Below are 56,209 nucleotides of genomic sequence, written 5' to 3' on the forward strand. Positions count from 1 at the left end.
TATAGTTAGCTCTTGCCTCTTGTAATGAACAAGAATTATTTTCCTATGCCTGTGAGTGGAAAAAGATATCTGTTCACAGTCAAAACTTCTGAGTCCTAAAGGGGTTGTGCACCATGGTGGATTATTTTGAGAAAGCAATCCCTAGTGGATGCAAGTGTTATATAAAACGTAGCACAATACAATATGTATATATCCAGAGCACCATTGTGTAAATGAACTACATAGGAGAAATGGAGCATTGGCTATTAATTTTTGGAATTGGACTTGAGCCGGAGAGGAGTGCTTCTTGGTGTTCAAACTGGTCTAATCTGTTCTGTGTAGGTTTTTCCACTGTGATCATCACCATAGAATTGGAATACTTTCCAGTAGAACATGATGTGAAAATATCTCTCTCCTGTTTGTTCTCATCCTCTCCCCTCAGGGAAGACTGTGTGCGCAGCAGAGTACCTTGTAACATGTTTGTTAGAAAAGGCAAAGTCTAGGAAATGTGCCTGGTACTTGGAGCAGAAGGTGAGGAGGATTGTGATGGTCTTTGGTTCCTGAGGCATTGGGGGGGAATACAGTTAGTTAATTACACTGTTTTTTCTTGGGACCAGCCCTGACAAAATTCTCTTTCCAGCATATGCAAGCTTTACCCTTAGTACTGATAAGGTGCTAAACTGAGAGAAGAAAAACCAAATGTATAATCAATTATTTATCCACTTAATGGTAGTTCAGATGAGTTCACATTTCTCCAACTTAATTATCAGAATGTCATGTAGGACTGGGTCAAAAGCCTTGCTGAAGTCCAGGTGTATTATGTCCATGACATTTCCCCTATTCACTTGCATCTGTGGAAAATGTATCAGAGCATCTTCTCTGAATGATGTCATTTCTGTCTGTTGTTCCAGTTGAACACTAAAAAGAAAGAATGCTCTGCACGTCACATGGGGAGGAAACTGGGAACTGCTGCTTCAAGCTCTTGTGTCATTTGGTTTTTATCTGACCAGGGTTAGAAATCCATTCATATAAACACTAAAATGCACTTTTCCAAGTATCACTGAAAAATGTAATAAGAAAATGTCAGCCATAAATACACTCTCAGGCAATTTCTGTACCATTACAGCACAAAAAACATCAGTCTCAGACCTAATCACACAAGCCAGCTCTGTACAATTATAGCGTAACTGCCATTAATCAGACACCATTGCTTAGGCTAATTCCATATTATTACTGCATAAAAACATCAGGCACCCAAATCAGACCACTGCAGCATTATCCAGTTCAGTAGGACTGGCCAAAGCTATCAGTTTGGCTTCACTCCAACACCATCTGCACCAGATTCTCACCTTCGTCTGAGCTCCAAAGCACAAAGCTGCTGGAATCATAGAATCCTAGAGTTGGAAAAGACCTCAGGAAGTCATGAGTCCAACCCCCTGCTAAAAGCCCCATGAAGACAGCACTCACGGGGCAGAATATGAGCTAGCCCCCTTTCTCTTTTGCCTGACGCAGGGTAGTAGGAACTAAAGACCTCAGAAAGAAAAGCCAGCTCCGAGCTGTCACCATTTTTCATTTTAAAGTTTTTTTTTTGACAAAAAGACTGTTTTTGTAAATAGGAAAATTTGTGTTGGAAATAACTGTTTTCCTTGAAAATGTACAGGTTGTGAGCAAAAATAAACAAACATACATTTCAGGTTGTGAGTACAGAATGAAAAGTTAACTAAAAACACTGAGGAAAAATGTCTATGAAAACCACTTTCTTTACATTTTCATCCAAAAGCTTCCACAACTCCCTTCCTGACCCGCGCACACACGTTTATTCCACCAGCCTTAGTGCCAAAGGTTGCAAGCCATGCCTGAGTACTGGGAGGAGAGCACCCATCCTGCAAGCAAAACCTACAGTTCAGCCATTTTCCATGCACTAACTATTCCTCTATGCAGGATTCACCTCCTGAAGGAACAGCAGCTCCAGCACATCCCAAAGAACAGGAGAGGGAGTGGTGCTGGGCCCTCATCATGGGCATGACTCCTTTCAGATTCTGTCCCTTCACAGCACATGCCAAAACTCTTCTATGGAGTCTCCTAGCCCCCGCCCTGAAGCTCTGTTAATGTCTTTGCAGCGGCTCAGTGTGGTGGTAGTATTAGAGCTGCACAGAAAGGGATCATGTCGATAGGCAGCGAGTTATATGGGCCTGTGACCGGGCACCAGAGATATTCATGGCCTGAAGCCCTGCTCCAACAAAGCTTTGGGCTGGATCTCTCCCCAGCCCCACCTCCGAACCCAGTTGCTCCTCACTGTGCATCCCGTAACTCCGCCTGTTGCCTCTGAGTGATTCAGAACAGCCTGGGAGCCCCTGTGAGAACAGATAAGACCTCAAAGTCACCATGCTGAGAACTTGTGTTTCCTACGTCTACATCAGCTGAGCAGCATCTGAGATTCCGTTCTGGTTGGTTAGTGGCATGCACTAATCATACCAGCATCATTAAAATGCCACCTTGAAGGTTTTTACGATGAACCATAATCCATATTTGTAGTGCTAGTTGAAATGCAAGCAAATGCGCTAGGGCTGTGTTATGCAGACATAGCCTAGAGACACTGTGAGCTCAGACTCCTTGCTTTCACCACCTTGTGGCAAAGAGACTGTACTGCCGTTCGCTGGTCTAAAGCAACCACACAGATCCTGCGTTGCATCAAATGATTTCTAGGGGAGCGATATTCCCATGACCCCTGTCTGATACATTTTCCTCAAGGCTTTTATGGGATTGCTACTGCTTTTATAGTGGTTTTAAGTAAAAGATCACAGATTAGATTAGGGTTACTTTCTTCCCATTTTTGTACCTTCCTCTGGAGTAACTCCCTTTGGAACAAGTACAGGCATACAGACTGATTCACAGCCTTTTCTTAGTGCGATTTTCCACTATTTTCAACTTGTTGGACGTTACTTTTGTGCACCTCTCCCTCCCCTTTAGCAATGAAAATTCCTATTTTCATTTTTCCCTGAGTGAAATGCAGAGAATGAATTAATTCTTGGGTTTCATTTTCCTACCTAGCACAGAAGAGACAGTACTGTGTGCAAGTAGCACAGCTGAGCTTTGGGCTTTTCTTGTTTAAAGGGACAGTAAAAACCTCTCTCTCTGTTTTCCTAATACTTTGGAAGCCCACTGAATAGCCAGAGAGCAAAGCATCTCAGAGGGTAAAACATGGCGCAGCCTGCTGCAGAGACACATCAATGTAAATATATTTGGATCACAACTGAAAATCATCCTGTTGATGTGCTAAATTAGTTAGTGGCAGAACATACAAAACAACAACCATCATGGGTGGCAAGAAGGAACTGAAGAGATGAAGGGGTAGCAGTTGTATATATGCGCTGATATACAGGCACCGTTACAGAGGGCTCCCTGGCTGGCCCAACAGGTACCACTGAGGGGAAAAAGCTTCTGACTTGTGCATGCAACGCGCGCACACCTACATGGACTGGACATGAGCAAGCACTTGAAGAATTTAGCTTGATCACCTAGCAGAAGTCTCTTCAACCTAGCAGCCTGGCACAGCAAGATCCAATGGATGGAAGTGGAAGGTGCAAACTTTTGACAAGGGAATTAACCGTTGGAACAACTTATTTAGAGATGTGATGTCACCTGTGGTCTTCAAAAATGCAGTAGGTCAACAAGAAGTTATCAGACTCACTGCAGACTGACTGGATAAATTCTCTGGCCTGGATTATGAAAGAGGTGAGTTCAAAATGATGGTTATGACAATCCCTTCCCAGCCTTAGAATCTATTAGTTTTCATATGTGCTCATGCTGAGCCAATCCACTTAGAATAGCTAACAAGCAGTAGCACCAACCAAAGGTGGCAGAGTCATGACTATCTGGTTCCTTGTGCTGCCATTACCCTCTTCTGACCTGGTGCTATTTTCAGACCCTTTGCACTCACTCCACACACTGTGAAAGGCTGTATTATGGGCTGGACAGGGAAGAAGGAGCCCTCTGCAAATGCATGTGCAGGGCTGGACAGGGGCAGCAGGGCTGGACGGGGGAAATTGGGAAGAGAAGCAGGGAGGAGCGAATCAGCCGGCGGGAAACGGGAATGACCCGGGCACATGAGTGAGTCCGGCCCCAGGGATTCCATTTTGCACCCCCCCCTCCCCCCAATATCCTCCCTCGAGTAGCTGCAAACTGCCTGGCTGGTAGACACACTCACACAGCATGAGCACATCAGCCAGGCAGTTCGCAGCTACAGACTGATACACCTAATAATAATAATAATAATAATAAAGTTTACCTAATTAGAAAATACTGGACATTTTATATGTCCAGTATTTTCTCAATATGTTTCCCAGACAGAAATATTGGACTGTCGAGTACAAAACTAGACACCTGGCAACCCTACCGCTCCTTGCACCCTCCCTCCTAGCCAGATACCCTACCCCCAATCTGCTCCTGCTCCCGCCTCCTGGAGTGCCCATGCAGCACTGGTCCCCCAAGCCCTGGCCCAGGCTGGGCCAAGGATGCAGCCGGGTGAAACACTGAAAATTTATTCATTTTAATTCTTTTTTTATATATGTTTATATTTTTGGGCTGCAAAAAACAGTACTGAAAAAAACCTGGGTTCCAACTAAAGTAAAAATTTTGGGAAACCCTGGTCTAGCCAGCTTTCTAGCCATCTTACAGTCCATTTATCTAATCCATAGTCTCTTAACTTGCTGGCAAGAATATTGTGGGTGACCGTATCAAAAACTTTGCTAAAGCTGGCACTGGGGGCTTTGGGAGGACCAGAAACAACTTATTTGAATATCCATCATTTGCCTAACGAATATGCAAATATATGTCACCGGTCCTCCAAAAGCTCGTGAATGGATTTACTGGTCCCCGTGTCAAAAAGTTTGGGAACCCTTGAACTAAACTGTTAGAGCAGGTATCTTCACTTTCTGCCCCTCCCACAGCACATGCAGGTAAACACGCTTAGCCAGTATTCTTGAGTGAGTGCATCGTTGCACAGTTGTCATGGGATGCATTCAATTCAAAGAGCTGCATGCAGAGCTAGAGCAATCTACGTGGTCCCAGAGCCACAGGCTTTGGGTTGCTGTTACAATGATATAGAGTTGAACTGGAAGAACTCTCTACAGGTCATTAAGTCCTGTCCCTTGTACTCATGGCAGGATCAAACACCGTTTAGATCCATGGTGTCCCAACACACTAGCCACATAAGGTTATTTGGGCTGGTTGAGTGTGGCTAGTTTGCTATAGCAATAGCCACTATAGTGGCGGCAGCTGCTTCAGAACTGGCTGGACACCCTGGATCTAGACCATCCCTGACAGATATTTGTCTAACTTGCTCTTAAAAAGCTTCAATAATGGAGATTCTACAACCTTCCTAGGCAATTTATTCCCATGCTTAACCACCAGACAGTTTTTTCCCCATGTGCAACCTAAACCTCCTTTGCTGCAATTTAACCACATTGCTTTTTATCCTACTAAAGAGAATAATTTTTCACTCTTCTCTAACTTTTAGATATTTGAAAACTGATATGTCCTCTCTTAGTTGTCTTTTTTCCAATTTAAACACATCCCATTTTGTTAATCTTCCCTCGTAGATCATATTTTCTAGACTTTTAAATCATTTTTGTTCTTCTACTCTAGACTTTCTGCAATTTATCCATATCTTTCCTGAAATGTGGCACCCAGAACTGGACACAGTCCCATTCAGGCTTAATCAGTGTGGAATAAAGGGAAGTATTTTTTCTCGGGTATCAACACTCCTGCTAATGTATCCTAGAATCTTTGCGTTTTGCAACAGTTACACACAATTGACTCATATTTGAGCTTGTGGTCCACTATGACCCTGTAGTGGTGCTGTAGCCCACTCCAGCAGGGAGACAGTTACAGACAAGCCAAAGGAGGCTTGTGTAGACCTTCCCAGTCAGGGTGGGAAGCAGTCAGCCAATCAGGGCCAAGCTGGCCCTATAAAAGGCTGCAAGGGCAGAGAGGAGTCCACTGTGGAGCAGGAGGGACCTGGCTGCCAGGGAAGCTGGAGGCTTCCTAAAATAGATCAGGGGAGCTCTGGCCTAATCTAACTGCCAGGCTGCAGGGTCTGAGGGGAACTAGGGCTGCAGTGACACAGCCAAGACAGGAAAAGGCAACAGGTCCACACACACCCTTGCCTATGAGTGGTCATTACAGATTGTAGTTTGCCCCTGGGATGGGGCTAGATACAACATTTGTATCTGCGTCTATAGCTGCAAAAATGAGCCATGGATTGACACTGACATCTGCAGATGTGGATACCTGCAGATATAAAGGCATATTCACATATTTGCAGGGTTCTAGATACATTTTTATCCGCATCCATATCCCCCAAAATAAGCTACAGCTACACATATTCACAGATATGGATACCCGCGGATATAAAGCAAATATCCATGGATTTGCAGAGCGCTCTCTAGCCCCCAGCTCCACCCCTTCTGCCTCGGGCCCCACACCTTGCATGGGCCCAGTGCTGGCCACTGATGACTTCCCACATTTCATTGAGTGGCTCCCCTGCAAAAATTATTTCCCATCTTTGAGAGAGACTGAGCTTGTTTTGTGCCTTTACCTTTCTAATTTTGCCCCTACATACTTGTGTTGTTGATTTATATTCATCCTTTGTAATTTGATATAGTTTTCACTTTTTGTAAGTTTTCACTTTTTGTAAGACTATTTTTTTAAATTTTTAGATCATTCAAAATCTCCTGGTTAAGCCAGGGTGGTCTCTGGCCCAACTTATTATCTTTCTTATGCAGTGGAAGAGTTTGCTCTTGTGCCTTTAATAATGTCTCTGAAAAACTGCCAACTGTCCTCAATTATCTCCTTTTAGACTTGCTTCCCATGAGATTTTACCTATAAATTTCCCAAGTTTGCTGAAGTTTACCTTTTTGAAATCCATTATATTGCCTTCGCTGTTTTACCTCTCACCATTCCTTAGAGTCATGAACTCTGTCATTTCATCCTCAATAGTGATAGAAATGTAGCTGTGTTAGTCTGGGGTAGTCTGGGGTAACTCACAAACATCCCACTCTCCCTACCTTTAATATCAGCAATTCACAGACACTTACCTTCCTTCCTCCCCCTTCCCCCCCGCATCCCCCTTCTGTTCTGCAATGTGATTTGTCCTTTTCATATTTGTTCATTTTTTTAATTGTATCCTTTGGTATATATGGTTGTGACTACTTTCTTCCACTATTTGATCTGAGGAAGTGGGTCTGGCCCACGAAAGCTCATCATCTAATAAACCATCTTGTTAGTCTTTAAAGTGCTACATCGTCCTGTATTTTATTTCATCCTCACTCACCCAAGCTGCCTTCCACTTTAAAATGATCAACTAGTTCCTCTCTTTTTGTCAAAATCAAATCTAGGAGACCTTTTCACCTTGTAGCATTCTCCACCTCTGAAATAAAAAACTGTCTCCACTCCATTCCAAGAACTGCACACGTTTACCAATCGCTATGCTATTGCACAGCAAGCTGGGGACAATGAAGCTTTTGGCACAGCAATGTTGCAGTTTATATCCATGTAGTCTCCAATCCCACCACCACTGGTAGGGCTTAGGAGTCACCTACATGAAATGGACATGGACAAGCATTCAAATGAAAAAAACCCAAACAGTTAAATACTTCTCGTAAGCGATGTTCTTCAAGATGTGTTGCTCATGTCCATTCCAAATCCTTCTTGCTGGAAATCTCTGACAAAGGGGAGGCAGGTAGGAATTGAGAGGGTGGAGGGCCAGCAGGGATAAATATATCTGCGGATATACAGGCACCACTCTAGGGGGCTCCTTGGCTAGCCCAGCAGCCACTACTGAGGGGAAAAAGCATCTGACATTTGTGCACATGGCACACACACCCCTACATGGAATGGACATGAGAAACACATCTCGGAGAACAGTTGAGAGGTAAGTAACCAGTTTTTATAATGGCCCATTTTACATGAGAGCTGGCACCTGAGGGAACCAAGAGTAACAAGCATGGAAAATTCACGTAAGATACTACAAAGCATTTTATTTTAATTAACTTGAGTATAGTTATGGGTATACTCTGTACAGCACACGGGCTGCATAACAGCGTGTCCGACTCAGCTGGAAAAGGCACTGCTTTGAGACTACAGGGCTCCCACAAGCTTCATTTTGTCACTGGAAAGAAACCATCCCTGGACAGATACACAAATCAGTAACTGGTAACCACTCAGGAAGCCTGAAATTATTCACTTTGAGACTGTGCAAGATTTGCCTCACACAGCACAAGACAAGCTTATCTGGCTGGCTGGGAGCATACGATAAGATGCCCATGGAGACCACAGGAAGTAGTAGTTACCTTGTACAGTAAGAATGGTTCTCTGAGATATGTGTCCTTGTGGGTGCTCCACTCAGGTCCGTGTGTCCCTGTGCTGCTGACCAGAGATTTTTGTTCAGCAGTGCCCATTGCGCCATGCCTGCGCACTCTGTCTTGTGATGTTGTTGCTCGTTGGGTACTCCCTCTGGGTACGTCTACACTACAGCGCTAATTCGAACTAACTTAGTTCAAATTAGTTAATTCGAACTAAGCTAATTCAAACTAAGCTAATTCGAACTAACGCATCCAGACTAAAAAACTAGTTCGAATTAGCATTTTGCTAATTCGAACTAGCATGTCCACATTAAGTGGACCCTGAACCGGGGTTAAGGATGGCCGGAAGCAGTGCCGGCAGGGCATCAGATGAGGACTTAGAGCGTGGAGCTGCTGCCTCAGGCTAGCCGAGGGCTGTGCTTAGAGGGACCCGACCCTCATCCCGGACAGACAGTACTCAGGGGTGCCCCGCTTGCAAAGCAGTCCTGTCTTGGAGTGCCCTGAGTGCCCACACTGGGCACATCACAGCACTTGGCCATCAGCCCGGCTGCACTTGCCGCAGGCTGTCATCTGGGGAGAGGAGGCAATTGGGGGGCTGCAGGAGAGCTTCCACCCCCAGAAGCCCGCAGAGCCAGCCCAGTCCTCCCCATCGGGGGCTCGTACCCCATTCCTCCCTCACCTCCTTCCACTTACCCTTCCCTAGCCCCCCTTCCTGATGTACAAAATAAAGAAAACGTGTGGTCAAAAATATAATCTCTCTATTCTATAGAAAACTCGGGGAGACTGGGAAAAGGAGGTGGGAGAGGGGAGGGCAACTACAATGATGAGGGGTTTGGAAGAGGTCCCATATGAAGAGAGGCTAAAGAGACTGAGACTTTTCAGCTTAGAAAAGAGGAGATGGAGGGGGGATATGATAGAGGTCTATAAAAGCACGAGTGGTGTGGAGAGGGTGCATACAGAAAAGTTCTTCATTAGTTCCCATAAAGAAGGACTAGATGACACCAAAGGAAAGGAATGGGTAGCAGGCTTCAAACTAGTAACAGAAAGTTGTTCTTCACATAGCAAATAGTCAGCCTGTGGAACTCCTTGCTGCAGGAGGCTGTGAAGGCTAGAACTAGAACAGAGTTTAAAGAGAAGTGAGATGAAAGTGATGGAGGTTGGGTCCATGGAGTGGTATTAGCCAGGGGGTAGGAGTGGTGTCCCTGCCCAAAGTTTGTGGAAAGCTGGAGAGGGATGGCACGAGACAAATGGCTTGGTCACTGTCTTCGGTCCATCCCCTCCAGGGTCCCTAGGGTTGGCCGCTGTCGGCAGACAGGCTACTGGGCTAGATGGACCTTTGGTCTGACCCAGTACGGCCATTGTGGGCTCAGGGTCGGGAGTCTCAGTGGACCACCTTGACTTTCATGTACACCTGCTCCTGGGTGGCCAGGCTGGCAGCTCTCCTGCCCTAGACGGCCACTTTCCTGTGCCTAGTGCGGAGGTTGTGGACGAGGTCCACGATGTCCACACTAGACCAGGTGGGTGCCTGCCTCTTGTGGTCCCGGGCAAGCTCCCGGAAGCTGGCAGCCTGGTCCTGGGAAGAGGGGGAGGGCTGGGGGGCATCGGGTGGCTGGCTCAAGCCGTGCCAGGTGCAGGGTCTGCTAGCTGGGTGCTGGCAGGCTTGCACCTGGCACAGGCACCGTAGCCAGCCCGTGCCCCTTTAAGGGGTCCAGGGCCGGGAGGGGGGCATACGAGTTTCCCTGGTGTTAGCCAGAGTGGCCACCAGGGAAAGCTGGGGAGGGCTAGCCTCCCACTAGTTCGAATTAAGGGGCTACACACCCCTTAATTCGAACTAGTAAGTTCGAACTAGGCTTAGTCCTCGTGGAATGAGGTTTACCTAGTTCGAACTAAGCGCTCTGCTAGTTCGAATTAAGTTCAAACTAGCGGAGCACTAGTGTAGCGCCTATCAAAGTTAATTCGAACTAACGTCCGTTAGTTTGAATTAACTTTGTAGTGTAGACATACCCTCTGTTACTTTTTTACCCAAAGCCTATTAAAGGACTCCAAGCAGAGGGGAGGAAGGGAGGGTCGAGCACGGACAGGGACGCACATCTCGAAGAACCATCATTACTGCACAAGGTGAGTAACAACCACTTCTCCATCGAGTGGTGTCCCTGTGGGTGCTCCACTCGGGTGACTTAGTAGCAGTACCTGCCACATGATGGTGGGCATTGGAGTCATTTATGTAGAGGAAGGAAGGACCGCATCTGCTAGAGAGATAGTGGGTATGGGCCCTTTCTGTAGGGCGTAATGTTGTATAAAGGGGTGATGGGAGGATTATGTAGCTGCTCAACAAATGTCTGCCAATGGCACATTATTCAGGAAAGCCGTTGCTGTGGCCATGGCACGTGTGGAGTGAGCCCTGATAATCTGTGGTGGCTGCTTCCCTCCAAGTTTGTAAGATGTGTATATGCAGCTCGCAGTCCATATGGATATACGTTGTGCCGAGATGGCTGTTCCTTTATGTGGCCTGGACCAAGAGATGATGAGTCTTTCTGGTCTCTGGTTCTAAGTAGAACACAATGGCTCATCTTGCATCCAATGTGTGCAAGATGGACTCTTTGGAGGAAGTGTGAAGTTTAGGAAAATATGAAGTATATTGGTTCATTTAGGTGGAAATCAGGGAGGAACATGGGGTGAGGCCTGAGTGTAACTTTGTCTTTAGTAAAAGTAGTGAAAGATGGATCGGCCATGAGGGCTGCAATTTCACCTACATGTCTTGCAGATGTTATTGCCACTACGAAGGCCACCTTCATGGACAAATATTGTGGTGATGTAGTGGCTAGTGGTTCAAAGGGTGGCCTGGTGAGCATGTAGAGAACAAGGTTTAAGTCCCAAGATGTCATCGGGGGGTACAGATTTGGCTGCATTTTCTGCAAACCTGTGAGGAATCGCTTCATCATCGGATGTGCAAAGAGAGAGAAATCATCCAAAGTTGTGACCGCCGCTAGATGGACATGGATAGAACTGATGAAGAGCGCTGCATTGCTGAGGTCCATCAGGTATTTAGTATGGTAAGTATGGGGGCGGTAATGGGGGTGTAAATGGCGAATGGTGCACCACTATTGAAAACGTCTCCATTTGTTTTGGTAGGTGCATCTCGTGGAGGGCCATCTGGATGTGTTTAAGTCTGTCTGAACAGGTAAGTTCACAATGGAGAAGCCATGCTATGCGTTTGTTTTGACATATGGGTGGTATGTTTCGCTGTGGTGTTGCGTTAGGTGGTGCAGCACCATGGGGAGGGAGAGGGGTATCGGTTGATCTATTGAAAGGTAGTGTAGCTAGGGGAATCTGGATTGTCTCGGCCAGGCGGGAGCTATCAGAATTACAGTGGCATGGTCGGAGCATATCTTGTTGATCACCGTGGAGAGTAGTGGAATTGGTGGGAAGGCGTAGAATAGGGGAGCTGTCCAGCAAATGGTGAAGACATCCCCTCTGATTTCTTGTCCTGTCCTGCTCAGAAGCAAAACCTGTGGCATTTGCGGTTGAGTAGTGTTACAAAGAGATCTATAACTGGGAATCCCCATTTGCAAAACACTGGGAAGAGAACCTTGGTGGTGGTCTCACTCGTGTTGTTCTGAGAAGTGTCTGCTCAGTTTGTCAGCCCTGGTATTCTGGTGGCGTGGTATGTAGGTGGCAGTTGGGGTTATGTGATTCTTGATACACCTGTTGCAAAAATCTCACTTTTGCACAGAGTGAGCGTGATTGGGCATGTTGGATTGAAAGTTTTATTTTTTTAAAATATTTGTAGTTAATATAAATGTTCCAGTGCAGCATTTCAAACCGCGCAGAGCCCAGGGTCAGCAGGGGAGTCTCCCGCTGACCCCGGGCTCTGTGAGGCATTTCAAAGCGGCAGCGCAGCATGTAGCCTGGGGTCAGTGGGGGACTCTGAGTCCTCCACTGACCCCAGGCTCCATACGGGCACTTCTGCTTTGAAATGCGCAAGAGACCCCCACTGGGGATTCTTGTACATTTCAAAGCTGGCATACCCCCATACAGCCTGGAGTCCATGGAACTTCCCGCTGGCAGAGTGCCGAATTCCTCCTTTGAAATGTACAAGAAGCTCTTGTACATTTCAAAGGAGGAATGTGGAAGTGCCTATTGACTAGTCGAGTAATCAATGGAAATTCCATTGACTAGTCAACTAGTAAATGACTCAGGGGTATAGGTGTAAAGAGGATTCTGTAGTCCAATTTGATAATCTCCAGGACCCACTTGTATGTAGTAACATGTGGGCCCATTCCTTGATAGAAGGGTCTCAGGCACTAATGAAAGGTGACATTTGGATGCACTGGATCTATGGGGTGGTCACTCAGACTAGGGATGTTAATATCAGTTAATTGAATAGTCAAGTAACTTCATGACTTATCGGTTACTCAACTATCCTTTAGTCCCTGGAGAAAGGACCGGCAGCTAGTGCCCTCTGGCCCCACTCCAGAGGAGCCCCCCTGCCAGTCCATGTTGCTGTCTCTGTATCAGGCAGGAGCAGGTCTGCAAGGGTAGCTAGTTGAAAAACCAGCTCCCCCTGCAGACCAGCTGCCTGTTGCTCCATGCTGCTGCCTCTGATACAGAGGTGGCAGCAGCCCCTATCTGGGGGCGGGGGTCTGAGCTTCTGGACCTGGTGTGAGCTGGAACTGAGCTGGGCTGCCTTCTACCTCCGGATACACTTTAAATACAGAGCACAACAAAGGTAGGTCCCAGACTCAGCACAAGCCAGGCTGCTAAAAATTTACTGGTGAGTGTTGCGGGGGAAATGTGTGTAGTGTATAGCATTAACATGTAAGCTTTTGCTTATCAGTTAATCGACTATACTATTACATTCCTAGCTCAGACCCTTGACCAAACCTTCAAATCTGCTATTATATATATATATATATATGGTTGAGACAATTTTCTCCCACTATTTGATCTGAGGAAGTGGGTCATTACCCCCCCTAGTTTGAACTAGGGGGGTAGTGTAGACATACCCTAAGAGTGTAAAAAAGGTTACACTTCATATCTGTGCAGTGTTTTCTCAGACAGTCATTGCACTCTCTTCTGCCCATTTTTCAGTTAATATAACAGTTCCCCCCACCACAATGGCTGACAGAAGGGAGTACCCACTGTACTACTTCCATGTGTCTTTGCTGAGTGTGACAATTCAGTCTCACGGCAGAGTCTCACCTGCATGCAGATGCAGTGTTCACGTGGGAGATTTTATAGCGACCCAGAATTAAGGTGAAGAACAAAGAATCCAATGACTTTTATAATGGCTGATCATTTTGGCATGTCTGATTGTTGGATTAAAGCCATGTCTTGTAACACTTCCAATCCCCACAAAAACCTCTCTAACCTAAACAAGCAGCTCCACATTTGAAAAGGTCGTCTTGCAAAGCAGGAAACTCCCCAAATGCTCTTTATATCTACCCTGATTTGAGTGTATTTAATATGTGAGAAAGGTGCTGTATGACAGCTCTAAAACTGAAGCTTCCTATTGGGAGAGAACACATATCTGACAGGAAGTACATGCTTTCCCTCAGCCCCACTAAACAGAACCTAACCAGCTTTGGGGTTAGTCTTTGTGTATTTTAGCCACTGACCTCTCTGCCAGAATTGCTATTTAAGGTGCTGGCTGTGACACCGGCATGTGCTCTGGTAAAAATACTCCCTTATTCTTCCTTATAATAAAGATTAAATGCATTTTTGTACCACTTAGAAATGTTCAAAAATTACTATTTGATTTTTCCCTCCAGAACTCCAAATTCTGTGCACAATTCGCAGTCTTCACAGAGTGCTGATTACAAAACCGAAATGTCTTCCTGATTAAACAGGTAACCTACAGTGGGTCAAACACAAAGCTCAGAAGAAAATAACCAGCTGAACACAGGAATGTGGTGCAACTGTAGCTATGTTATAGTTACAGTGCTTAAAAAAACTGTTTCAGACTTGGAGTGAAAATATTTTTGCTGCCTCCTACAACAATGCTTGGCCTCTTATATCTAAATTAAATATTTTGAGAGCAAGTACATTGTCTGGGCTTACTAGCTACATCAAGAAATGAATCCTTACCTCACTTAATTTTGACCAGTTATATCAGTGTCTGGTCAGAGAATGACCATGGTATTGCTACCCTGTTGTGCTTAAAAACCAGACTCTGAGTGAACACCAGGAACAGGAGAAGGAGGAAGTAGCAGCTTGGCTACAAATATATGTTTCCTATGAGTGTTCTCTTGATCTGGTGAGCTTGCCACTTCTTGCAGGCCTTTGGAGTGGCTTTATTAATAAATAATTTTCCAATGGGTTGGCTGTTCACAGTTTCTCTCTTTTGCACCACAAAATCGGTTGTAAGTTGTCTTGGGGTCAAATCCCAGGATCTCCCTTTCCTCGTGAATCCGAAAAGAAAATGTTGAAACCGAGGTGCCTGTAAAATACCTGTGAAAGAAAACCGAATGGGCTATTGGAAAAGGGTTGTTTTTAAGATACAAATAATGGTCTTATCAATTCCTACTCTGCTTTTAATTAATTTTCTGTAATACAAAACACAGAATTACTGCACCTCATTCAATTGAGTTATTTAGGTTTGCAAGATTCAATAGCTGTAAAATCTGACTTCACATACTGTGACAGAGCAGGTGGGATACAGCAGGTTAAAGGGCTTGGTGGAAGGGGAGAGAGGCAGCTCTTGCAGAGAGAGGCAGCAATCCTGGCTAATTGGGGGCAGCTGAGACAAGGAGGCTGCGACTCAATTAAGGTCCAGGTGAAGCTGATTGGGGCTGCCACAAGGCCTCTTTTTAAAAACCCTCCCTGCTGGTGGAGTGGGAAGAGTTTGGACAGTGAAGGAGAGGTTTGGAGTGTGGAGGAAGACAACTGATAAGGAGACCAGAGGAGCCAAGTAGAGCAGCCGCCGCCCTGATAAAGGCTGCAGGGAGATGCCAAACACCAAAACAAGGCAAGTGAATCTTATACTGCTACTCCTAAATTGTGGGACAGTGGCCTGACCAAGGGCTAGGGGCCCAGGAGTGGGATTGACTCTGCCACAATACAAACCTAAGAGACATGTATAATAATCAAACTAGCTACCTTGCATGTGCACAGACCCACTGGTCAATAATTGCTATTCCTCCATCTTTGTAGAGCTCTAGCTCCTCCCAAGTGGGTTCAAACCTCACCATCTCAGGCAGTAATTTTTTGAGCTCTTCAGTCTCTAAAAGAAAAAGGAAAAAAAAAAACCTTCATAAGCCAACCAACACAGCACCGTTTGAGAAAATGACTAAGACTGTCCTATTCCATACAGGAAACCCTTGCCATTTGCAGTCAATGTGTTCCCGCATCCAACACAAATGGTGAAATTCGTGAACACTGGGAGCTGTGGCTCCCAGCCACTGTGTTGAGCTCCCCGTGGCTCCAAAACTCACTGCATGGGCTGGGAGCTGTGGGAAACTCACCGTGGGGGGCAGGAGCTATGGCGAGTTCCCTACAGCTCCTGGTCTCCATTGCTCCCAGGCCATGACAGGAGATCCACGAATACACGGAACTGCAAATAGTAATTCTGCAAATGGCAAGGGTCTCCTGTACATTTCATTTAACAGCTGGACAGAACTGGCTGAAAGGTTATAAAGCATAGGAACCTATAAATTGACCTAGGATTTTTGTAAAACTAATGAGTGGGTGGCTTTGGGGGACAAGTGCCAACATTGATGCAAATGCTGAGAGAGTGAGTGTGCCTGGGGAATGGGTTGGTACCACTGGTCTCACTTTCTAATCCTACAAAAGCACCAGAGAATGACTGCAAATCTCAGTTAGATGCTACAATGGCCTCCCCTCTCTGCTTTTTTTTTAATTACACCTGTAAAATCATATAAAGAAAAGTTGCAGTGGAAATGGGACAGAAGAGGCAAAGACCAGACAAAAACATCCACACCTCATGAGGAGAGACTATTAAAAGCAATGTGAGATGTTGGCCTGTGAAATTAATGCATATGAAAGGAGCTTCTTTCAATGGTCTGGAAAAGCAGTCTTTCCCAGAACAGATACAGCACGTCCAGAACTCCCCTCCTGTACCAGTAGGACTCACCCTTACCCATGAGAAGCCAACACTATGGCTGAAGAGTTCTATCTCCTCACCAACTACTCTGCTCTCTGAAAGCTGCCAGGTATAGCCAGCCACATGGATTGTGCTCTCTAGACATCTGCTCCCTGGGAACTGAAGCAGGGCATTAAGCTTGTTTCATGCAGATGGCCAAACAGCCTATGTGAAACACCCAGTGACTACTGTCCAGGCACTATGTATTAGGGCTAGATTTAATGGTCAGCATGGAAATGAAAGGCTCCAGTACCCCCTTTCAATTCCCTGAGATGTTCAGTCTTGCAGGAAGGCTACTGATACTCAGTAATCCAGGATATGAAGTGACAACTGTTGCCATGATGACCAATCTGTATTGTGAAGTAAGCCCAAGGGCTAAACAGGGTGGGAGAGCAGCATACCCTCCACAATGGCATCAGTGGCTATGAAAACTCTCTTTAGTTTATGCCTCTCCATGAGACTGCGGATTTTCTTCACTGCTCCGTGAAGGCTTGGCACATCTTCTCTGTGACCCCAGATGAAGTCTTTTCTTCTTAGGTGAACCCCAAGGTATGGCCCGCCTATAGCAGTGCCCAGCTTTACCTGTCAGAGAACAATCAGCACGTGATATAATAAAAAATGCCGGTATCAACTCAGAATGAAAAATTTGATGGTACATGAATATGTGTGCTGTGGGACTGTTAAAGCATTCTGTTAAGCCAACTAATGTGAGGGGTTGTCGGCTGCATAATGGCAATAATTTGTAGTGCTTACAGCTAATGGATGGGTGTTTATCTAGTAGCAATGAATAAATAAAACTTGCAAGATGGAAGGAGTTGGTTATGTAAAACTCAAATTTATCATCAAAGTCTCAGTGTTCATCTGTAACTGTAAAAACAACAAATAGTCCTGTGGTACCTTAGGGTGTGTCTAGACTTCAGGGTTTTGTGGACAAAAGTGGACTTTTCTCGACAAACCTGTGTCGACACTACCGCCGAGTTCTGTTGACATAATAGCGACAGAACTTGGCAGTTTTGTCAACTGCGGTAAACCTCATTCTACAAGGAATAACGCCTTTGGTCAACAGTTCTGTCGACAGAAGGCGGTATTGCATCCACACTGTCCTTTGCATCTACGCCCTCATGTTGACAAAGCGGCTTGATTTCGACAGAACTGGCTGTAGTCTAGATACTCTTTGTTGACAGAAGCTTTGTTGACAAAAGCCTGTAATCTAGACGTTCCCTTAGAGACTAACAAAAATATATAGTATCATGAGCTTCCAAGGGCAAAACCCACTTCATCAGATGAGTTATAAAGTGGGTTTTACCCATGAAAACTTATGATAGTATATATTTTTGTTAGGCTCTAAGGTGCCACAGGACTAATGGTTGTTTTTATTTTGAAAGAGCGTCCTCGTTAGACTAAAGCAGTGACTGACAGTTCTGAATAGAACATCACTCTCTGCAACAAAATGCAAAATACACAAAATGGAACAAGTCACCCTTCATGGAAGTGAGTATGGCATGGTATACTCAAAACCGCATCCTGGAACTCTCACATTCACCATGTAATAACATTATGATATGTTTTGTACAGAGTATGCCTTGTGATATACCATTTTTGAAGTCTTGACCTGTTGAACATGAATATACTGATGGGTTGTATGTGCTATCACAGTATGAGAAGATAAGCAGCTTTGTAGTGTGTGTGTGTGTGTGTGTGTGTGTGTGTGTGTGTGTGTGTGTGTGTGTGTGTGTTACTGAACTATGTTGTGAGGTTGAGAACACCTGTCATTTCAGGATCAACAATGGAGGAGCCAAGCACTGCTGATGGCCTATAGTTCTCCCAGGACAAAGTCAGGAACCGTATACAATGGAGACTTCTCAGAGCTTGCACATAGACAATAGAGACTGTCTGATTCATGTCATAACAAAAGGATCCTTTCACCAAGCTGGAAGAAACTATAAGAGGGGAATTGACACCATCACTTGGCCTCATTCCCCAACACTACCCCCCCCCCCCGCCCACTCAACTCTTGGAAACATGTCTCCAGACATTTGCCTGGAGAAAAAAGACTGAACTGGGGAGGTGGTCGCAGAGTTTCAGCCTGTGTATGGAAGATTTGTAACCTGCCCGTATGACCAATCAGGAGATACTGCTGCGATTGTACTTTATTTCTAAAGTAACAAACTTTGATCTGTATACTTATTACTTAAACTAGCTCTTTCTGTAGTTAATAGGTCTGTTTCATGCTTTGCCTAAAACCAGTGCATTTTGGTTTAAGTACTTAGAGACTCTGCTCAGGAACGGGAGCTGGGGACTGGGTTATAAACCTACCATGGTCAGGCTTCTGACGGAGGCAGGATGGTATAAGGCTGGGGTTCTCAGACAAGGAGCTGGGATAATTGGCTGGAGTCTCTCTATTAGTTCATGAGAGGCTAGGAGACGCATTCATGTATCTCAGCTGGGTGTGTCCCTGCTTATAGAGGGTTGTGTGAGCACAGGACCTGAAGAGGTTGGCAGCTTGTCACAATATTGTTATGAAAGGGGGAGCCCAGGTTAGTTAAGTCAGAGGGCCCAGAGGCAACCCAGTTCCAGGTTGTACCCTAGGGAACTGTCAGAGTAGGAATCGCATGAAATCTTGCAGAGCTCATGGGAAGCACACAGATCAGTCAACAGGATCTTAACTGACTGGGCAAACTTCGTTCCAGAAGAGGAAAAATCTTGTAACAGCAGAGACTACAGACACTGAATGCCACAATCATCACATTGATAGTTACTTCCCCAAACCCCTCAAAATGCAATCAAAACACTAAACAACTCCACTGTGTCCATCTGTTACAGGAAAAACAGACTGCAAACTACTGTACCTTCATCTGTGTCCAGTCCTCATTGTAGTGTGTCCTGTCTGCCTCATCTGTGGATTGAAGGTATTTTCTCCTAAACTCATCCCCCACCACACGCAGGTGTTTAGCAAACACCATACTTCGACGGGTCTGTCAGGGTGAGAAGAGCTGCCAAGTTACTCTCTAGTAATAGAGCGAGAGAGCGCTATAAACACATGCATGTGAGAAGCTGTTTCCATTTAAAGCTCCTGGAATAGGGCTACTTTTAACACATTCCTGTAATGTGGCAAAGTAACAATTTCTTGCATTTAAATGGGACTTTTTACCAACTGGTGGGTAACTGCATTCACATGCCATATGTACAAAACTTGACACTGCAGGAGTGCCTTTTAATAACTAGACCTGCAGACTGGGAAAAGAGTAGAGATTGACCTACGTTGGAGTTAAAATTTCAGCACCAAAGAGGATGTATAGTATCAATGTTACTAATATGTTACCAACACCCAGTCAACCGCTAGAACATCTGTTCCTCAAATGTCCACAATGTTTATGCCCTGGGTCTGTCAGCCCTTCCCCATGGCAGCAGAAAGATCTAAGCATTAGCATACTGGGTCATGAAACCAGGAAAGCGCAATTTAAATGAAGTTTTCAGTGAGGTTTCTGTTTCGACAGGGTAAGTAAATATTCTGAGGTCACAAGGGGAGTCAGCCAGTGATTTAGATGGGATTAGAATGTAGGATCTACATCACTCTCCCTTCTGCCATCTGGCTGTTCTGGTATAAGTAAAGAAGGCATTTCTATATCAAATCATGTACAAAAGTAGAAAGACAATTGCAGAAAGTTAAGCAAAATTGCTACTGACATTAAATATTCTCCAAGAGACATGCTTCTAGCCACCAAAACCCCTAATTATGTTAAAGAATATGGACAAAATGAAGGTATTCCCTATACTTGAAGATATTTAATATATTTTAAATGTGTTTTGTGATAGTTACCATCTGGAATTGAGGCAGAGCAGAAGCATCTTTGTTATTGAACGTGTTAAGAAGTTGTCTTTGAGTTCAGTTAACCACAATAATCAGAAGTTTGATGAAATTCTTGATTTCTGAGCAAAATGATTTTATCTCCCATGGACCAATGAACATTCTATGAAGATGTACTGAGGAAGCTTGGAATTTATTTTCAAGACAAAAATCCATTTGCGCTTGGCATAAAAGCTTCTCTTCTCTTAACAGAATGGTAAATTCTGGCAGGACTAGGGTAACCCAACAGTCTGCCCTGAGGAATGGACGGTGGATAGCTGCACCATTGCAGAAGCAGAGCAAGAATCACCTGGAATTCTGAGGAACAAAAGCTCAGGCCCTCTTTCCACTTGCTCTAGCAGTGAGGGAGGCTATTATAGCTGACTGTACTAAACTCCAGCCACAGTAGTGGCTGAGCGCACAGAGACTACATCTAGACAACGGAGCTATTTTGGGATACCAGAAGTATCCTGCAATAGCAACTCCACGTCTTGAAACACGTCCCTTATTTCAAAATATATTTCAAAATAATGGGTGCACTATTCTGGTGATAGCACTTTATTTCAAAATTACCTCGACATAAGCTGTGCAAATTGTGTATGATTTCGAGGTAAGGGTGCAGTGTAGATGCACCCAGAGAGAGCAGAGCCATGGCTCCTTTCCCTCCAGACCCCCTTCTCACAGAACGGAGAATCAGGTGAGTAGCCACTAGATAAGCAGCTTGCTAGTGCTTCTAATGGAGCAAGATGAAACAGAATGGCAGTGGGACTGGTCCTGTGTGTGTTCCTCTCACAACATCATCACCAGGCAGCAGTCTAGCGTGCCAGTTTTTTCCTCCACCTGTCATGGCAATAAATACATAAGCACAACATGAAGCTGAAAGACAGGCCAGAGAAAATGGAGATAGTATTTTACTCCAAGAGGCAAGCAAGACTTGTAAGTAGAAGTTAACACAGACCTCTCTCCAAGGCTTGTGGCAGTGCAATACATGAGTGAGAGACTTCCTATGATTAGAGAACCTGCAGCCTCCTTGCTCTCTCTCAAAAAGTCACTACTAGTATATCTTTGGCATCTATATATTATATTGTGACAGATTAATTCTGTACAAACAGAACTCCTATACTGGGAGATAAATTTATCTATGGTCACTTGGTACGAGGGTGCGCTCAGTGCTACAAAGTACACACCAGAGAAGAAAGTATGAACGTTCATTGGAATAATTTCAGAAGTTGGCCTCTGTGTAACTAGTTATTTTTCCTGTACTATGAGTATTCATTGCAGTCTCGTGGACATTGATAGCAGTGCAGTCATCTTTAATACTTAACCTAGCTTCCTTTCTCTTACCTTCTGGTTTGCTAAAGTCTTTGAAAGCATTTTTTTTTTGTTGGGCTACTTTTGATTAGTTAAATATGTGAAAGTACTCAATCCACTTACACACAACTTTCAAAAGAGGAGACCAACGAAAGGGCCAGAGCCAGAAATTGTTGGGTTCCCCAGAATCATATTAAGGAGAACTCCCTGTCTTGATATTACCTCTGAGGTCTAAAGATAACCCACACGGTGTAGCATTTCCCATTACAGGACTAAGCACAGTTACTTTTCACTAGGGTTGCCAGGTGTCCAGTTTTGAACTGGACAGACCAATATTTGATCTTTCTGTTTGGGAAACAAATTGAGAAAATATAAATGTCCAGTATTTTCTAACAAAGATGTAATGTAGATTGTGATGCAATGTCAAGTGTGTCTGGTATTTCTGTTGAAACAATCTGGCAACCCTACTCACCCTCATTGGGATGTCTATTACAGTACAGAACCATATAACCCATCTTTCAACCACTAAGATCTTTCAAAATAGAGCTTCTGGTGGTGAACACAAAGCAAACTTCAACTGAAGTCAACAGGCATCTTTCCCTTGACCTTAATGGGGAGTAAATCTAGAGTTGCAAACTTCAAAAAACAAGTGCAACATTTTATTTATAGGCAGACCCCGGGTTACGTACAAGATAGGGACTGTAGGTTTGTTCTTAAGTTGAATCTGTATGTAAGTCGGAACTGGCGTCCAGATTCAGCCGCTGCTGAAACTGACCGCCAGTTCTGACTTACATACAGAATCAACTTAAGAACCCCAAGCGTCCCCAAGTCAGCTGCTGCTGAAACTGATCAGCGGCTGATTCCAGGAAGCCCGGGGCAGAGCAACTCTGCCTCGGGCTTCCTGTAGTCAGCGCTGGTCAGTTTCAGCAGCAGCTGACTTGGGGACACCTGGGGCAGAGCACCTGGGGTGCTGCTGGGTTGCTCCAGTAGCGCCGATTTGGCGCTACTGGGCCAACCCAGCAGCACCCCAGCTGCTCTGCCCCAGCCGTCCTGATTCAGCCACTGCTGAAACTGACCAGCAACGGCTGAATCAGGACGCCTGGGGCAGAGCAGCTGGGATGCTGCCGGGTTGGTCTAGTAGCGCCCAGAGCGGCTCTGCGGGACCAACCGGCAGCGCCCCAGCTGCTCTGCCACAGGCGACGGAGAAAAACCTAGTCTGCTGGGGGGGGGGGGGGGCGTACTAGCTGCGCACCCCCCCCCCCCAGCAGACCAGGAAGATGCGGGCGGCGGACCGAGACGCACCTCGGTCCCGCCGCCCGGGTCCTCCGCGGCTTTGCTCCCAGTCTCCCTAGTCTGCTGCCCCCCTGCCGGCTTCCCCCACTGCTCCGCTGCGCGAGCCCCTCCGCAGCTTTACAAAGCCGCGGGGGAAGCCGGCAGGGGGGCAGCCCAGGCGCGCCCCTTTGCTCCGCATCTTCCTGGTCTGCAGACCAGGGAGACACGGAGCAGCTTTTCTTGCCCGGGAGTACACGGGCGGCGGGACCTTGCGGTCCCGCAGTCCGTGTTCGTAACTGTGGATCCGACATAAGTCGGATCCGCGTAAGTCGGGGACTGCCTGTGTGTATATATGTGTGTGTGTGTGTATGTGTATGTGTGTGTGTGTGTGTGTGTATATATAAATAGAGAGAGAGAGACTCCAATTTTAATCTGTAAAAGAAAGGTCTTCTAAAAGTTAAAGGACATGATGAGAATATTAAAGTTCTCAGTCATGCTTAGGAAACAAAGCAACTGTACCTTTTAGAAGACCCAGAAGGAAACTGGAATGGGTGGAGTGATCAGTGACTGGAGAGAGATCAGTGTGTGTAATTGGGGAAACTAAATGTCATTGGATGCTGAAGAGGGGTGTGTTTGGAGTTGCACTGTTTGGGAGAGGAGGGCTGATTTATTACAATCTAGAAACATCTAGAAGAAGATAGGGGATCTGACAACATGGCTGATATACAAAGCAGGCAAGTCCTCTTGCTGTTCAGTTTTCATAGAGCTGAATTGACTTCATAGCAGTGTCTCATTTCAACTGTAGTAAATGTGAAAGCTGCTAATCAGTTATGCAAATGCGTGATTTGTGTTCAGGGATCTTCGCATCAATGAATTAAGTTCTCATTCAAAATGCCTGAAGATGAAGTAAGTGATTAGATGGACAGAAGTAATGAAACAGAGAATTCTTCTATTCTAAATGAAAACACTGTCAAGAGACATCACCCTGCAAGAAAACTGCAATAAACTCCTTGCTTTGGATCCTTCAGGACCGTACATGTTACGTAAGAAACCTTGGTTACTGAAGTAGAAGAGCACAATACTAATGATTCTGATGATTATGCAAATGAGACATTTACAATATTGCCGCCACCATCATCGAAATGTAGCCACAATAATGTAATTCCCTGATCCTGGTATTCCAGCAGCCTTTCAATGTTCTTCTGCAGGCACTCTCAGCCTCATCTATGGATGTCTGAAAAAAGATGATGGATGCCCCAGCTTACAGTGACTTGGGGAAAAGTCAAAGTCTGTGCATCTGTATTTACTTCCAATGAATAAGCTGAAATATGAGACTAGCACAAACAGGACTTTAATCCAAACACAGCACACATTTTACACAACAAGGAACTCTACAGAGGGTCCTACCCTTACAAAAGGAACTGAAGGTAGTTTGGACAGGCTGCTGAGACTATTGTCACAGCTGCCATGCAATTCTGGCTTGACCTAATGAACTGGAATCACACAAGGATAAAATCAAAAGACAATTCAGAGGAGCTCTGTAACCTTTCCATTCTTGAGCAGATGCAGCTGATCCCAAATAAACAGATGACAGGAGGAGCACAAAACAGAATGAGGATGCTAAAACACTGCTGATGCAATATAATCATTAATTTCCTTTTCTTCCACCATGTAAAAGTGGAGATCCAGATTTCTACCTAGAAACTGTGTTAGTAAAGATATTCTCATATGAGCTTGTTGCTTGAAAATGGTGGAAAAGTGTGCAAGAAAAAAGATAGAAATTTTTTTGAAGACCTGCATTCCTGTCCAGCCAGCACACACTTTCATGCAGGTTCTTAGCATTTAGCATGATCAACACTTGGTAACAGAATATATTAGAGGCAGAAAAAAGCAGTACACAGAAGAGTGGTAGAAGTCTTATTGGACAGCAGATATGAGAACCTAGGAATGTGTGTTTTTCTTGTAGGATTATAAGCTTTTCGCTTTGTCCAACATGTACAATTTCGTGTGTGAGAAAGCTGGGGATGGGAATGGCATAATATGAGTTTTGTGTTCATTGTATAGAACTTGCGAAGTTGGTCGTCAGTTGGATCTGTTGGTGACAAAAAAAAAATCTCTCTTTGGAGGAAGCTCTGAGCTACTGCCACAGTATTAGTGCTACTACTTTTTGATGGTTGCCCCAGATATAGGACCTGGATATCTGTGCTGTAACACATACACAACTTCAAATCTCATGCACGGGGATCATTATACATCTCTTCTATATTTTGATACTGTGATAAGATGTAGAAATGGCATAAAGCCAGATGTTTTATCACGTGAGTCTAGCTCACAAGAACAGATACTATCATAAAAAAATTATAAATCAATTTATTCAAACAGCCTCCCACTCATAATTAGACAAGCCTTTTACAATTTTTAACATTTAAATTTAATATTTGTATTTGCATTTTAATACTGTATTCTTGTTACTGCTTGTATTTTATATATGGCAAATGTTGTGCAGTATTTTGCTGCATGCAATAATGTTCACAAATTCTTTGTGTCTGTATTTAGGACATCAGCTTGAACTAACACAGCCAAAACCACTACTCCATGAGAGTAAGGAAATTTGTATGGTAAACGTATCTCTAACTACAATTATGGTTATTAAAATAAACTGTTTAAAATAATCTGCAGCTGAATTCTGATAAACAATTTGGGCCTTAAAAATCCATAGCGCCTCTCTCAGAAAAGAAAGATATGATCCAAATGGATTTGTCCTATTTTTACAGATTAATATTCAGTTTTAGAAATTATGATCCATCCACATCTCTTTATTATGGGGGAAGGTTTCCCTCACAAGTAATTTCTAAATTACCCAAGAAAATAATGAGTGAATTGAGTGGATAGCACTATTAGAGGGTTTAAGTCAAGCATCTGTGTACAGGCAGTCCCCAAGTTACGAACGGGGCTTTCCCGCCCGGGAGCTCGCAGGCAGCGGGACCGCCCAGAGCGCAGCGGTCCCGCCACCTCGACCTCCGGGGCGAGAAAAGCTGCTGCGGGTGTCCCTGGTCTGCTGGGGACCGTCTCCAGCAGACCAGGGACACCCGGAGCAAAGCGGCAGTGGCAGCGGAGACGGTCCCCAGCAGACCAGAGACACCCGGAGCAAAGCTCAAGGCGCGGCACCCCGCTGCTGCAGCTTTGCTCCCCGTGTCCCTGGTCTGCTGGGAGGGGAAGGGGGGGGGCACAGCTAGTGCCCCTCCCCCCCAGCAGACCAGGGAGATGTGGAGCAAAGCCCCGGGCCTGTGGTAGAGCAGGTGGGGCGCTGCCGGTTGGTCCCGCAGCACTGCTCCTTGGTGCTACTGGACCAACCCGGCAGCACCCCAGTTGCTCTGCCCCAGGAGTCCTGATTCAGCCGCTGCTGATCAGTTTCAGCAGTGGCTGAATCAGGACACCGGGGGCAGAGCAGCTGGGGTGCTTCCGGGTTGGTCCAGTAGCACCGAGGAGCGGCGGCGCTGCTGGACCACCCCAACAGCACCCCAGCTGCTCTGCCCCAGGCGTCCCCAAGTCAGCTGCTGCTGAAACTGACCAGTGGCTGACTACAGGAAGCCCCTGCCTGGGGCTTCCTGGAATCAGCTGCTGATCAGTTTCAGCAGCAGCTGAATCTGGATGCCAGTTCTGACTTACATACAGATTCAACTTAGGGACTGTAGGTTTGTTCTTATCTTGTATGTAACCCGGGGACTGCCTGTATTTGCAGGATCAAGGCCTAGGATTATAACTACTCTCTTGAGCAAGCTTGCCTATTCTTGGAAATTAGAAAGCAACTTTCTAATCATCTGAAAAGCAAGCCTGGCAAGATTGTTTAACTTGTCTTGAGGCTCTAAGAAACTCATGTATCCATACTAGCTCACGCTCTGAATTGTCTACAAGAATCTAATTTGACTTCAGAAGAAACAGTGAAATAGAGAACATTCAGTCCGTCATCGCATCACCCCCACAGTATTGTTTTTTAATTGTTGAACCATTGATTCAGCGATGAAAACATTAAACACACAACCTTAGTGTCTCCTATAAAAGGCTATGGTTTGGAATGTCTCAAACATTCAGGCCATGTCTATACTTTAGTGTCGTTTACATATGACGACCTCGCACTGCGAACATGCAGCCAATTTCAGCTTAAGGTATGTCAACTCCAGCTACATTATTTCCATAGTTGGAGTAGTGTACCTTAAGACAACCTTCCAAGTTTAATATAGACCTGGCCTCAGACTTGACCTAATTCTACTCGTCGTGAAGTCAGGAATTAAGCCATTGTTAAGCATTTTGGAAAATCCCACCTGAAATGTTTATAGTTTCAGGCCTGTACCTATACGCTCTGTGCTTAGAGTATTTCTGACTCGAACTGCTCTCCACAGTGGAGCAGAGGTCCACCCACACAGAGCTCTTTACAGGATTGAGGCCTTAACTAAAACAAAACCCATACTAGATTATGCTGCAGCTGCATGTAAACATTCTGGCTACGTCTAGATTGCATCCCTTTTTCGTAAAAGGGATGCAAATTAGACTTATTGCAATTGCTAATGAAGTGGGGGGATTTAAATCTCCCCCGCTTCATTAGCATAAACATGGCTGCCGCTTTTTTTGGCACGGAGCTTTGCCAGAAAAAAGTGCCAGTCTAGACGCGGATCTTTCGGAAAATAAAGCCTTTTCCGAAAGATCTCTTATCCCTTACTTTAAGAGGGATAAGGGATCTTTCGGAAAAGGCTTTATTTTCCGAAAGATCCGCGAAGCTCCGTGCCGAAAAAAAGCAGCAGCCATGTTTATGCTAATGAAGCGGGGGAGATTTAAATCCCCGCTTCATTAGCAATTGCGATACGTCTAATTTGCATTCCTTTGCATCCCTTTTTCATAAATCTAGACGTAGCCTCTACGTTTGAGCTGCACACCCTGTTCCATCAGGTGGCAATATACATAATCAGAGTTGTTCTTAGAATTCACAGCAAAATCATGAGCAACAAAGTCAGTACTAAGCTTTTATTAATACCAAACAGAAAATCTGGAGAAGCTAAATAGAAAATACTCACATTCCAATAATCTCTCCCTCCATAGTGGTCATGAAGAAGGTTTTCAGCTCTGTCTAACATCACTGACCTATTAAAAATTATTAAGCTGAGTGCAGTTCCTTTTAGAAATGTAACTTGCATTACTATGTTGGCTTATATTGCAGCAAGGGAATCAATAATTATCCTCTGCGCATAGTAAACGATGAGAGTGAAACACTTTCCTCAGCATGTTGTATTTACAGCAACATGACCTTTAGCTTATTTGGTAGAAGAAAGGCATTTCCAAATTGTGGCCCAAGGACCATTAGGGATCCATGCAATGCTGTCTTGTCACACTGTGCTGCCATTCATCATTATTGGCTGCTAAAATTAAGTAAGATAATTATAAATAAAAACTCTCCTACTATTAATTTCCCATCTTGGCATTTGTTGCCACAGGACTATGAGGGGACCACAAATGGTACTCATGATAGAACTGTGCGCTGCTGTGGGGGAACAGCATTCCTATGGTTGGCATATTTCTTCCTCCATCCCCGCACAGAAAAATGTAAAAAATTTGTGGGGAATATGTACTTTTTCCCTGGAAAGTTAGGCAGTGTAGCTGGAATTGCCTCAGAGATGCAAATCCATGTGGAGGGAATGGTTTAGGTGCATGTGACATGTTGATTACCGTCGAGGATGGTGCTGGCTGTGTGTGCATGCCAACAAGCGGGAGAGACCATCCCTTTCACTTGCTACTGTGGTGTGCTTGGGGCATGGAAGTTGAGGGTGATGCATGTGGGTGGGAACAGCACACAGGGACAAGTCACTGCTAGGGTTGCCAGATGGTTTAACCAAAAATACCGAACCACCCCCTCCCTTTCCCCGCCCGTGCCAAAAAAAAAATTCTCTGTTGAGGGGGGAAAAAAAATGAGGGTGGGGGGAAACCAAAGTTGTTGAGAGAGGAGGAAAAAAAAAAGAAAGCATGGCCCCTTTAAGGCCTTCAGCGGTTTTTTGACAGCAGCCATCTTGTTTTCTTACTCTGTGCAGGAAGAGAGCTCCCCTGAGGAACCAGGTAAGTGGGGAGGCAGGAGGGGGCTGGGTGGGGGGAGGGCCCAGTTGCTGAGTGTGGTAGGGTTGCCAGGTGTCCGGTATTTTCACCTCCTGGCAGGGGGGGAAAAAAATCAGAAAATACCAGACATTTTAGGTGTTCGGTATTATCTCTCTTTTTTTTTTTAACCTGACAGGAGATGAAAATAATGGGCTGTCCAGGTCAATACCGGACACCTGGCAACCCTAGTAGCTGCTTGTGGGAAACTGCCTGGGATGAGTGTCCTCACTGGATCCAGCATCCCCCAAACCTCCTTCCACAACCCAACTCACTGCCTTAGTCTCCTCCCCCATCCAATCTCCACCCTCCAGAGCCCACACCCCTTCCCACACTCAAACTCTCTCCCTCTTAATTAACCAGAACATTTCATTTACCAGCACTCCCCAATCCTCCAAAATTGAGAGTGGAAATGAGGTGTTAAATATTAAGTGAGAATAATAAACCATGATTTGATGGGGTGTACCAACCCTGCACTGAGCCTGCAAGAGTTAACCAGGGCTACTTGGCTGAGAGCACCCCACCCCAACAGTCCTGATGGGTATGCACCAGCTGGAAGACAGATATAAAGGCAGTGGAGCAGCTCAGTCAAGTCTGACTGCCGTGGAAGAAGGAGCTCCTGCCAGAGCTCTTCAGGAAGAGCTATGGAGGTTCGGAACCGTGGAGGCCTATCAGTAGGGAATGGCTGAAGAAGCCCACAGCCTGGAAGAAACTGGGTAAGAAGCTGACGGCAGTGAGTCTGATAGCAAGTAGCCCAAGGTGGGGAGGTAAACCTTGAGGCTAGGTGTACACTACACCCCTCTTGTCAGCAGATGTATGGGATACAATTCTGTGGCAAAGTGGTAAGGTCTGTGACAAAATTCATGACTGCAAAATCAAAAAACACATTGGCTACAATTTTATATATATTTTTACCCTGTCCATAAACATAGTAAGGCTCTATTTGAGCTTAAATTTACCAACCTTTGTATCAGCCCATAGGTAATTTTAACATACACTGAAGCAAAACAAAAAAAGTAATAAGGTATGCAATTTAACAATATTTACTATTGTGCTATTACAGGTAGTCCCCGGGTTACGTACAAAATAGGGACTATAGGTTTGTTCTTAAGTTGAATCTGTATGTTGAATCTGTATGTAAGTCGGAACTGGCGTCCAGATTCAGCCGCTGCTGAAACTGATCAGTTTCAACAGTGGCTGAATCTGGACGCCAGTTCTGACTTACATACAGATTCAACTTAAGAACCCCAGGCATCCCCAAGTCAGCCGCTGCTGAAACTGATCAGCAGCTGATTCCAGGAAGCCCCGGGCAGGGGATTCCTGTAGTCAGCCACTGGTCAGTTTCAGCAGCGGCTGACTTGGAGACGCCTGGGGCAGAGCAGCTGGGGTGCTGCTGGGTTGCTCCAGTAGCGCCGCCGCTGGACCAACCCAGCAGCACCCAAGCTGCTCTGCCCCAGGCGTCCCCAAGTCAGCCGCTGCTGAAACTGACCAGCAGTGGCTGAATCAGGACGCCTGGGGCAGAGCAGCTGGGGTGCTGCCGGGTTGGTCCCGTAGCGCCCAGAGTGGCGCTACGGGACCAATCGGCAGCGCCCCAGCTGCTGTACCACAGGCGCCCGGAGCAAAGGCGCGGAGCACGGGGGCAGCGGGACAGCCCAGACACACCGTGGCTGTCCTGCTGCCCTCGGGCTCCGCGGCTTTGCTCTGCTTTGCTCCCCGTCCCCCTGGTCTGCAGACCAGGGGGACGGGGAGCAAAGCAGAGCAAAGCCCCGGAGCACGCGGGCAGCAGGACAGCCACGGTGTGTCTGCCCGCGTGTTCCGCTGCTTTGCTCCCTGTCCCTCTGGTCTGCAGACCAGGGGGACGGGGAGCAAAGCAGAGCAAAGCCCCGGAGCACGCGGGCAGCAGGACAGCCACGGTGTGTCTGCCCGCGTGTTCCGCTGCTTTGCTCCCTGTCCCTCTGGTCTGCAGACCAGGGCGACGGGGAGCAAAGCAGAGCACAGCCGCGGAGCACGCGTCTGGGCTGCCCGCTGCCCGCGTGTTCCGCCGCTTTGCTTCCTCTCCCTGGTCTGCTGGAGACAAGGGAGAGGGCCCCGTCCGTAAGTGCGGATCCGACATAAGTCGGATCTGCGTAACTCGGGGACTGCCTGTACTTCATTACTACAGCTGAATAAGGTTTGAAATACAGAACTGTGGAATCTCACAGTAAAGAGTTTAATTTTAGTCTTACTGTTTTCAAAGAAAAAAAGTTAAATGGTGATAATATAATATTAAGGTTAAAATTGTGAACACCCTAAAGAGAGAAAACACAAGAGTTAAAGCTCTGCTTGTACTACTGGTTCACATAGCACTTGTGGAGTATTTTATAATGTTAATTATGTTGCTAGAGTCAACATTAATACACACAGAACCAGTTCAGTCATTTACTACTGCTATGCAACTCTCACTGCAGTCTGGAAAAACTGTATGAATTCATCTGCACTCAGAAGGATACTATAAAGCTGAAAGGAGAGAAGAAGCTTGAGCCTTACTGTATTAATCTTTACATTACATTAGAACGTGCTTTTCATGAACCCCATGGCTGAAAAAAATGAGGAGTATAGGTTCTTTCGAAAAAGGTTTTTTTTTTCCGAAATAACCCCATCTAGATTGCGGTTTCTTTTTCAAAAAACTTTTTCAAAAAAGCACTCTTGTGTGATTACGCAAAGGAAGCGTAAGATTTGTAAATCCACGCTTCATTTAAATTTTTGATCATGCTCATTTAAATTCCTCTTTCAGAAGAACAATGAGACTAAAATAAACTCGCCTGTGTGTTAACCTAATGGTTCAGATTCTACAAATACGTTAGCTCAACAGGAAAGCTAATCAGAGCTGTCTTTATGCACAATAACTTGTATTCTAATAGTGCATGGTTATATTTAAAGAGTATTAGTAAACTTACTGTGAATGTGAATATAGGGAGGTGCCTGCCAGCACCCATTATAATTAAACCACTATTTGTGGCATTTCTTCAGGAATGTCTCTTAGAGGAGGATGGCTTCCGGACTAAGGCATTTGATGGGAGGCAGGAAGATGGAGCTCTGCCACAGATTCTCTTGGGCAAGTCATTCAATGATATTTTCTAGAAATGGCCACTGATTCTTGGAGACAACTTTGAACCTGCTGGACACCTTGTCAAGTTCCCACTCATATGGACAGGATCAGTAGGCATGCTTCTCCTCTGAAAGTCAGGCTGAAAGCAACTCAAGTTGGGCATCTGAAAGTTAGCATTAATTTTTGAAGATATTGGTCTGTCTTACTGCTCAACTCCAAGTCGATAAAAATGGTGAGAGTTATGTTTCATAACTCCCCAGGTGGTTACAGGGATAAATTAATTATTTGCCAAGTACCCAAATATTGGATGATGGTGGCTGCAGAAAGGCTTATAAATAAGACATGCTATCTTTCAATTTAACTCAATACTTAGCATCAGAAAACACATGCCTGAATTGTCAGCTTGTTGGGGGGAGGGGAGGAGGGAAGTAGAGAGAGTTTCTGCTTTACAGGCAGTCCCCGGGTTACATACAAGATAGGGACTGTAGGTTTGTTCTTAAGTTGAATCTGTATGTAAGTCGGAACTGGCGTCCAGATTCAGCCGCTGCTGAAACTGACCAGCGGCTGACTACAGGAAGCCAGAGGCAGAGTTGCTCTGCCCCGGGCTTCCTGGAATCAGCCTCTGATCAGTTTCAACAGGCTGAATCTGGACGCCAGTTCCGACTTACATACAGATTCAACTTAAGAACCCCAGGCGTTCCCAAGTCAGCTGCTGCTGAAACTGATCAGCGGCTGATTCCAGGAAGCCTGGGGCAGAGCAACTCTGCCTTGAGCTTCCTGTAGTCAGCGCTGGTCAGTTTCAGCAGCGGCTGACTTGGGGACGCCTGGGGCAGAGCAGCTGGGGTGCTGCTGGGTTGCTCCAGTAGCGCTGCTCCTCAGCGCTACTGGACCAACCCACCAGCACCCCAGCTGCTCTGCCCCAGGCGTCCTGATTCAGCTGCTGCTGAAACTGACCAGCAGCGGCTGAATCAGGACGCCTGGGGCAGAGCAGCTGAGGTGCTGCCAGGTTGGTCCAGTAGCGCCCAGAGCAGCGCTGCGGGACCAACCGGCAGCGCCCCAGCTGCTCTACCACAGGTGTCCGGAGAAAAGCCTGGTCTGCTGGGGGGGGGGGGTGTATTAGCTGCCCCCCCCTTCCTCCCCCAGCAGACCAGGGAGACGCGGGCGGCAGACCGAGACGCACCACGGTCCCGCCGCCCAGGTCCTCCATGGCTTTGCTCCCCGTCTCCCTGGTCTGTTGGTCTCCAGCAGACCGGGGAGCAAAGCCTCTGAGGACGCCGGCAGCGGGACAGCCGTGGTGCGTCTGGGCTGTCCGCTGCCCGCGTGCTCCCCGGCTTTGCTCCCCGTCTCCCTGGTCTGCTGGTCTCCAGCAGACCAGGGAGACGGGCAGCAAACCCCGTTCGTAACTGCGGATCCGACATAAGTCGGATCCACGTAACTAGGGGACTGCCTGTACTTGTGAAATCAGAAAAATATTGACAATTGTTGAGTCAGCAATGTCCAAGTAATAGTTACCGTTTTGATTCATGGCACCTCATAGCGCACACTGAGACATGAGACACCCAGCTCCCACAAAGGAGGTGGAAGATAGAGGAGGGGCAGTAAACTCATGGGAGAAGAGGCACTCAGTGAGGGTAGGGTAAGCACCGCTCCTGGAAACTAAGGGCAATCAAATGGATAGAAACTGACACTGAGCTCCCTCCTGATTACTTTTTTACAGAAGGGGATGTCAGGCTACAATGCCACTAAACTCAGCTGTCCTCCCATCATCATGGAACTGCTGGGAGTACATCATCTACTGCTAGGAAAGAAACTGACATGTATTTTTTGCTTTGCCCAGTCTCATCTCTTACTAACGGGAGGAGGAAGAACATGAAATCTGAGAGAGTACATCTCTGCTGCCCAACCTAGCTGAATTAGTTCACTCCTGACAACAGATCGAACAATTACTGCAAAGACCACTGAGGACATGACTGACAAGGTGCGTACACCTCAACAGGGAGAAAAGGAAGGAGCTCAAGGCTGTTGCTTTGCTCAGGTGCCTCAGAGGAGATTTCCAAATCACACTTACCTCCTCTTAAAAGCTAAAAGCCAGGTGAGTGCAATGAGAAAGGGGCAATAAAATCATGTTTAATGTGTGTATCCAGACTATAAATTGTCTGTGGGCTGGGTGTTCATCCCCTTGTTTGTACAATGCCAAACATGTTACTGATGATCAAACAAACAGCGGCAAACAACGCTATGGTAAAAATCTTGTGAGTTTTTGAAGTCTTGAAGTCAGCTATAATTTGAAGCTCTGATGCCAGACATTTTATAACACTTCTAATGAACTATACTTCTCCACTTGGGAGATACCTTCACAGAGTAACATATCAGAAGCTTTTGCCCCCTTTCTCGTACCTGTGAAGATCTGTTTTTGTATGCACACAAAAATAACAGAGGCAACTCACCGTGCTGAAGTGTTGCTCAAAAGAACAGGAGCTATAATAGAAGCTGATCCTTGGACTGATAGACAAGAGACATTTAGGCCCCGGGTTTCCTCATAACCCCAGAACCATCCCCTGTAGGATTCAAAAGAGTCTACAATTAATAGGCCACCATGCACATGTGCTCCTTTTAAAAAAAAAAAAAAAAAAAAAAAAAAGTATTGTATGCAATCATCTTATAATGATTGATTTACATTTAGGGCATTGATTTGCATTTAGGGCATTTACATTCAGGATAGAATAGTGATAGAAATGTAGCCGTGTTAGTCTGGTGTAGCTGAAACAAAAAACAGGAGTAACAAGATGGTTTATTAGATGATGAGCTTTCGTGGGCCAGACCCACTTCCTCAGATCAAATAGTGGAAGAAAATTGTCACAACCATATATACCAAAGGATACAATTTTAAAAAAATGAACACATATGAAAAGGACAAATCACATTTCAGAACAGAAGGGGGGGGGAGGTAAATGTCTGTGAGCTAATGATATTAGAGGTGATAAGGGGAAGTTATCTTTGTAATGGGTAAGATAATTAGCATCTTTATTCAAACTTAGGTGTAAAGTGTCGAATTTACACTTAGGTGTAAAGTGTAATGATGGTTCAGAGGATTCTCTTTCAAGTGAAGTCTTAAAAGGCCTTTGAAGCAGGATGCAGGTAATCAAGTCGTTGAGACAATGTCCTTTTTGGTTGAAATGTCAATAAACTGTTTTTTCTTTGTGATCCTGTCTAATATCTGTTTTGCGGGCATTGATCCTTTGGCGAAGTGTCTGTGACGTTTGTCCAATGTACATTCCAGACGGACACTTTCGGCACATGATAGCATAAATTATATTTCTGGATGCGCAGGAATATGTTGTTGGGATTTAAAAAAAATCAAGAGAAAATGCAACAACTTTTTTCATGATCAAAAGTAACTATTTGTAGAAATAAAGTTGATCTTGGCTAATAGCAATTGATGGACATCTGGAAGAATTTATCTAATTATTTTAGATAAATTAATAGTTTTGCCCTTCACAACATTCTCTGGCAAAGAGTTCCACAGGTTGACTGTGCATCATGTTAAGAACTTGATTGTTTTAATGCTGCTGTCTTTTAATTTCATTGGATGAGCCCTGATTCTTGTGTTCTGTGAAGGGGTAACTATTGCCTTATATATTGAAAATGAATACATTTGGACTGAGGTGAAGATGGATGTAAAACACAGACTTGTTGAGAATCTCTGGGTTAAAAGGAATAAAAAATAAGGATGATGTCATGCTGGGGTCTACTACAGACCACCTACTGAAGCAGAAGAAGTGGATGAGGCTTTTTTTTTTAAAACTAACAATTTGGTGGTGATGGGGGACTTGAACTATTGAAACATAAGTTGAGAAACTAACACAGCAAGGCATAAATTATCCAACAAGTTCTTGGACTGCATTGGAGACAATCTTTTATTTCAGAAGGTTGAGAAAGCTATTGGGGGGAAGCTGTTCATGATTTGATTTTAACAAATAAGGAGAAACAGGTGGAAAATTTGCAAGTGGAAGGCAGCTTGGGAGAAAGTGACGATGAAATCATAGAATTCATGATTCTAAGGAAGGGTAAAAGGGAGAACAGCAAAATAGAGACAATGGATTTCGAGAAGGCAGATTTTAGTAAATTCAGAGAGCTGGAAGATAAGGTCCCATGGAAATCAAGACTAGGAGGAAAAACAACTGAAGAGAGTGGGCAGTTTTTTAGAGAGACATTATTAAGGGCCCAAAAGCAAACTCTTCCACTGCATAGGAAAAATAAAAAGCACTAGACAACGTAGTATGGGAAGGAGGTAGACAGCCCTTGGTGCAGAAAGAACAGGTTAGGAACTATTTAGAAAAGCTAAACATACACAAATCCATGGGTTCAGATTTAACGCATCCGAGGGTACTGAGGGAGCTGGCAAATATCATTGCAGAGCCTTTGGCCATTATCTTTGAAAACTCGTAAAGATCGAGAGAGATCCCGGATGACTGGAAAAAGGCAAACATAGTGCCCGTCTTTAAAAAAGGGAAGGAGGACAATCCAGGGAACTACAGACCAGTCAGCCTCTATCCCCAGAAAAATCATGGAGGGGATCCTCAAGGAATCAATTTGGAAGCACTTGTAAGAGGGGAAAGTGATCAGGAACAGTCAACATGGATTCACCAAGGGCAAGTTGTGCCTGACCAATCTGATTAGCTTCTATGATGAGGTAACTGGCTCTGTGGACATGGGAAAGTCAGTGGATGTGATATACCTTGACTTCAGCAAAGCTTTTGGTATGGTCTCTCACAATATTTTTGCCAGCAAGTTAGGGAAGTATGGATTGGATGAATGGACTGTAAGACGGATAGAAAACTGGCTAGACTGTCAGGCAGTGATCAACGGCTCGATGTCAGGTGGGCGGTTGGCTTCTAGCGGAGTGCCCCAAAGATCAGTTCTAGGACCGGTTTTGTTCAACGTCTTTATTAATGACCTGGAGGAGGGGATGGATTGCGCACTCAGCATGTTTGAATTTGACACTAAGCTAGGTGGAGAGGTAGATATGCTGGAGGGCAGGGATAGGGTCCAGAGTGACCTGGACAGATTAGAGAATCAGGCCAAAAGAAATCTGATGAGGTTCAACAAAGACAAGTGTAGAGTCCTGCACTTGGGACAGAAGAATCCCAAGCATTGTTACAGGCTGGAGACCAACTGGCTAAGTAGCAGTTCTGCAGAAAAGGACCTGGGGATTACAGTGGATGAGACGCTGGATGTGAGTTAACAGTGTGTCTTTGTAGCCAAGAAGGCTAATGGCATATTGGGATGCATTAGGAGGAGCATTGCCAGCAGATCTAGAGAAGTGATTATTCCCCTTTATTTGGCTCTGATGAGGCCACATCTGGAGTACTATGTCCAGTTCTGGGCCCCCATTATAGAAAGGATGTGGACGCATTGGAGGGGGGGCAGTGGCAGGGAATCAAAATGATTAGGGGCTGGAGCACGTGACCTGAAGAGAGGCTGAGGGATTTAGGTTTGTTTAGTCTGCAGAAGAGAAGAATGAGGGGGGACTGGATAGCAGCCTTCAACTTCCTGAAGGGAGGTTCCAAAGAGGATGGAGAGAGGCTGTTCACAATAGTGAAGGATGGCAGAACAAGGAGCAAAGGTCTCAAGTTACAGCGGGGGAGGTTTAGGTTGGATATTAGGAAAAACTATTTCACTAGGATGATGGTGAAATACTGGCATGGGTTACCTAGGGAGGGGGTGGAATCTCCATCTCTAGAGGTTTTTAAGTCTCTGCTTGACAAAGCAGTGGCTGAGTTGATTCAGTTGGGACTGCTCCTGCCTTGGGCAGGGGGCTGGACTTGATGATATCCTGAGGTCTTGTCCAGCTCTATGATTCTATGGCAGGAGACTACCTTGGCTCAACTTGGGAGATATTACATGATCTAAAAATCAAAAAGGAGTTGTATAAAAAGTGAAAATTAGGTCAGATTACTAAGGATGAATATAAGCAAACAACACAGGTATCCAGGGGCAAGATAAGAAAGGCAAAGCCACACACACACAAAAGCTACATCTAGCAAGAGACAAAGGGTAATAACATGGCTTGCAAACAGTAATAGCTAACAGGGAGTTTGGAGAGGGAGTTCTCTAGGTAAAAGAGGAGTAAAAACGGGACCCTTGTGGTAAGTGGCTATATGGAGTGTGTGTTTGTGTGTTGGGGGGAGTTGTTTGCTGTGTGCTGAGCTTGTTTGTCTGGTTGGTTGGTTTGTTTGGTTGCTGAAGGAGCTTCTAAAAGGTTTGAAATCTAGAAGCCTCTGTTAATTGGCTGAGCCTCAGTCAGGGGGAGGGGCTACCAGAGCTATATAAGCCTGTGACTCAGCGAGCAGGAACAGCTAACAGGGAGTTTGGGAGGGGGAGGTTAGAGGGCACTAGTGACTTCTGACCTTCTTTAAAACATAACTCTATATTCCAGAGGTTTAAAAAGAATCCCAGTTTATACTTAAACTTATTCATTAGAAAAATGGAGACAGAAGCCCAGCAGCAGAGTGGGGGCTATCCTGTTTATTGCGTTGAGTGTAACATGTATGATTACCTGCCTTGTGGGCGGGTGGCATATGTGTGCACCCGTTGCAAGGAGCTCCTGACCTTCAGAGACCGAGTTCGGGCTTTGGAGGCCAGGGTGGCTGAACTGGGGGAGGTAGAGAAATATGTTGATGAGACTTTCCGGGACACTGTAGTACTGACCCACCTCCAGTCTGAGAGCCCCAGTGCTCTTAGGGAGGATGAAAGTCTCAAGGGAACAGAGCATTCAATGGGAGCAGAGGGAAACCATCCCGTAGTTGGGACCCTCCTCCCAGAGGATGTTGCGGTATCCTCTCGCACTGAGGATACCTCTGAAGGGAAGGGAATGCCATTTAAGAAGAGGCAGGTGTTAGTAGTAGGTGATTCGATCGTTAGAAACATAGATAGTTGGGTTTGTGATGACCGGGAGAACCGTATGGTCACTTGCCTGCCTGGTGCGAAGGTTGCGGATCTTTCGAGGCATCTAGATAGACTTATGTGTAGTGCTGGGGAGGAGCCGGTGGTCGTGGTACATGTAGGTACCAATGACATAGGGAAGGGTAGGAGAGATGTCCTGGAGGCCTCAATGTGTGGATGAGACGATGGTGTAGGGAAGAGGAGTTTGGATTTATTAGGAACTGGGGACACTTTTGGGAGAGGGGGAGCCTATACAGGAAGGATGGGCTCCACCTAAACCAAGGTGGAACCAGACTGCTGGCACTAAACATTAAAAAGGCCGTAGAGCAGTTTTTAAACTAAGAGATGGGGGGAAAGCCGATTGGTGTGGAGATGCACGTAAATCGGAGGGAGACTTCTCTTAGAGTATTGATAGAGATTCTCTCAGCTGTAGTCAGAAAAAGAGGAGGAGAGAGGGCAAACCAGGGGCCAGAGCAGACAAATAAGTAGTGGCAAATTTTTGAAGTGCTTCTACACAAATGCTAGGAGTCGGACTAATAAGATGGGTGAACTAGAGTACCTCATATTAAATGAGGAGATTGACATAATAGGCATCACTGAAACCTGGTGGAATGAGGAAAATCTGAGACACACAATCATACCTGGATATAAAATATATCGAAAGGATAGAGCAGGCCGGATGGGTGGCAAAGTGGCACTGTATGTGAAAGATAATGTAGAATCAAATGAAATAAAAATATTAAGTGAGTCAACATGTTCAATAGAATCGCTATGGATAGTAATTCCATGCTCCAATAATAAGAAATTAGCAGTAGGGATAGATTACCGACCACCTGACCAGAACAGCGATACTGACATTGAAATGCTGAGGGAGATTAGAGAGGCTACCAAAATAAAGAACTCTATAATAATGGGGGATTTTAATTACCCCCATATTGACTGGATACGTCACCTCAGGAAGAGAAGGGGTGATAAAATTTCTCAATGGCTTAAATGACTGCTTCTTGGAGCAGCTGGTGCAGGAACCACCAAGGGGAGAGGCAATTCTTGATTTAGTCTGAGTGGAGCTCAGGATCAGGTCCAGGAAATAATTGTTACAAGATCGCTTGGGAACAGTGACCATAATATAATAACATTAAACATTCCTGTGGTGGGAAGAACACCTCAGCAGTCCAGCAACCTTGCATTTAATTTCAAAAAGGGGAATTAGACAAAAATGAGGGGGTTAGTTAAACAGAAATTAACAGGCACAGTGACTAGAGCCAAATCCCTGCAAGCTGCATGGAAACTTTTTAAAGACACCATAATAGAGGCCCAACTTAAATGTATACCCCAAATTAAAAAACATAGCAAGAGACCTTAAAAAAGAGTCACCGTGGCTTAACCACCATGTAAAAGAAGCAGTGAGGGACAAAAAGGTATCTTTTAAGAAGTGGAAGTCCAATCCTAGTGAGATAAATAGAAAGGAACATAAACACAGTCAAAGTGTAAAAATGTAAAAAGAAAAGCAAAAAAAGATTTTGAGGAACAACTAGCCAAAAACTCAAAAAGAAATAACAAAATATTTTTAAAGTACATGAGAAGCAGGAAGCCTGCTAAAACACCTGTGGGTCCCCTAGATGATGGGACTATAAAAGGAGCAATCAAGGACGATAAAGACATTGCGGATAAACTAAATGATTTCTTTGCTTCACTCTTCACAGCTGAGGACGTTGGGGAGATTCCCAAATCTGCACCGTCCTTTATGGGTGATGAATCTGAGGAACTGTCCGGGATTGAAGTGTCATTAGAGGAGGTTTTGGAACAAATAGAAAAACTTAATGTTAACAAATCTCCGGGACCGGGTGGCATTTATCCAAGGGTTCTAAAAGAACTCAAATGGGAAATTGCTGAACTATTACCTGTGGTTTGTAACCTATCCCTTAAATAGGCTTCCGTACCTAATGACTGGAAGGTAGCCAACGTGACACCAATATTTTAAAAGGGCTCTAGAGGCGATCCTGGAAATTACAGACTGGTAAGCCTAACTTCAGTACCGGGCAAATTAGTCGAAACAATAGTAAAGAATAAAATTGTGAAGCACGTAGAAGAACATAATTTGTTGGACAAAAGTCAACATGGTTTCTGTAAAGGGAAATCCTGTCTTACTAATCTATTAGAGTTCTTTGAAAGGGTTAACAAACATGCGGACAAGGGGGATCCAGGAGATATAGTGTACTTAGATTTTCAGAAAGCCTTTGACAAGGTCCCTCACCAAAGGCTCTTGTGTAAATTCCATGGCCATGGGATAAGAGGGAAGGTCCTTCCATGGATTGAGAACTGGTTAAAAGACAGGAAACAAAGGGTAGGAATAAATGGTAAATTTTCAGAATGGAAAGGGATTGCTAGTGGTGTCCACCAAGGGTCTGTCCTGGGACCAATCCTGTTCAACTTATTCATAAATGATATGGAGAAAGGGTAAGCAGTGAGGTGGTAAAGTTTGCGGATGATACCAAACTGTTTAGGATAGTCAAGACAGAAGCAGACTGAGAGGGACTCCAAAAAGATCTCACCAAACTGAGTGATTGGGCAACAAAATGGCAAATGAAATTTCATGTGGAGAAGTGTAAAGTAATTCACATCGGGAAAAATAACCCCAACTATACGTACAGTATGATGGGCTAATTTGGCTACGACAAATCAGGAAAGAGATCTTGGAGTTATCGTGGACAGTTCTCTGAAAACTTCCACGCAGTGTGCAGCAGCGGTCAAAAAGGCAAATAGGATGCTAGGAATTATTAGGAAAGGGATAGAAAATAAGACTCAGAATATCTTACTGCCCCTGTATAAAACTATGGTACGCTCACATCTTGAATACTGTGTACAGATGTGGTATTTTGGCCTTGGAAAGGGTTCAGAAAAGGGCAACTAAAATGATTAGGGGTTTGGAACGGGTCCCATATGAGGAGAGGTTAAAGCGACTCGGACTTTTCAGTTTAGAAAAGAGGAGACTGAGAGGGGATATGATAGAGGTATATAAAATCATGAGTGGTGTGTAGAGGGCGGATAAGGAAAAGTTAATTATTAGTTCTCTAAATAGAAGAACTAGAGGACACCAAATGAAATTAATGGGTAGCAGGTTTAAAACTAATAAAAGAAAGTTCTTCTTCACACAGCGTGTAGTCAACCTGTGGAACTCCTTGCCAGAGGAGGCTGTGAAGGCTAGGACTGTAACAGAGTTTAAAGAGAAGCTAGATAATTTCATGGAGGTTAGGTCCATAAAAGGCTATTAGCCAGGGGATAAAATGGTGTCCTTGGCCTCTGTTTGTCAGAGGCTGGAGAGGGATGGCAGGAAACAAATCGCTTGATCATTGTCTTCGGTCCACCCTCTCTGGGGCACCTGGTGCTGGCCACTGTGGGCAGACAGGCTACTGGGCTAGATGGACCTTTGGTCTGACCCAGTAAGGCCGTTCTTATGTCAGTAACCAAGAGAGCTGGGGCTTGGGGTACAGGAGGGGGGTACAGGCTCTGGGCTGGGATTGTGGGCTTTAGGGTGCAGGAGGATGCTCAAGACAGGGCTGGAAGGGAGCTGCAGGGGATTGAGGCACAGGCTTCCCTGGATGGCTCGATGTTGGGGCCAGCATGGAACAGCTCCCGTCCACCAGCTGTGGCTGCTTCCTGCTGAGGCTAGCAGAGTATGGCTCCCTTCCAGTGGCCACAAAGGGATCCTCTCTGCCAGCTCAGGCAGCTTCTGAGCTTGAGGGAGAGGCACTCTTCCCACTGCAGTCCTGAGCTCCTGTGCAGGGCTTAATGGGAAGCTGTGCAGACGTGCGGCTTGGGGGAACTAACGTTGGGATTACGTTTTTCAATGTGCACTGCTTTGCATTTATCGGCACTTAATTTCATCTGCCTGTGAGATCACTTCAGAATTCTTCACGTTAAACTTTGGACTTAACCCAGTTGTATTGTACCATGCTACTCTGTTCACAGACCAGACGGCTTTCTAAACACTAATCATAGGCAGCAGTTCTTTTGTGGATATGGCAGAAGATGCTCAATGACTGACACAAGGCCTTTTGTTTGCAAGTTGGCTCATGGGCAGCACTTAGTGGAACCTTCCCAATGACCAGAGACTCAGCATATGAAAAAGCCACCGAAGTAAGAGAGTGGTAGCTAACAGGGGTAAGTTTCCATAATTCATTTGTTTCAGGTTTCAATCTAGTTTTGTAATAAAGAGTTGGGGAAGCACCCATTTCAGGTCGCAGCCTTAACTAGGGGGTGTAAGTGACTAGTCAAGACACTACTCACTTCCCCACCTCCCTTTCTCTGAGACAGCAGGGGGTGGGGAGAACCAGGAGCAGAGCTTAAAAGCTAGTTCCCCCCAGCACTGCCGCAGTAGTATGGAACGGGGCGAGGTGTGGCAGAGCTCCTGCTGCAGCTCTGTATTTTAAATGTAGTAAGAGCCACTTGGCAGAGGTGCACTGGTCTGGGATGCAAGCCAGGACTACTCAGTCCCATCTCATGCCAAGTCTGGGACCTACCCCCGCTGTGGATCTGCAGTTGAAATGTAGTAGGAGCTGGCTGTACTACGTTGAAACTGCAGAGCCGCAGCAGGGTCCTATTATGGACTAACTGAGTAGTGGATACAAATTGTCTCAAACATGATTAGTCAATTACCTGCTTCTTAATGCCCTTAGTCCTAATACCCCAACACACAAACCACTAGAGGCACCTCTGCTGCCCCTGAAAGAGACACTTGGAGATTATTATATGCCATACAGAACCAAGGAAAATGAACTCAAATCTCTAGATCACAGGGCTGGCTACCTGCTACTAACTTAATATACAGGCAGTCCCCGGGTTACATGGATCCGACTTACATCGGATCCCTACTTACAAACGGGGTGAGGCAACCCCGCATTAGCTGCTTCCCCCCAGCAGACCAGGGAGATGCGAAGCCAGCGCCCCCCCCAAGCAGACCAGGGAGACGTGGAGCGGCTTTTCTCAGCAGACACCTCAGCTTGAGAATAAAGGACTGAGGGAAGTGAGGTGTGGGCGAATAAAACTGAGCTCTGGAGAAATGTTTGGCTAGAGTTTCCCCTACAATATGTACCAGTTCCGACTTACATACAAATTCAACTTAAGAACAAACCTACAGTCCCTATCTTGTACGTAACCCGGGGACTGCCTGTACAGAATATATACAAAAAAATGAGCATATAGTAAAGGGCTTCATTTTAGATCTGTCCTAGTAGACTGTAGTTTCTGGGGAAGTGGAGAGGCTATCCTCCTCTGGACAACCTACATTGTGTTTTATCTGTAAACCCCTTTATTAGAAACTGCATAGCTACCTTTCCTAGTGACTAGTCTCCCAGATGGAATAAGGTGTTTCCTAAACTCCTGAATCTTAACTTTTCCAGGAATATCTAGGCTGATGACAAGAGGTGTCCCAGTGATGCTTCAGAATTATGAGAACCCCACAAGACTACACTAGTTGTTATAAGTAGAAACCAGGTTTAACAATAAAAAAATTGTTCATTTATTAATGATATTTGAAATATGACAGGAAAACAATACAGGAATTGCACTAGAACTTTTTATAGAACTTAACAGAAAGCCAGAGACCCCATCTTGCTTGCAGTTTGTAATCAAAAGTACTGTTTGTCGTATACATTTGTCACAATATAAACGTGATATAATCTAGAGGGATTAAAAAGCTCATAATGAAAATTTGACCAATAGTGATAGTGCATGCCAGGTCCTTTGGAATTGCAGTAGCCAGCAAACCCAATACCAGTTAGTATGATTCAAAATTGAAATACCACTGACATAAAGTAACTTCCAAGTTAGGTGTGTTTCAAGTCTTTAAAAAGGGATTTGTCACAGAATAATCAATTGATGGGAAAGAAGTGTGAGAAATATAATGGGACCCAGTATTAGCTGGCATGCTAGATCAGAGCTGCATTACTATCATAGTTACACTGAACTCACTTAAAAGGTGCTTGTGTGACACTGTACAAAAAAATAACCATTTATATCACTATTGCTACTATTATTATTTAATTGCAATAGACCTTGTACAAAGTATGACTTTTAAAGAATCAATGGAAACGCTATAGTCTGCTAAAAGTATTGCTATCCTGTTTAGATGCATACATTATCCCAGTGTATGAAGTTATAAATTGTTGCTGTGTGTTTTATCGCAAACGTGTTGTGTTCCTAAGTAACAGCCAAAATGTAGATTTACAGCCGCTGTCTACAAAGGTTTTATTTGGAACAGTTTTCACAATTCATGTGGATTAATTCTTGATTAAGTACTACATTTGTTTTGAGAAAATCCTTATTTCTAATTTTAACAAGAGCAGCTCTCGCTGAGATTTTTTTAAAAGTTGTCCATGATCTTTGGTTCTTAGAAGTAATGTCTGGTTTTGCAGAATGCAAATGCTTATAAATCACTCTTTCCCCCACCCCTCCACAAAATAAATAAATAAACAAATAAAAATCTGAGCAGTAGATCTTGCCTTTTGAAACTTTACGACAGTGTGTCAAGAGCAATAATGCATTCATTGCTTTCAGTTACAGACCGTAGTAGAAAAATATATTTCTAAAGTACCATTTCCAGTGTCAGCCTCACCTGTTGAATATTTCTTCTCCTCCAAAAAAGACGGGGAAAAAATGCCAATCACTGAATGTAGCAGCAATAAGAAGACTGCTGTACTTATTTAGTGGACTCTTCTTGCTACTTACTGCTATAAGGGGCATGCATAATTGGCTGGATAACTGTTCTCAGAGAGTAGTTATTAATGATTCACAGTCATGCTGGAAGGGCATAGCAAGTGGGGTTCTGCAGGGATCTGTTTTAGGATGGGTTCTGTGAACTATCTTAGTCAACTATTTAGATACTGGCATAAAAATAAGTATGCTTAAGTTTGCAGATGATACCAAGCGGCTGCAAGTGCTTTGGAGGATAGGGTCAAAATTGAAAATGATCTGAACAAACTGGAGAAATGATCAGTGGTAAATAGGATGAAGTTTAATAAGGACAAATGCAAAGTGCTTCGCTTAGGAAGGAACAATCAGTTTCACACATGCCAAATGCAAAGTGACTGTGTAGGAAGGAGTATGGCAGAAAAGGATCTAGGGGTCATGATGGACCCAAGTCGACAGTGTGACACAGTTGCAAAAAAGCAAACGTGATTCTGTGATGCATTAACAGGAGTGCTGCAAGCAAGACACAAGGTAATTGTTCTGCTCTATCCTGCACTGATTAGGCCTCACTTGGAGTACTGTGTCCAGTTCTGGGCATCACATTTCAAGAAAGATGTGGAGAAATTGGAGAAGGTCCAGCGAAGAGCAACAAAAATTATTAAAGGTCTAGAAAACATGGGCTATGATGGAAGACTAAAATACTTGGGCTTGTTTAGTTTAGAAAAGAGAAGACTGAGAAGAGGACATGATAGTGGTTTTCAAGTATCCACAAGGGTGATATAAGGAAGGAGAAAAATTGTTCCTCTTGGGCTCTGAGGATACGACAAGAAGCAATGGGCTTAAATTGAAGCAAGGGAGATTTAGGTTGGACATTAGGAAAAACTTCCTAACTGTCAAGGTGATTAAACACTGGAATAAATTGCCTAGGGAGGTTGCGGAGTCTCCATCGCTGGAGAGATTTAAGAGCAGGCTGGATATACATCTATCAGGGATGATCTAGGCAATGCTGGGTCTTGCTGTGAGGGCAGGGGACTGGACCTGATGATCTCTTGAGGTCCCTTCCAGTTCTAGTATTCTATGATTCTATGATTTTCTTTGGTGTAGAAAGCAGATTTTCATTCTGCTGCCTGTACTGTACTATTTTATGTTACCGCCTACCAGCCTTTCCCCCAAAACAAAATAACAGCTTTAGTGCTGTTTAAAAATAAAGCAAAAATAGCCTAAAGCATCCAAATACTCATGAGCATGTACAGGGCTCGCCGACTGGCAGCGAGCCCCACTCGCCAACTGCGCGATTCTGCGCTTTGCTCATGTGCAGATCATTCCGCGCATGCGCAGATCGCTCCGCACCAGATCTTCCAGGATGTAATCTACTCGCCACGAATGAGTAGATTACACTATTTGTCAAGCCCTGACTGGTATAACAAACTAACCAAACAGTCTCACTGACTGAACTACATGGGATAAAGGAATAGTCACATGTCCTGTAAAATATTACCTGTAGTAATCATGTTTGTCTTTTGAGTACATGAGCTGATCAATGCATGGCCTCTCATCTATTTTCTCTTCCCAAGTTCCTTCTTTCCATCCTTCTGCATAGCTTTGTAGGACATATACCTGCTCTATAAAGGGTCCACCTGACTCTGAATAGGAAGAAAAGAGAAATACTTGAGATATATATAGCAGCATTGTTTGCCCTGTTTTTGGTAAGAAGCTGCCATAATTTGCAACATATTCTATAGAGTTATAGTCCACTTAGCAAAAATAATATATACGAGTCATCTATGGAAATGAGAGGAGTCCAGGGTTTATTCATTACCCATCTCCATCTAGATGGTGGATTTTGTGTTAGATACATCTAAAATGTAGATTCAGCATAGATTCAGAATGCTGGATCAAGCAAACAATTCATCAAATGATAACAAAAAAATGTATCACCTTTGAATGTTCCTCTTTCCTTTTGCACATTATCTTGAAGACCATAAGAATGACCATATGGGGTCAGACTAAAAATTAATTTAGCCCAGTATCCTGTCTTCTGACAACAACCAGTGCCAGCTGCCCTGGAGGGAATGAACAGTTAATTATCAAGTGATCCATTCCCTGTAGCTTGTTCCAGTTTTTGGTAAACAAAAGCTAGGGACATCATACCTGCCCATCTTGGCCAATTGCCATTGATGGACCTATCCTCCATGAATTTATCTGGTTCTTTTTTGAACTGTTAGTGTCTTGATCTTCGAAACATCCTCTGGCAAGGAGTTCCAAAGGTTGATGCATTTTTTTCTATTATCCAGTACATTTCCTTTGGACTAGTTTTTCTGTTAAAACTGCTTTCTAAGAATGTTTGAGTTAATTTTTCAGAAAAGACTGTACACTATGTGGCTTCACTTGGCTAGCTGGAAAAATGTCAACGCTAGGAACTACTTGGCTGCTGTAGGGATGTGCAGTGTTCAAAAGGACTCCACCCCCATCACAAGAAATCAAATACAATGAAAGAAAGGTCAGCAAAATGAGGGAAAGAAAGAAAAACCCTCCTAGGTATAAAGTCAAATTCGGAACAACAAGGTACCACTGGAAGATACTATGCCATGACTGTAGGGACTTCATTTCAGGCCTGGTGAAGGGACCTGACACTGGTAACCCTTTTAAGCTGTTGGCAGATACAGCCAACAACTGTGCCTCCTGACAAAAGATGACATAAGTTAAAGCTTTCAATGAGGTGGGCGGCTGCCTTTGGTAGCAGAGCTTCCCCCAAAAAGGGAATGACTAAACCTTGAAGGGACAGGGCTCTCTCCCCTTTATTCTCCATTGTTGTATTTTTCTTGTCTTATTTTCACTCTTCTTAAAAGAGGAGGAAACATGTGCAAGGTGTGGGCAGCAACCCCGGTTACAAACTTATATTCAGAAATTAAGCTTAAACATTCCCTCATTAATTCTTGATTAAGGGCTGAGAGAAAGTAGATGGAAAATGAGATACAGTTACACGTATCAGAAGGGTAGACATGTTAGTCTGTCTGAAAAATGAGTTTTGTGGTACCTTAAAGACGAAGGCTATGTCTACACAGCAGCATTTTTTTGGAATAACGTAGTGCGTGTCTACACAACAAGCCCATTCTTGTGAAATAAATTTAAAAAAACGGGCTTCTTATGGTGACTCCTGTAACCTTTACTGTATGAGGAGTAAGGGAGGTTGGGGGAAGAATGCTCTATTTCAAAATAATTGCTGTGCAGAGTGCCAAAAGTCAAAACAAGCTATTGTGACTTAAGTTATGCAATTAGTGTAGCTCAAATTGCATACCTGATTTCGAGTTTAGCCCTGCTGTGTAGACGTACCCTAATAGATTTATTTGGGCATAAGCTTTCATGCACAAAGACCCACTTCATCAGATGCTGATGAGATACTGTTATAGAATTTAATAAACAGGTGAAAGCACAAAATAACATTTAACAAAGGAAACTTTATCTTCCAGTTTCCAAGTTCTCAGGAAAAAAAAGTCATCTTCCTAATCTCATTTAGCCACATAAATTGAAGATAACTTACCTTTTCAAGATTAGGAATAGGAAGTGTAGGTGGGTGTAGAAAATATGGCTTACATTGCCAGTCTCCATCCACTGTTGACTATGAAGGGCCAAATTCATATTTGTGGTAACTACATTAGGGATGTTAAAATGCATGTAATTGAGTAACCGTGTAACTGCTGAAAATTTGAGGTTACGCACACAGGGGCAGTCAGCTCTACCCAGTTCCCTGCACTGCTGCCTCTGTATCAGAGGCAGAAGCACTGGTGGCGGGCAGTTCCTGAGGAGCTGCTGAGCATGAGGTGCCAGCTTTTTAGCTACCTTTCTGCATGTACTGGGAACCTGTGTATAAGCATGAATGTTAACCAATGAGCCCAGACTCATCAGTTAACCGTATACATGGTTACACTTTCACATCCCTAAACTCCACTGAGGAAAACTGGGTGTTTCTGTTAGTCTCTAAGGTGCCACAGGACTGCTTATTGTTTTTGAAGAAAAATGAGTTACTCCAGGGATGGACTGGCCCCAAAGTCTCTTCTGTCCATCAATTTTTTTTTTTAAAGGGACATTGGGACTCTCAGAAGAATACAGGCATGACTTCACCTGAGATGGTTTTCAGAACATGCATATGAAAACAGAACATAGGCTGGCCATGCTGTTTGCCACAGTGCTGCTCCCAAAGGTCAGCTCAGGGAGTTCTCACAGGAGGGTCCTTGTCCAGCTCTCCCTGAAGACAACAAGACTCTCTCCTTCAGTTTCCATAGGCAATGGATGGACTGTAGTACTTTACTAGGAGTAAGTACAGCTGATATCAGGTAAACAGGATTCTTCTAGCTTTATTATAAAATATTAACATTTCAGAGTTGGCCTCTTCCATCCTTTTGCTTTTACCTTTAAGATTTTTCTCTCTTTCTTCCTTCTCCCTTCTCACAAGCAAAATCCCTGACTCTATTTCTCAACCTCACTCCCCCCAAACTTTTCTTTTCATGCCAGAAACCTGATCACGCTTAAAAGAAGAGGAAATTGCCAGCCCTGCCATTCTCATACATTCAGAGACCTAAGGGCAGTACAAAGTTAAGAGAAATTTGGCTAGGTCTTAATAAAGAATGTAAAATAATGAGGCTATGTCTAGACAGGCATGATTTTCCGGAAATGCTTTTAACGGAAAAGTTTTCCGTTAAAAGCATTGTCGGAAAAGTGCGTCTAGATTGGCACGGACGCTTTTCCGCAAAAGCACTTTTTGCAGAAAAGCATCCGTGGCCAATCTAGACGCGCTTTTGCGCAAAAAAGCCCCGATCGCCATTTTCGCGATCGGGGCTTTTTTGCGCAAAACAAATCTCAGCTGTCTAGGCTGGCCCTTTTGCGCAAAAGGGACTTTTGCCCGAACGGAAGCAGCATAGTATTTCCGCAGAAAAAACTGATTTCTTACAGTAGGAAGTCAGTGCTTTTGCAGAAATTCAAGCGGCCAGTGTAGACGGCCGGCAAGTTTTTCTGGAAAAGCAGCTGATTTTCCGGAAAAACTGGCCAGTCTAGACACAGCCTGAAAGTTTAATTTTTCAGGTGACTTCCAGGCTTTTACAATTAGAGTGGTTGTGGGATTTTTTCAAATGAGTGTGATGAAGTCAGTCTAATTGCTTTTCCTACAGTGTTTTTGAAAAATATTTAGGCTTGTGTGCTGAGGATAAGGAACCTATTTCATACCTGGAATTGTATGTTCATTAATGTCTCTGCACATATTTTCAGTTCTTAAGTCCAATATTTTTATAAGACACTCAATTTTGTTAAGGCCTGAAATTTGACCTTCCTTAAACTGTCATAACTTGAAGGGTGGATTGTTGGTAAGACTGAATTCAGCCTAAGGACAACTCATCAGTACTTGTGTTGGGTTTTGTTAATAATATAGATGTTTAGAATCCAGAAAGGGATAGATAACTGTCATTTGCTCTTGCAAAGCTATAGGCTTAAACTACTCACAATTATTTACTGCTGTACCTTATTTAGCTTTACTAAAAAGGCAGCAGAGTGAGCAGAAAACAAGATGTGAAATACGGAGTTTGAAAATATTGTATCAGGCTGACTTGTTTTGCACAAAAAAGAGCATATTTTTTCTTAATTACTTAAAGATATCAACAGTAGGGAATGACATTGCCAAAGAAGTGACAAAAATTCACGAACAACAAAGTTAAAACAAAAAAATTAAAAACAAGGAGCACTGTGACTTGCACTGAAATTACATTAAAATAATACTCAAGTGTCTCAGAAAATAGCACAAAAAATTCAAAGGCAAGTTATGTGATGGAACTCTGAGGATCTATTGTATACTTTGTGCTACAGTGGAAAAGGTTATCTGAGAAGTTTTGTTCAGGTAATGCCTACATGACGGAAGAGTCCAATCAGTAGAGGGCTTGATTATAGCATAAAGCTATTACATTTTTGCTTGGGTATTCTTGCCCCTAGCTAAATCTCTTGCATACACTCTGACCCTACAATAGTCACTTTATTCTGGCACAAACTCTCAAGCTCTCACACTTCCCATCACTGTCAACTAATGCACATCTACTGGACTGAAAATATACTATTCCAGTATATCTTAGAAAGCAATCCTTAAGAGCAATGATGCTAGAAACAAAACAAACTCTTCTGTGCCATTTGGAAAGACCAAGACTTTCAACTTCAGCAATGAAATTGAGTCTATCAGGAATGGAGGACTTACATGGTTGCATAATACAATGAACCTGAGTTGGGAAGAGAGTGTGAATTACACCAACCCCGCCAAACAGAACAGGATCCTGGCCTGGGATTGAGGCAGTTGGAGTCAATTTCATCTAAAGTGCATGAAAGTAAAAGATACCTTTCTTTCACAAATAGCTTGGACAGGAGCACACAGTACCCTTAGCAGTCCCTTCACCCTGAACTATCTACACAACAAATGTTCTGGTCCTCAGTGTAAACACACATGTTGATTCCATACAAGCTTCTCTATAGTTACACTTTAAGTCAGAGGTGGGCATTAATTTTTGGCCAAGGACCACTTAAAGTTTTGAAATGCCCCCGGGCCACCTGGAAGGGGTAGGGCCAGTATGCTTCTGGGCTACAACACCCATAGACCATGATTGGTCTGGGGTGGGGGAGCCCCTTTGCCCCCCCTTCCCACTAGACACGCACGCCAGGCCCTGCTGCATGCTCCTCACAGGGTAGGTTAGGGTGGGAGCAGGCTTTAGGTGCTCCCCCTACCCTTGGCCAATCGGGGCGGGGGAGCGTTTGAAGCCTCCTCCTGCCTTGCGAGGAGCACATGGCAATTTGATGTACTGTGCACTCCTCACAGGGCTGGGGCAGTGTGAAGTAAGTTTTGCACAGCTCCCCCACCCTCATGCCCTGATTGGCCTGGGGGTGGGGGGAGTGCCCGGAGCCCCCTCCTACCTGCGAGGAGCATGTGGCACTTCCAAATGCGATGCGCTCTTCACAGGGAGAGAGGAGGCTTCGGGCGCTCCCTCCACCCCCAGGCCAATCAGGGCCTGGGGGTGGGGGAGCTAGGCGAAGCTTCCCTTGCCCTGCCTCCGCCCTGTGCGAGGGTATGGCTCTTTGAAGGGCACTGTGCTTCACGCAGGAGAGAGGAGCCAACTTTGCATGCTCCTCTTGCCCCCCAGGCCAATCAGGGCTTGGGGGGTTGGGGGAAAGTGATGTCTCCTCCCACCCTGCGAGGAGCGCATAGCAGTTTGAAGTGCGGTATGCTCCTCGCAGGGCGGGAGGAATTTTCGTGCGCTTCCCTGCCCCCAGGCCATAATTGGCTAGCGGGCAGGGGAGTGGTAGGGCCTCTGTGGGCCAGATGAACCTGCTTGGCCTAGCCCTGCTTTAGGGAGAATAAAATCAGGTTCAGAACGTACTTTGGGCCTGTTGAAAATCATCACTTCTGAATGAGTCTATAACAGATGATCAGTTTTCTTCCTCCAGTGTTCTTTGGCCCTAGTCACACTATAACACAGTATTCCTGTTTAATTCAAATTGCTTCACATTTCACTTTCATAGTGACCAGGTTGAGTGACAGAAGTGCAGTTAAACTAAGAGTGTCCTTTTGGTGAGACAGCAGTCTTGCTTTGCAATCGTCAGAAGAGTAGCTGTGTTAGTCTGTAACTGGAAAAACTTAAAAACAATGAATAGTCTAGCAGCATGGTAGAGACTAACAAACATGTAGATGGTATCATGATGTTTATTAGTCTTTAAGGTGATGCCAGACTACTGGTTGTCTGCGTCTAGACTGGCAAGTTTTTCCTCAAAAGCAGCTGCTTTTGCGGAAAACCTTGCCAGCCGTCTACACTGGCCACTTGAATTACTGCAAGAACACTGACGATCTCATGTAAGATTGTCAGTGTTCTTGCAGAAATACTATGCTGCTCCTGTTCGGGCAAAAGCCCTCTTGTGCAAATGCTTTTGCGCAAGAGGGCCAGTGTAGACAACGCGGTATTGTTTTGCGCAAAAAAGCCCCGATTGCAAAAATGGCGATTGGGGCTTTCTTGCACAAAACCGCATCTAGATTGGCACGGACGCTTTTCTGCAAAAAGGGCTTTTGTGGAAAAGCATCCATGCCAATCTAGATGCTCTTTTCCGCAAATGCTTTAACTTAAACTTTTCCGTTAAAAGCATTTGCGGAAAATCATGCCAGCCTAGACGTAGCCATTGTATTTAAGTTTTTTTGCTTTGCAATGACACACAGTAACTTGTGAGGAGTAAGCTTTCCTACTGTAAAATAAGCATGGGAGAGGAAAGTTACACAACTTATTCAATCATTAAGCAAAGACTTGAAAACTTGCTTTTGGAGTAACACATAGTAAATGCCTTATACACATTGTTCTAGTACATATCAAACAGAAAAACCTCATAAGAAAACACATCAAAAATTTACTAACAGCTCACAGGTCATACTATAAATATACTTTACCTGCAAGAAACTGCTCATACTCAATAACAGGGATGTTTTTATCGAGGCTTGGAAGATCAAAGAACTCAGACCAAGGAATTCGGACCTGATGAATGTCAGGAGTCTGCCAGTGATAAAGACGTCCCCAGGGAGGCAGGACCAATACCCAAGCTTCAGTTTTCAGCAAGGTCTTCAGAAGAGAGGCAATACGAATGTAGACATCTCTGCGAAGATTGAACCCTTCAGGAGGATTGACATCATATAAAAGATATCTGTAAAAAGCAAGAAACCCTAATAACTTTTGGGAGACTTGAAGCATTTTCACAGAGAACTTACCTGTTGTGAACTCAGAGCCATTTTACTAGGCTTCCGATTTCTTAACTCCAGGGCTACATCTAGACTGGCAAGTTTTTTGGAAAAAGCAGCTGCTTTTGCGGAAAAACTTGCCAGCTGGCTACACGGGCCGCTTGAATTTCCACAAGAACACTGACGATCTCATGTAAGAAATCAGTGCTTCTGGCGGAAATACTATGCTGCTCTCATTCGGGCAAAAGTCCTTTTGTGTTAAAAGCTTTTGGGCAGAAGGGCCAGTGTAGACAGCTCAGATTTGTTTTGCGCAAAAAAGCCCCGATTGCGAAAATAGTGATGGGGGCTTTTTTTGCGCAAAAGCGCATCCAGATTGGCACGGATGCTTTTCCCCAAAAAGTGCTTTTGTGGAGAAGTGTCCATACCTATCTAGACGCTCTTTTCTGCAAATGCTTATAACGGAAAACTTTTCCGTTAAAAGCATTTGCGGAAAATCATGCCAGTTTCGACGTAGCCCTGGGGAAATGAAAGTGTAGTGCGAGCAGTATCACTAAAAGGCTGTACCATACTGCCTCAGAAGAAACCAAATCCCAGCGTCATCCTTACGTGCGTAAGGAAGCAAGGAGTCTAGGGGTCAGGCCCAAGCCGCAATACTGTGTGGACAGCACAGAATTGTAGCTCGACGACAGCCCCTCCCCAAATCCTGAGGGCAATCTCCATGGCATTTGCCTCAGGGCTCGGTGCAGCGCGCGGGGGAGCCGGGTGCTGCCCCAGGGCCCGGCGCGCTGGAGGGACGGGAGAGGAGGGAAGCGGCGGCCAGTCCGCTCTCCCAAGCACCGAGGCCGGGCTCTGCCCAGGCCCTTCGCCCGTGTGCTGGCCGTGCCCCGCTCTCCGGCCCACACGGCTCCTTTATCCCAGGCGCTGGCGCCGCGCCCGCAGCCCCGCCAGCCGCCTCACGCGGGCGCCTCCCTGCCCGCCCGCCCGCCGAGCGGCCGCAGCGGCGAGCACTGGCGCGCGGCGCAGCCAGGCCCCGCGTCCCCTCGCTCTCCTCACCGGCGGCGGGGCGCGGCGGCGGCGGCGGGCAGCGAGGCGGCGCTGTGCCCGGCCTGAAAGGCGCCGGGGGGCGGCTGGGCGGCGGCCAGGCCCAGCAGCAGCAGCAGCAGGAGGCGGCCCGGGCCCCGAGCCGCCATCTCCGGGCAGCTCTGAGGGGCGGGCTCGAGGGCCGGCCCGGCTGCTTGGCGCGCGCTGCGAGCACGGGGCGCCTCAGGCTGGCCTGGCTCCGCGTTCCCGCTTTCCCCGGGCGGGAGGGCGATCCAGCGCAGACACGTGCCCGGTAGCAGCGAAGGCCTGGCGCGTGAACCTGCGGGGAGCTCCCCCCTCGGGCTGCACCCCACGGCCGGGCCCCCAGCACGGGTCTGGAGGGGTCTCGCCCCCCGCTCTGTGTGGTGCCCAGGGGCACGGGAGGGGTGTGGAGCTGGGCACCGATTGCGGAAACCACCAGGAGTATCAGCCCGGCCCCGAGCAGTGTCCTTTGTCCGTCTAAATGACGGGTCACCAGCCCGTAGCTCAGGATCTACCTTAGATCTTGGTGATACTGATTGGGAGGCTAGCAGGAGCCAGCACTTGAAATGTCCCTGCCCTGCTGCTCTTGCCCAGCACCAAAAAGCTGCCCTCTGGGATCCTCTTGCTTGTTGTGCAGGGTGGGAGGAGACAGAGGTAAGGGGTGCTGATGTCATGCTTT

The 56,209-nt window shown here is 45.2% G+C and overlaps 1 protein-coding gene and 1 long non-coding RNA gene across 3 annotated transcripts; one reads left to right on the forward strand and one right to left on the reverse strand.

Annotated features, from left to right (window-relative positions):
- Positions 1 to 7,998: 7,998 nt before the first annotated feature.
- POFUT2 (protein O-fucosyltransferase 2) lies at positions 7,999 to 55,952 on the reverse strand. The gene is made up of 9 exons (XM_075934169.1): positions 55,522 to 55,952; positions 54,184 to 54,434; positions 47,227 to 47,371; positions 34,544 to 34,654; positions 27,943 to 28,009; positions 19,293 to 19,418; positions 16,845 to 17,025; positions 15,441 to 15,564; positions 7,999 to 14,792 (listed from the first exon to the last, which is right to left on the reverse strand). The coding sequence occupies exons 1-9, from the start codon at positions 55,656 to 55,658 to the stop codon at positions 14,639 to 14,641; spliced, it is 1,296 nt and encodes a 431-aa protein (XP_075790284.1). The 5' UTR covers positions 55,659 to 55,952; the 3' UTR covers positions 7,999 to 14,638.
- LOC142830247 (uncharacterized) lies at positions 15,088 to 19,351 on the forward strand. 2 transcript variants are annotated; one of them, XR_012905365.1, is made up of 3 exons: positions 15,088 to 15,309; positions 18,222 to 18,604; positions 19,267 to 19,351. It is a non-coding gene; the product is annotated as an uncharacterized LOC142830247 (long non-coding RNA). The 2 variants fall into 2 exon arrangements; XR_012905364.1 differs by lacking the exon at positions 15,088 to 15,309 and adding an exon at positions 16,855 to 16,992.
- Positions 55,953 to 56,209: the final 257 nt, after the last annotated feature.

The sequence above is a fragment of the Pelodiscus sinensis genome, chromosome 7 (assembly GCF_049634645.1).
Source record: "Pelodiscus sinensis isolate JC-2024 chromosome 7, ASM4963464v1, whole genome shotgun sequence".
NCBI lineage: Eukaryota > Metazoa > Chordata > Testudines > Trionychidae > Pelodiscus > Pelodiscus sinensis.

Excerpts from the sequence above, each read along its gene's own strand:
- POFUT2 (XM_075934169.1), bottom strand. The coding sequence starts at position 55,658 with ATGGCGGCTCGGGGCCCGGGCCGCCTCCTGCTGCTGCTGCTGCTGGGC. Across the intron at positions 54,435-55,521 it reads GCCGCCGCGCCCCGCCGCCG|ATATCTTTTATATGATGTCA; the intron begins GTGAGGAGAGCG and ends TGCTTTTTACAG. Across the intron at positions 17,026-19,292 it reads AGGACTGGACACAGATGAAG|GTAAAGCTGGGCACTGCTAT; the intron begins GTACAGTAGTTT and ends GTTCTCTGACAG.